The 71065-nt window shown below is 44.1% G+C and overlaps 2 protein-coding genes across 8 annotated transcripts; both read left to right on the top strand.

Annotated features, from left to right (window-relative positions):
* The first annotated feature begins 604 nt into the window (after positions 1-604).
* Positions 605-25233, top strand: LOC106854954 (very long chain fatty acid elongase 4-like). The gene is made up of 8 exons (XM_088164820.1): positions 605-10823; positions 11414-11479; positions 12929-13116; positions 14310-14390; positions 15159-15215; positions 16451-16565; positions 17485-17612; positions 18882-25233. The coding sequence occupies exons 2-8, from the start codon at positions 11422-11424 to the stop codon at positions 19050-19052; spliced, it is 798 nt and encodes a 265-aa protein (XP_088020946.1). The 5' UTR covers positions 605-10823; positions 11414-11421; the 3' UTR covers positions 19053-25233.
* Positions 25234-26106: 873 nt separating this feature from the next.
* KCNA5 (potassium voltage-gated channel subfamily A member 5) lies at positions 26107-51865 on the top strand. Of its 7 annotated transcripts, XM_088164816.1 has the most exons (4): positions 26107-29522; positions 46764-46843; positions 48488-48659; positions 51171-51865. In XM_088164816.1, the coding sequence occupies exon 1, from the start codon at positions 26107-26109 to the stop codon at positions 27991-27993; it is 1887 nt and encodes a 628-aa protein (XP_088020942.1). In that variant the 3' UTR covers positions 27994-29522; positions 46764-46843; positions 48488-48659; positions 51171-51865. The 7 variants fall into 7 exon arrangements, with proteins under 7 accessions (XP_088020942.1, XP_088020941.1, XP_088020943.1 ...); XM_088164815.1 differs by lacking the exon at positions 46764-46843; XM_088164817.1 differs by lacking the exon at positions 46764-46843 and having other exon boundaries at positions 51211-51865.
* Positions 51866-71065: the final 19200 nt, after the last annotated feature.

A 71065-nucleotide genomic window follows, 5' to 3' on the forward strand; every position in this document is an offset into this window, starting at 1 on the left:
CATAGCCCTAGTCTTGTTCAATTAATTAATTATTTACAGTAGCCAAAACAGGTAGAATGCTGTGAGTCTGCCAAGTTGCAACCATACCATGCCACAACACACCTGCTGAGGCTCCAGCCTTACACCCCTTTTTTCTGCCAGGTCTGTGTGGGCACAGGACTCTGCCAGCCCATCTCAAAGCCTGGTTGCTGTCACCTCCCTGACAAAATCAGGTGAGAGTTGTCCAGGAGCATTCTCCTTTCAGCCCTTGCAAAAGGAGCATACCCTCCTACCAGGGCTGATCTCACAGCATTTAACATTTGATTTACTCAGCACAAATTTATTTATTTTGCACAAAGTACAGGGCAGTGACTAAGCATTTCCCACAGGGTTGTTTGGTGATTTGGTTTTGATTTTCTGGGGCATTTTATTTTTTTTAATTATAATTTTTCACTAAGATTACTAATAATACTCTCAAACTCTTAATTTTTGAGATAAATATGAGACAAACTTATACTTCTCAAAAATCTCAGCATTTTACCACATTTTTAAGGGAATACCCCCCCCCCCCCCCCCCCCCATTAGGTGTTTTTTATTGGAAAACAATGGTTTTTCGGAGGTTTGGTCACTGGTTACTATATTTGGGTGGAGGAGCAGGCAAATTTGAAAAGCTTCCAAAGAGTTCAAATGAAATGCTGCATATCTGGGGACTAAAGAGCTGTGGACAAAAGCTTAAGCTCATCAAAATCTCTGTGTGAACAAAGCCATGGAAGAAGTAATGTCAGAAGAGAGCAAAATTCAAATCAGAACATCATATTTGGAAGTGAATGCATTTCTTTAAGATGCATCATCTTGAGCTTAAGTGTCTTTAGGCCCTCTGTTGGATCTAGTGGAAGGTGTCCCTGCTCATGGCAGGGGTGTTAGAACTGGGTGATCTTTAAGCTCCCTTCCAACCCAGGCCATTCTATGATTTACACTTGCCAGTCCTGTCCAGGGGATATGTGAGTTGGACCATTTTGGTACAAATAGTGCCAAAATCTCTCAAAAATTCCCTCCCATGATCCACAGTGGAAAAAAATCATCCATCCAGCACAATAGTCCAGTTGCAGGGCCTCCTGAGTGAGAGCTCACAGCAGTTCTGCAGCTTCCTCGGGCGAGGAAGAAGAGGGGCAGCTCTGATCTCTGCTCTCTGGGACCAGGGACAGGACCCAGGGAATGGCTGGAGCTGGGTCAGGGCAGGGTCAGGCTGGATATCAGGGAAAGGTTCTTCCCCCAGAGGGTGTGGGGCACTGAACAGGCTCCCCAGGGAATGGTCACAGCCCCAAGGCTGCCAGAGCTCCAGGAGTGTTTGGACAATGCTCCCAGGGATGCACAGGATGGGATTGTTGGGGTGTCTGTGCAGGGCCAAGAGCTGGACCCAATGATACTAGAATCCAAGAGAGTCTATGATTCTATTGCTAGATAAACTTTTTAAACAGATTCTTGAAGTTGTTAAGTGTTCCCAAGTATAGAAGAAGAGACTGTGGTGCCTGAGACATGGCTAAAGACTCATGACTACATGACAGAAAACCCCAAAATCAGGTTATAAAATAACTAGCATAAGTCCCTAGTCCACAGCTGAGCCCTGGCATCTATGGCTGATTTCCAGGTAGTTCAGAGAGAATGAATATTTGCCTGGGATCTACAGGATGTCCCTGATAATCCATTTAACTGAGGTTTAAGGGCCCCAACAGAAGTGATTTCCTTATAGTGCTGAGGAGGGAGTTATTCTATTAACTGAAGACCACAGCTGGTCTGTCCTCTTTATGAGAATTTCCTTTTTATGAGCCATTCGTGGGGTGGAAACCTTGCTGCACCCCTCCCACAGTGCTGAGGGAGTGTCACCAACTCGCCAGGATCCCACTGTGAGCTCTCAGATGTGACACAAGGCCCTTCTCTCATCATGTCTTACTGGTGGGAGCTGTTTTTTGGCTCAGACATTGCTCCTGGGGAAGGGGTGGGCAGGTGAGGCCATGAAATCCTGAAGTGAATATTTTTGTAAGCAGATGGGAGGGATCTGTTGGTGAACTGTGTGGAGGGCAATTCTGGCACTGCACAAACCAGCCTGGTTTGTGCCTGTGCTGGCACTCAGCAGAGTCCTAAATGCATGCCTTTGGAGATGCTTTTGCTCCAAATCTCCCTTTAGATCTTCTTCCTTACCTACTTAGCACAGAAATGGAACTATCAGCCCAGGGCTCAGCAAATTATCCTAATTTCAGTGCACGATCTCTGTAGTCTTAAGGAAGCCCATGAGCCATGTAGACATTTTTTTGCTAAAGGAGACTCTTTTTTTTTTTTTTTTTGTATCTGATTTCTTTATATCATTAGTTTGGGCCTTGGTAGCTACAGAGTCATGATATCATATGTGAATTGCCTAAATCTCCTCCTGACACAAAGTCATTAAAAGACTTCCTTCATCTGCTGTAAGACAGGTGAAGGCAAATTGTACACCCTCCATTTTTCTAGCAAAGATATGAGACAGGAGTATGTGACCTGAACACTCAAAATCAGGGTTTCTTTCCAAGGTCAGTGCCTGCTCTGTACTCCATCCCATGGCAGAGATCAGTGTTTTCCTCTCAGAGGGGTGGTATGTTGCCTTCCAGCTAGGAGAATACTCTATCATTGTGATTTTCCCACACTGATGTGTAGAAGATTGTGTCTCAAAGCACTGCAGGGCAACAAGGACTAACCCACAAACCAAAGCAGCGTGTACAATCCCAAATGGATCAGTTCCAAACTTCTCACAGTAGTCAAATAAGAAGGAAGGATGAAGTCTATTGAAGTACATTGAGCTAGCCCACATCATCCCTCAGGATTTGGCCTGTAGCCTGGAATTATGACAAGACCTGTCCCTATAGGCCAGGTTAACTTTCCCTAGTATTTAATGCAGTTACAGGGAAATGGAAAGCAGAAGGAATTTCTGCATGTTACTCTGGCTCATTTATTGCCACCTTTACCAGGACTGTACTTGCCAGCAGCAGCAATGATATTAACAGTTCTTGCCATGAACAGACGGCCTTTCTGTAAGGATCCCTAAGAATAAAACAGTAATTAAACCTCCTAACACCTCGGGGAGTTGCAAAGGAGTCATGCCATTTTTATGATGCAGCTCTGCAGCTGTTTGACTGTGTATGGCCCTTCTATTATTGACTGATTCACCACAGGCCCAAGGAGTCTGAACTGGAGGAGTCCCAGCCACATTCTTTTTCTGCAATAAATGGAGGGAGAATGGCAGTTTTTCTCCAGTGAATCACCCATGCTGTTTTCAGAGAATCTCAAAATGGTTTGGCTTGGAAGGGACCTTAAAGATCATCCAGTTCCAGCCCCCTGTCTTGGGCAGGGACACCTTCCATTAGACCAGGTTGCTGAGAGCCCCTGAGCAAAACCTGGCCTCGAGGACTTGAACAGAGTGTTCATCACTTTGAGAGCAATGCATAAAATCCAGCCAAAGTCCTGCCCAGTTGAGATGTTGCCATTCTTTGATGTGTGGAGGAGTTTGTTGCCTCAGTAAAGACTTCATGTCACTGTCTTTTGTCATGAGTTACCTTAACTCAAGGTGAAATCTATTTCACACATAGATAGAGATTCAGGATGGACCACGAAAAAACAGAATCTTTTTTGCTATTGTAAATATAAGGCCATTTCAGGAAGGTGTCTGCTGTTCTCCACACAGTAATTGCTTTAGAGGACAGAGATCAGAACACTCTGTGCTGCCTATTGGCTCCAAAATCCACCATTGGAAGTTGGAAAGTCGAACTGCTCATTTTCTGGCTCCTATAAATATCTGCTCTATTTGGCTTCCAGATCACTGGGAGCAGATGTACCAGATCATTAGAGGAGGAAAGAGGATTTTGCATCCTCAATTTTTATTGCTGCCATAAATACTTTGGTAGTCACTGCACAGGGAATCAGACTCTGCAGAGCCTGCAATCTGCATGTTAGACACGATCCACTGCTTTGCAGGCACAGGCAGGAGAATGGCAGGAGCAGGCAAAATGGAAATAAAAGTGGAAAGAGTGAAGTGGAAAGAGCTGGGGATACATCATGGGCTGGTTGACCACCACATGTCAGCGATTTGCAGGAATAATCAGGGTGAAAGGTTTGATGATGTAAAGGAGCCATAATAATTTCTGTGGGGAGGGTTGTCCAGGTGTAGGGCAGGAGCAGAAAGGGATGAAAGCATGGTACCATCACAGAGGGATCCAAGTAAGTTTAACTTGGTGGACACATCTTTGCAGAGGGAAGATGTGATATGGGTATCTGCTAGGCAAACAAAAACACACACACACACACCAGAAAAAAAAAAAAAAAAAGGAAGAGTTGACTTAGACTTCCAGACTATCCCCATGAAGTTGGCTGACAGATATTGGTGTGGTAATTCAGAGCATCTGATTTTAAGAACAGAATGCACATTATTTTCTTTCAACAGCAGCATTTCCATGACAAGAGCATCCTCTTTCCTATAGTGTGAACCCCAGACATTTGCAGGTGGCCTGCACATTTGTGCACTATTTAATGTTTCTCTTCAACTTCTGAAGTAGCATCTGGTATGACTGGCATGTTTCATCTGCTGAGTGCACATAGCAGAGGAATATCAGAAACTAGAGGAGAAAAACAACAAAAAAAAGGAAAAATAATCCCTTCTCCAATGGCAGTGGATGTTCAGTGGCAAGTTCTATTACGTGCTCTCCCTTCGATAGGAGCAGCTGGTCAGAGTTAATTTCTCAGCTCAGTGCTGTTGGTGGATTTGTGTGGGAGTGAAAAGGAAGAAGTTCTCGGAAGCACTGAAACATTCAAATATTACTGAGAGACAGGTATATGGAGATTCTGTATTCCCTTGATTTCTGATGGGAAACAAGAGACAGCAGTCATCAATACTGCATTCTCATTATGTGGATACTGCACTAATTATAGCAGGAATTAAATCTGTGCTCTACCCATGGCTTCAGCACACTGGAAATGCCATGAGGGCTGGGTTTGGAGACCCACAGGCTGCTTCTATTGGAGCCCTTGGACAATCAGGTTCGTTCTGTATTCTTTGTAGAGCTCTAGGACTAGAACAATATTCCTGGCATTCCTTGGATGTCTAAATGAAGGCTCATCACCTTCTCCTTTTTTTGGCTTCTCACTCCTTTTATGTCAAGATCTTAGCATTAAAACCTTTTTGCTACCATGATTCCTAAGGTTTGGTTTTTGGTTTGTTTGTTTTCAGGGTTTTTTTGTAAGAGGTTGTTATTACCCAATTGATCAATATATAATTTTAAGCTCATTTCTGGGAGGTTTTTGGATAATGCTTGGGATCAGCATTAAGTCCCCTCTTCTTGCCAGTCACAGTGCAACTTTGAAGTAGCACTGATTCAAGACAGGAGATTTTGAGATGAAAGTCAAAGGCTTCTCTAGGCATAGGAGTTACTTGGGAATGCATTTTTGGAGACAGGGCTTTTTCAGGCTCCCACAGCCAAGACTGATGCTTGGTCACAAAAGAACATCACAAGAGAAGGTTCTTATCTCAAAGAACTGATCAAGTAAGTAGGCAAGGCTGACAAAAGGTGGGTCTAGAAGCAAAGAGGACTCAGTTCAGATGCCTGTACATAGGTAGGTGCCCAGGGCCACTGGAGATGCCTTAAGATAGCTCTGATATCCACGTGGATCTCACAGATATGGCACAGAACTTGCAGGAATCCTTTGCCTGCCAGCACAGTGGGAGCTCAGGTGACATAGCTTGGGGCACCCTGAATGTCAGCACGTGGACAGCTGGATCAGCCCTTAGAACTCCCTTAAGCCTTGCAGAAGTTCATTAGGTGTAGACACCTAAATTTAGGGCTTTTGCTAGATGAGTCACACTTTAAATTACTGGCCCAAGGTCACAAAGACAGCAGCCCCAGAGCCAGAAGTACCCTAGTTTGCACCCAGATGGGTGGAACATGGCAAATTTGGCTCTCCACTCACTGCAGGTCACCTTCACCACACTCCTGTGGGACAGACCAGGCTTCCTTCTCCTTTACAGCTCTGAGGAAGGAGAGGCTTCATGACTTTTCTGAGACCCCCATTGATTAATTAAACTGAAAAATCTATGCTGGTAACATTGAAATACTGGGGTTTAAGACTGTAATTTACACAAGAGTTGATGCAATCTCCCAGTCCTATGCACAGAGATAGGCTGCTCAGTACCTCTGCCAAAAATCCCTTCCTGTAATCTCTTCCAAACCTTTCAAGGTCTGTGCAAAGGTTAGTTGCATGGTGCATAAGGGAGGCAATCAAGAAACAGAATTCCTGTGCCAGAAGCATCTTCAGCTGCTTCACTGTGCCTCTTAAGGGCTTATTTTTGCTCTAAATCAATGTGAGTTTGGATTTTTTCATGCACAAGACCTTTGTGGACTAGACCCAGATGTACTGGAAAGTTTGGTGAGGTTTTCAGAGTGTTTTAGTGATAGCTGATTGTCACCTGAAACCACCATAATTCCTAGAAACATATATAAGCTGGTAATTGCATATTAGCAAAACTAACTCGGCCATTCAATTATTATTCTTTGGGAAATTCCATTGCTGTAAAAACATCTACTATTGTGCTCCCCATTGTTGAGAGAGTACTCATAAATCCAGCTGTCATTTATTTCTGTTGAGAGTAATTGAGAGCTGAGGTGGTTGTTAAAAAGCATGAATTAGGGGAGATGACACCAACCTCCCTTGGCAATATATTCACAAAGATATCATTTCAGGAGTTCAGAGCTTGCTCTGGGGCACACTCTTGCCAAGGAGCAACGTAGTGCTTCATCTGCTGGAAGTGTTGACAATACAATCCTTGAGCTTCTCCTGGCTCATAAATCTGTTATTCCATAAGCAGCTTGTTTAGCAAGAGTGCAGATGTAGATATGAGCTGAATAAGAGATTTGTGGGTTTGTCACCTTCCTTCCTGTTCTGTGGCATCCTCAGCTCTGATATTTACCTCTCATTAAAGTCAGTTCCATACATAAGTTACCAGTAATTTTGTTATCTGCCTATAAAACACTACATCTGAATATCTGCCTGCATTAAACACTTGAGCAGTTTGATCCACTTGAATTGCACAGAAAGTGAACTTGATGCCATTCAGGAGTTCCAAGGGCCAGGTGTGTGCAAGTTTGAGAAGGTATCTGGCCACATCAAATCTTTAAGACTGTGCTGGTATCTAGGGTCGTGGTGCCTTAAGAGGTTAGATATTATTTGGCTCAGCTTGAAATTCCTGCTATTATTTGGTGTTTTGTTGATTTGAGCAGGTTGGTGATATCACTTGAAGGTGTGTTCTGCTGAAGAAGGGATCAGAGAATCACAGAATGGTTTGGGTTGGAAGGGACCTTAAAGATCATCTTGTTCTTCTCCCTGGAGAGGAGAAGGCTTTGGGATGACCTCATTTTGGCCTTCCAGTGCCTGAAGGGAACCACAGGAAAGATGGAGAGAGACTCTTGACAAGGGCCTGGAGTGACAGGACAAAGGGCAATGGCTTCACACTGACACAGAGCAGGGTTAGATTGGATATTGGGAAGAAATTGTTCCCTGTGAGAGTGCTGAGGCCCTGGCACAGGTTTCCCAGAGAAGCTGTGGCTGCCCCATCCCTGGAAGTGTTCCTGGCCAGGCTGGATGGGGCTCTGAGCAACCTGGGCTAGTGGAAGGTGTCCCTGCCCATGGCAGGGGGTTGGAATTAGATGATCTTTAAGGTCCCTTCCAACCCAAACTATTCTGTGATCCTGTAATCTGCCAAGTCTCTGCTGTGGCAGCACGATGACATAGCCTGTGTATCCAGATGTGGGTGGCCCCTGCTCCTTGTTGTTCTCAAGCATTAAAACAGGTTTCCTTTGGTAATTTGTGCTTTTAGTACAGTTCTGGTTGAAAGCAACAGCAATCATAGGACCAAAGAGCAAAAGCTTCTCGGTCTAGAAGCCCTCAGGATTGTTTTACTGCTGGTGTTTGCTATTGATAATGATTTTGTGGCAACCACCTCTAAACTCTGCTGGAGATAGCCAGGTTTTTCATTAGTTAAACTATTTTTTAATCTCTGATGGAGTTGTCTGAGCTGTCACACACTCTGCATAACTGAGTTCCTTATTACTGTGCCTGTCATTCATATCTCTGTAATCCCCTTTTTTCTTGCCAAGTCACTGAATATAAAAGCCAATTCACTTTGGCATTCAGAGCTCCCCAATACTATTTCAGTGAAGGAGCAATGTTGGGGGGTTATTTTTCTACTGAGTTCTTGCTGAAAGTGAAACCCCTGAGGCTTTTGTGTATGGTCCCTGCAGAGCTGCTCTCTCAGTTCTACTGAAATTCATCAAAGGACACCCATTCCTGGAGTGTAAAAGTGCCACATTACTGATGACATCTCTCCATCTGCCAGCCATGCTAGTGAACATCTGCAACAGCACCACTGGGAATACTTCGGGAACAGGGAAGATTTAAAAAAAATAAAATATGTTTCATGGCATTAAAAAAAAAAAATCCAGTTTCTGTGAACAATGAAATAGTTTGCCCCAAATGAAACATGTGAAAATTCACTGCAGGTGATTTCTTTTTCACCAAGGTAAAAAAACTTGATGGAAAAGTTTTGTGTCTGTAATTCTGAATCTTATACATCAATATAAATAGCTCAATAAATATTACTTAAATTACCAGATAGATATAATAAAATATAGTCCCATGCACATGTGAGAGATAGAAAGGACTGGTCTGATTTATCACTTCCATTGATTCACACAGATAAATCATTGAACATTTTTTAGGACTGGGGCACCAAAAATATAGAAATGAAACCTGGTGGTTCATGAGCAATTAGGAAAACAAATGAAAGGTCTTTATAGGAAGCTCTGGAAAAAAAAATCAAACAAAATAAGTATGTGAAGTTCACTATAATTGTCTCCCTGACCCTAGGTCAGCAAAAAACCCAATGTGATACCAAAGGTCGATCAAACCCTCTTCTAAACTGGATTGCCCTTCTAACCCCCTTGCCCCCCAAATTCAAAACCTTCATCCTAAATCACCTTTCCCAAAAATATTTGTTTAAATTCTTTCTTTGTTTCCATAAATCATAGGCAGTAGCTGTCCAGCAGCATCAGCATGTGATGTGTTTCAATGAAAATCTCCCAGCACATGATATGCCTAATTCCTAAAGCTGCTTTGAACAGCTAATCTTTGGTGCTTTGCCCTTCAGAAAGGTTTGTCATGGGTCTGGTGACAGACACAATGCAATGGCATGAGAAATGGTGCAACCCTCTCTTTTATTTGGAGTTTGCTAATAATCTGGGCCCACTGGGAAAAAAAAGAGGACTTACCCACACCCCAGGTGCCCAAGGTGAACCCCATCACTTGGCTTTGGGCTGTTTCTTAGAGGGTGGGGGTCCAGGGTCCTGGTTCTGCATTGGTACCCCCACATGGGACTGGATCACTGCAGCTCTCTGCATTTTCCCTTGATGCAGTTGCTGGAGATCGCTTGGTATCACTGTCACACCCCTGCACATATTTTCCTGTCTCATTAAAAAAGGTAAATGTGACTCCCCCAGGGACACAGGCTGGATATGAGGGGTGACTCCAGCTGAGTTTTCCCTGCTGTGAGTGAGTGAGTGAGTGAGTGTGTGTGAATGTGTTCCCACTGTTCTCTGCCCCTTCATTTGGTGGTTTGGACCTATTTTGAGCACACAAAAGGCTTGCTGACATCCCCTTGTGCTGGTGTGAAGGAGTGCTCCAAACAGACTGGCTCTCAGCCGTCATCCCTCGTCTTTGACCATCTCCAAAGCTGTCCTGGCATGTCCTGAAGAAACCTGCAGAAGAAATGCTGGCCCGGTTCCCACTCGGCCGGGCTCCGAGCGTGGCACTAAAGGTCAGAGGTTCACTCCTGTGGAATCCCAGTCCTCTTCTGCATTCATTTCCCTCTCCTTTCCAGTCCCCTAATCTGATAAACAGCGTAGGGAGAGGCAGGACAGGGCGGGGGAGGAGAATGTGATGTAACCTCTTACTCCGGCCAAGTTGCGCCACAGCCCCGCGGTGCCGGCGGCTCGCCGCGGGGTTTTTGGTGACCGCCGCAGTTTGGGAGGCTGAAGAAGAAGGCATGGAGATCCACCACGGCTGCGGGAGACCTTGCAGGTGATGTACTCACCTCCCCTGTGGAGAGGAAAGCTGCAGCTCCTTGTCCTGCCGGCTCTACCTGCGCCGCCCCGGCTGGGGACACACCTGGAGGAGAAAGGGATGCTCGGAGCCAGCTGCGCTGCTGCGGTGAGTCTGCTCCTCCTTCTGCCTCTTCCCCACGGTCTGGGCAGGGAAGGAAGGGAAGTGGAGTGAGCTGGGATGCCTGTGGATTGTTTGGGGGGCATGTAACCGTGTGGAATCCCTGCTGGATTGACTCTGAGCCAGTTGATAATCACCGACTAATCTGGGTGCTGGCAGAGTCCGCCCGGATTACAAGGGCATGTGGCTCTGTGTCAGGATGGGTGTGACACTTCGCAGGAGTCCCGGGTTTGTGTCAGAGAAACGCCCCAAAAATGGGCTTGACGGCAAGGATTAATTGCGGGAGAGAAATTTGGGGGTGTCACCGACACGACGTTGGGCATGGATGTCACAGTCTGTGAGGAGGAGTCAAAGGAGAAAATGTGCTTTTCTCAATGCCAGCAGGAGATGAAACTGGGAGGAAGCTGGTCCTGTGTGTTTGTTAATGGAGAGAACTAGATAAGGTAGCTGTTGAAACTAACTGCAGAAAAGTGTCTTCTAGGATAACTCCCAAGTGCCATTGAAAACATCTCCCTGCTAAAGGAAAGAAGGGAAGAGGAGGATCATCCTAATATGTATGAGTATTCTACTTTATATACTATATTACAGAATCTATACAGATAAAAGAAATAATGTATAAACTGGGCCCTCAGAAAACCAAATAACCAGCTCTGTTAACACCTCTGGAGCTGCAGCAGTGCTGAATGAATCCCTAGCTGCCTTCCAGCACTGGGAATATCCAATAATACCTGCAGAAGGATGCAGTTATGACACCTGGTGTGAGTCCTCACATGAATGTTGTGCCTGCACTGCTTTAGGAAAAAATGCCATGTGACTGATTTTCCAGTGGTACTGGCAGTTCTGTTCTGGCTCTGGCAGATCACATGCAGCTGCTCAGAGCATTTTTTAGAGGTGAAACCTCCATGACATATCAAAATCTAGATATTAAATGATAAGTTATTTAAATGTATAAATAAATAAAATCTGGAAGTTATTGCAAGGGGCTGGGGGGTTCTCTTTCTTCCTTTTTCAAATGAGACTGTAATGCTGGTCCAAAAGTTAAATTTTTAGAAAGCAAACTATTGTCCTTTCATTAGCTGTAGTCCTGAGCCTTTGTCTAAAGAGCATTCTCATTCTAGACTCAGTCAAATCAATTTCTTTCCAGAACTTGGGATGGCTTCAACTTGGCAGAAAATTCAGGAATTCTACAACTGGATTCTTGAAAGTGGAGGTAGGTAGAGATGCTGTCTAAAGTGGGAATTTCTGCATGAATAGTAGGATCATGAAAACCAAACTTAGAAGGAATGGAAGCCTTATACTAGCCCACATTTTCTTCACTAGGCAGATTTCCACTTTTCCTTCTCCATGATCACAAACTTCCCTCAAGTCTTGAAACATCCCAGGAAACAACACCCTCTCACTGAATCACAGCAAGGAATAAAGAATGGGGCTCTGATAGGACTACAAACAATAAATGCTTGAGATTGCCTGGAATACTAAAGGAAGTGGTTTTTTTAAATGGATATTGATGTGGGAAAGCTTACTTGACTAAAGAGTTAGTACTTTGGGGTTTAAACTCTTTGCAATGCCAGTAAAACCTGTTATCAAATGAAATATAGGCAGTGACCACTCCTCAGTGCTTGAGATTTGACACCTTGCAGTGAGGAGACATCAGATTTTCACTAGTTGGAGGCTCAGCTTGGTCCCAAAGGGCTCTGTTGTATCTGTGGATATAAAGAAAAGCCACAAAATGCCATGAAGGTAGAACAGCAGGCTTTCGTGATGGCTTTGGCAGGAGGGGGACATGGGGCATAATGCTCAGTAAATGTTCCAGGACTTGAATTTCACAAGAGTGTAAACTGGAATTCAAGGCTTCTGACAAACTGCTAAATCCAGAAATGGAATATCAAAGAGCTCCTAACACAGCCCATAAGAGCCACCATAAAGAACTGGGAGGTTTAGAAGGGTGAGGAACTAAGAGAGTTGTCCAGATTGGTATGGCATTATAAAAAAATGAAGGAGTTTGACAGAGCACTGATCACACTGGGAACAGGAAAGGAAAGCATGGATGGCACTTGGGATGTTTTTGCTGATACAACATATCCTGGGCGATAGCAGGATTAGGAGGAGATGGTATGACAGAAAATATGTTGAGTTTCCCTTTGCTGTAGGACCAAAGAGCTGTTTCAGCAGGGATAAATGTTTTGGCATTTCCCAGTGAATTCATGCTTCTTAATACAGCAGGTATAAAAATGAAGGAGTGGAGAATTTCAGATGTCCTAAAGATTGTAAGGAAATGACAGCAATGATTGAAACACTTTTATTATTTAGCTGTAAAGATTTACACTCCTGAAGAGCCACTGTTGCTTTGGCTGCTCCTGTGCCTCCCTGCAATGTCTGGGATCGCTCCTTTCACCCAGGGGGGGCTCCAGCTCATCCCAGGAAAGATCTGCCTTCCAGTACTGCAGTCCATTCCCAAAACCTGGGCTAAAACCTTTGTGCTGAAGCCTTTTGGCAGCGTCAGAGCAGAAGGACTGAGGTGCAGCTTTGCAAAGGCACAGAGACACCAAAATTCTTCCTACCAGCGAGCGGGCTGACGGGAAGTAATGAAATACAATTAAATATACCCGAGCTGCTCTGTGTGGAGGTGCCAGCTGTGGCTGTGTGTTTTGTTTCCCAGATCCAAGGACAGACCCGTGGCCACTGGTCTACTCCCCAGTTCCTGTCACCCTGATCTGCAGCTCCTACCTGCTGGTGGTGGCACTGGGGCCGTCCTGCATGCGGCGGCGGCGGCGGCTGCAGCTGCGGGCTCTGCTGCTCGCCTACAACCTGGCCATGGTGGCATTGTCCAGCTACATGTTCTACGAGGTGAGCAGGTGTGGATGCTGGTGAGAGCCAGGGAAAACAGCAGTTTGAGTTTTCCCAAGCTACTCTAAGGGAAACAGAAAGGAAAGGATTAATAACAAAGTTTAGCACTTGGTGTTGTGGACAGGAGGAGTGCGTGAAGAACGTGATGTTTTGGTAAGAGCATGTTTACAAGAGGTGTTGCCTTCCTTGAACCAGTGAGCTTTTTCTATCCTTGGTTCAGCAAACCAGTCTATAAAAATGTGCCTACTCCTGCAATAAATCACTTCTGCTTTCTAGATAAAACCTGCGTTGCTGTATTTTTTCGCTGCTCCCATTAGGCACAGAGTGTGTGGAATGGCCTCATTTCACCTCCAGTCTGGCTGGTGATGGATCCATCTCTGAGGATGAGAACCACTGGTCTAGTGGAAGGTGTCCCTGCACAAGGCAGGGGATTGGGACTAGATGATCTTTAAGCTCCCTTCCAACCTCTTAACATTCTATGATTTTCCAAAGTTGGCAGTTCTCTCCAGGAGTGCCAAGCACTCTGTGTCTTCCTGCTGCTGAGAGTGTAAAGAACATTTTTTTTCTGCTTGTTCTTAATGCATATGCCTTTCCACAAGCCTGTCACCCCTAGTTCCCCCCACTGAAAACTCTTCGAGGGAACATGGCCAAATAGGTTTCAAAAACATCCTGATGCCAACAAATATGACCTTTTAATTTGTATCACAAGTGTTATATTAAGCCAAAGTGCTTTTGCTTTTTTCGAACAAATGCTGCTCCATCTGATGACAGGTGTGAAAATTGCTTTTCTGTGCTTGATTGTTCAGTTTTACTGGTTACTTGGTCCAGTTTTTGGCTTTCCAATGAACAGGCAAATGTAACCAACCAAAATAGGACAGCCTGTGATCTTTGCAAAGAACAGTCTCTCAGAGACACTCAGAAGCCTAGAATTCACTATTCTTGCGGAATTAGTTTGGAGCCCTCCAATGATTACACAAAGAATTACAAATCTTCCTAGACCAAATTTGCTTTTTTTATATATTCCAACCAGGATATGAAGTATTTTGTTTTAGGTTTTTACTATTTGTTCATGAATTTTCTGTAGTAACTATAAGACTGAGACCCTACTACTTCAGCATTAATATGCCCATCTTTTTTGTAACAAATGGTATTAAACAGAAAATTGATTTCTATTTGTTTTTTGTTTGTTTCAGTTTCTGGTCACTTCAGTCTTGGCCAAGTACAGCTACCTGTGCCAGCCAGTGGATTACAGCCGGAGTGAGCTGGGAATGAGGGTACAGTTCTGGAGAAAGCTTGCCTTAGGCCCTGCCCTCCCCTGGCTATGCAGATTCTTTTGCACATAAGTAGCAATTGCATGGTTAAGAAGGCTTTGACTCCAGTTTGTTGTCACCTGTAAATCTATCCCATTAAATTGTCTGTTCAACAGTTGGTGCACTTTGCTTTAGTTCTCTAAAATTAATCATCTCAGTCAACCCAGCCATCTAAGTTTGCTCTTTGATCACTGCAGAGAGGGTCATCTTACCAGCTGAAGTATCAATATTGCAAATTACCTCTGAAATAGATGTGATTCTTTGCATGGATTATAAGGATTCTGGGTGATTGCTTCCAACAAGAAAACCAATTTTTATATCCTCTGCCTTGCATGATAGAAATCTTACTCAATGCTTCTTTTACCAGAGAGCTTTGGCTAAAACTATTCCTTGGTCATCACAGGGGGTCCAGCATCAGCGTTCCAAAAATGCTGCCTGAGTTTTTTTCTCTTTGAATTTGGAGTTACAGTGCCTTGCTTTGAACAGATGCCAGCATCATATTAACTTTTCAGTTTTTCAGAGTCTTGCCATCTGGACAAAACAATAAAAAAAAAACCAAAAAACCCACAAACAAAAAAACCTAAACCAAAAACAAAACCAAAAAAACACCAAAAACCAAAAAAAAAACCCCACTAATTTCCCCCCTGCTGCAGACCCCAGGTGGGCAGGGATATGGTTGAAAATGTGATTTTGGGTAAAGCTCTAACCGCCGTGCCTTGTGCTGCCCAGCAGATGGCAAGAGTGTGTTGGTGGTTCTTCTTCTCCAAAGTCATCGAGCTGCTGGATACGGTAAGGAGGGCTCAGCTCCTCAGCGGGAAACAGATATTTCCTTGTCAGAAAGGGCAGCGTGCCAGAACTGATGTCCTGGCTTGATCCTGTATTGATTTGCTGCCTGTCTCCATCCCTTGGCTGCACACACTCGCTCCCCAGCACCCTTCCTGAGGCTGGGCACAGTGCTAGGGGAGAGGTTTTAACCCCAGCTGCTGCCAGATGGGCCCCCAAAATTTGAGCTGCTGGTGCCACACAGGTTCTGCTCTTGCCTGTCTGGCTGATTAACAGTGGGGCAGAAAAGGAGCTGCAAGTGGACAAGTCCTGGCATCTCTGCTGCCATGGATTATCTGGGAGCTGTGTGCTAAAGGTTTGTGTCCTGGGGGAATTGAAAGTCCACCTCTTTATAGCTTAGCTTCAGTTCTCCTTCTGCACTCTAAATGAACTCAGTGACTCACAAGGCCAGCAGAAGAAAGCTGTATCCTAGCCCAAAACTTCACAGCTCTTTGGGGTGTAAGTTGACAACCCACTGAAATGTGAATAAACATGTGGATCCTCCCTAGACCTATTGCCAGGGGCTTGGCCAATCCCCTCTCTGTTTGCATCAGCAACAAAAGCAAACAAACAAACAAACAAACAAAACAAAAACCAAAAAACAAAAACAAAACCAAAAACAACAAAACAAAACAAAACAAAAAACCAAACAAACAAACAAACAAAAAAACCAAGAAAAAAAAAACAACCCCTTTTTGCCAGTCCTGAGTGCCTGAAAAGCAGATTCACTTTTTGGTGTGTGTGTGTGTATGCTTGTGCATGGTGAAATGCACTGACCTGACACGCATTCATCTGGCAAAACCATTTTCTTTACTAATGCAAATTCCAGGAGGGTTTGGCCATTCAACACAGTGGTTTTTCTGTGGGTTATTGTCTGGTAGCAGTAAATATACAACCTATGTCCTGAAAAGGAGCAGACCCAAGCAGCTGTGAATTGTATGGAAGCTCAGTCAGTGTCTCAGATGTGTCCTCTTTGGACTTTGGGTCCTGAATCCAGACATAAAAATATTTGGGGCTTTGTGGAAGAAATTCTGTCTTCCACTTCCCCCTGTTAGTTCTACTGCATGCCACCAGTTTTTGTCAGCAGAGGAAATGGGTTTGGGAGATTCAGACTCATCATTAGCTATTTTTATAACTTTTTACTGTGAAATTTTTGTCTAAACACATCGACTCAAGGTTTTCCTTTGCCTGGCTTCTTTCAGGTTTTCTTAATTCTGCGCAAGAAACAAGAGCAGGTGACTTTTCTGCACGTCTACCATCATGGCTCTATGGTCTTCAACTGGTGGTCAGGGGTCAAATATGTGCCTGGAGGACAAGGTATGCTTGTAAGAAATGCTGCTGCAAGAAAATCGTGTGTTTCTCATGGCTTTTTGGGGCTATGGAGGTAGCATTAACAGTGCAGATGGGCTGACTGGCAGGTAGAAAGCTCACCCAGTTCCGAAGGTGAGAAAAGCACGTGCATTTCAGATGATCCCATCTGCTCAGATCTTGGGGTTATTTAGGTTGCCATGTTCACTGCCTCACCCAGAATGAGAGTGTGCCATCAGAGTGGGTCCAAACAGGAAAAATAACATCCTGCAGAAGGTCTATGTACATCTCCTCCCAGAGCAGTGCTCCCTCACTCCCCATTCAGAGGCCCTGGGGCAGCAGCCCAGGTTCTGGCTCTGTCTCCTGCTCTGGCTGTGCCCATTTCTGAGCTGTGTCCAGAATGCTGCCCCTTTTTGCTCAACTGGAAAAGAAGCATCTGGGTACTCAGCCACTTTAGATGGGCTTACAAGATGCTGGGACATTCTATTTTGGGAAATCATTTTGGGTACATGACCTTGACACCAGAATGGTGTGAAATGCTTAGGTCAGATGATCAAAGTCTCTCCTCTGCCTTTGGAGCCTTCCCTGTCTCTGAACGCTTGATATAGGATGGATATATTGTGGATGCCCCCACCCTGGTGGTGTTCAAGGCCAGATTGGATGGGGCTCTGGGCAGCTCTGGTGGGAGATGTGCCCTGGGGGTTGGAGCTAATGGCCTTTAAGGTCCCTTCCACCCAACCCATCCAATGATTCTGGCTGCTGAAGGAAGGGAGAAGCTGACGTGCTTCCAGGGCAGAGCCCAGGTGGAATGTTCATGCACAGGGGTGGGTGTGATGTGTTTTGGAAGCACCACCACAGTGGCTGTGAGCCTTTCATGGGCTTGAAATGGGTCGTGTGCCTTGTTCACCCTCACTTCTTCCCTCCTCAGCCTTCTTCATTGGGATGCTGAACTCCTTTGTCCACATGTTCATGTATGGCTACTACGCCCTGGCCAGCCTGGGACCGCGGATGCGCCGGCACCTGTGGTGGAAGCGTTACCTGACCATCCTGCAGCTGGTAATGAGCCCCAGGTGTCCTTCCCTGCCCTGCCCTGGCTCAGGTGTGATGGCCCCTGCTGTCTGCCACCTCACTGGCTCAATCTCTGTTTGCTGCCCACGGAGAGCAGCACGTCCCCAGGTGCCCTCCTGTGGCACTCTGAGAGGTGAAGCCATGGGTGACCTGCTCCAAATGCTGCTTTCACAACACTGCTGGAGGCCTTCAGTGACCACATCAAACTAATTATCCACAGCTTTGTAATGGAAAGGGGAGAGAAAAATTAACAATTGGATTCCTCCTGTTTATGTTGTATAAGGAGCACTGAAACCAGAGTTTGATGTGGAGAGGTGGGGGCAGTGATTCAGGAAAACTTTGGATTCTCAATAGGGCAGCAGACTGGGGAGCTTTGATTCAGTTCCTTCAGAAAGGAAGGGTGTCTCTAACTGCAGGCAAACAGACAAGTTAAAGAGAAATATGTAAATTTTACTCTTTCTCTAGACAATCCCTTTGGATTTTCTTTCCTTCATCTCTAACAAAGTTACAAATCCAGAAAACCCTATGTTTTTTCAAAGATACAGGATAAATGCAATGGTCCAGACAAGGACAATGGTTGTAGGAGAGTTTTTTCCACTCAAAGAGAGGCTTTGCAAACAAAAGTATGCAGTTACAAGGGAAGAAGAGGACATGTGTGAAATAGTGGTGCAGTGAAGGCTGTTTCTAACTTAGCCTGCATGGCAAAGCAGAACAAGAAAGCATTGCATGAAATAAAAAGGTACTTGTAATGCAAATTATAGCACAGGAAAAAATATTTAATAGCTTTTGGTAGGTAGAACTCATTGCTTCAGAGTATTGAGACAGGTGACTTAGTAAAATACAAAAAAAAATTGTTTAATGTTTAAATGAATAAGGGTAGTATCTGTAGTTCCTCTCTGCAAGCTAAAATACAAATCAAAATAATTATGGGTATAATAAGCTGATTACCACTGGGGAAGAGGAATCTCCCAATCTTTAATTTCCATATTCCAACATCCCAGTTACTGCACTGTGGCAGAGAAATGGGCCAAGGGCAGGAGAGGCTGGGTTGGTTAAACATCCAGGTTGGATGGGCATCATTCCTGGTTGGAAAACACTGCTGGGCTTGAAAGGCAGGTTCCCAGGGATGTCAGGAGAGGCAAGCCAGTGATCCTCTGGGTTGAGGACACTGCTAGGATGTTGTGATAGCTGTGAAGGTCTCAGTGGCCAAGCTGAGGTGTCCCTAATCTGGCTGCTTCTTTTTTCCACCTCTTCCAGTGCCAGTTTGTGGCCGTTGCTGCTCATTCTTCCTACAACCTCTTCACAGAGTGCTCATTCCCTGATGGCTTCAACATCGCAGTCTTCCTCTACAGCCTCAGCCTCCTGGCTCTCTTCCTACACTTCTACTATGGGACCTACGTTAGGGGAAAGCAGGAAAAGCTGGCCTAAAGGAAATCAAAGGGCACAGAGAGCACAGTCTGACGAGCATGCATGTTCTCTGCTACTTGTGATGTGCTTTCAGGAAGAAAATGTGTCTGGGGAGCGTGTGTGAGGCTCACATCTTGCCTTCAAACATCCCACGTTAGGGAGAAGAAAGGAATGATATAAACTCAGGGATTAAGGAATTGAAGAGCACACTTAATTAAGCTGAGGCCAAGATAAGCCAAGTAGTCACCAGCATAGCAGGCCTTGGGACATTTGCAAGATAAGGTCTCTTTCCCTTCCATCTTTAACTCAGTCTCAGGTCTAGCAGTCAGCTACAGCTCCCTGCCTCATTTCTTAGGCTGTAGAGGGTTTCTTTGCATCCACAAAACTATCTCAGCCTGGTGCTGTAGATCAGGCAGGGTCTTGTGCCTCCAGCCTGGAAATCAATGTCCAGGTAGCAGCAGCAGCCAGGAATCCACACTCAGCTGTACTCTGCATCCCACCCTGTCCTGCTAAGGCAGCTCCTACCAGGCCTGGGGTGCTCCTTCCTGATGGTTTAACTTCATACCAGCATCAGCAGCAAGGAAATTGGACATTAAGTTGTCTGGCTGGACAGGTGTCTTCACTTATTCAATTATTAGCACTTTCACCCTAATAAGAAACTCCTGCAGTAAGAGTCACCATGTCCCATTTTCTGGAATGTTTATTTCCCTTTGGTTGCTCTCACACCCACAGAGGATTTTAATGCATGAAGATATTTGGTATTACTCCTTATAGATGCCATAATCGAACTAGAAAGAATAGATTGCTGTTCCCTATACATAACTTCTTTTCTCCAAATCGTTATTATTTTTAATACTGTTATTTTGCTCCTTGTCAAACCTAAAGAGTTTAACACCACCATAAGCAACCACCTCCACTACCTAATTGTATAAGAATTAATACAAAATGTATAAAATCAATTCACTGGCTTCTTTTTCTTCTCTCCTAAATCAATTAAAACTAGAATTTGGCACTTATATTCATCTTCAGACTGTTAAATACTGTTTGGTATGGTAATGCTTTGAAAATCCTAATTAAACTACAAAGTGGTAATTATTGATTGAATCCTGCTCAATTGATTAAAACAGGTATTACAGAGCAGTGGTATTTTGTGGAATACAAAGGTATTGAAGGAGGGGGTTGGAATTAGTGACATGGTGCATTGTCATTGCCAAGCCAAATCCACCTCAAATTTAAAAAAGTCCAACTCCACTGGGATTGTCCAGAGGACTAGAGCTAGCCTGAACCGAGCAATGGAAGTACCCCAAAAGATCTGTGTGCCCTGGGGTCGAGTGGCTACAAAAAATAAATTCAGCTTGTTCCTCACTGCTCTGTGCTCATACCCCAAACCTTTCCTTCAGCCCCTCCACACACATGTGGAAGATAAAACAATATTCTGCCATTCCTCACCCTCCTCCCCTTCACACACAACCATAAAGGACTTGTTCATACTGTCACAAGGACACATCATAAATGTCCTTCCTTTAATTTGAGCAATCTCTCTTCTGATTGTCACTGGTGAGTATGAGAATCACTGCATCTGTGCTAGTTGGTTTTCTTCCTGTCAAATATTTGTCCATGCTAATTAATAAACAGTGACACTTTTGCATACTGGAGTTCTACTTCTCTCAGAATTTTAACTAGCAGATCCTTGAGTGGGTCCTTCATTCCTCCCTTTGTTTGGAAAGACAGGAAAAGGGGATCTGCTGTGTATCTAACATATCCATGGGGAGAGTTTCCCCTGGGGGCTCTCCAGAGCCTGAAGACTCAGTGCAAGTAAAACTGTTTCGTTACTCCTGTCCACTCAATGATTCATTGGTGGCCCTCTCCTGCTTAAACCATTTGGCCCTCTAGTTTCGTGGTAGAGCATTTCTTGCAGCTGGCTGAATTATCAGTACTCACAAAGAAATATAATGCTCTTTTTCCTATACATGAGTAAGTTTCAACTCAGCTTCCCCTTAATGTTTTCAGAATATAGGAACCAAGTTCACTCATAATTTTATACCAGAAAAAGAATAATGTATTTTGATTTTGCTTGATTCATGACTGCTTAAAAATTAGAAATGAGCACAATATCTGAATGAGATCACTCAATGATTCTCCACTCTTAAAATATATGGATTTGTAAAGACGTCATTTAGCTTTTTTTCAGGCAGCCTATGCAGCTTAATTTGTGTCTGTGTGTGACAGATTCTGGAGTGTCACTGGCCACGTAGGTGGTAACAAAACGTGAAAGTACAAATCTGTCACCTGACAGCTTGTAGTGACTGATCACCTAAATCAGACACTGCTGTCACCATTTGTTCTAGACATGAAACCTTTGATTTAGTCCTGTCCCTCTTCCTCACAGCCTGAGTGGGTGGCCTGATCTTGAATGAGTACGAGCTTTTTATTGGTGTGACTTTGATGGCATAGGATGAAAATGAAGTATTTTCAGTTGACTGATAAGGAGGGATGGAGTTTGCCCAGAAACACCATGCTTTCCATACAGGAACAGACACTGGCATGGAGCACAGCTGTTAGAGAAGCATTGATGCAAGCAAAATTTACTTGTGAGAACATTTGCACTGTCAGTGAAGAAAAAACTGCAGTGGTATAGCTGAGTGGCTCCTTCAGATTGCACTTGCTTATCTTCATTATCCTGTTTTAAAATTGGGTTACCCCAGTTGGAACTGTCCACCTGGGCCACCCTGTTGTGACAAAAAACAAACCTGAGAGTACAGCTATGTGCTCCTGGAATAAAGGCACTGAGTGGGATTTCCCCTCTAAAAGCAAGTCCCTGGAATTAAAGATTACTCCACAGCAAAGCACTGGAAGTCAAAAGGGAGGGAATTTACAAATTGCAGCCTTGGATGGCTCATGCTGTCTGGTAGAGTCCAAAGCTTTGAAGATGAAGTGAAAATACCCTGTTGCAGCTGGATTTGTGGAAAACCTCCGGGCCAAATGCTGGTTCTCCCAATATCAGTGGCAGAGGCTGCAGATTTCTCTGGAAGGAGGCTGGCACAGCTGTGTGGGAAACAATGCACTGAGCTCCACAGCACGTTTGCTGGGAGCAGGCTGAGTGTTATTCAATCTTTACAGATGACTTTTGAGGGCACAGTGGTGTGCAGGTCCCCCCCTTGGAAAATGTGGGTCATTAGACGTTTGTAGAGCAGTTTACATGAACAAGATGTAAAGCACAGTGTAAGTAGGCTGCTGAAATGAATAAGCTTGATATCTGGTAGTGCTCAGCATCTTTCCTGCTGTTCCAGTCAATGTAAATTATGGATGTTCTGATCAAATTACTTTTGAATTAACCAGACCATTTACTCAGTGCTTATTTTCCCTCTGAAGATAAATGAGAGGGATTCTCATTTTAATCAAAACAAAATACAGAAAAGAAAATCAATTACTATTTAATGTTTTTTCCATCCCTGTGTGATGGAAAGTTTCCAGAGGAACTTAGGCTTAAAATTGCAAAGCAATATAAAATGCAGGGACATGGTTGGGTTTTAGCTATTGGATTTTTTTATGTACTATCAGAAAATATGGCTGTGGTTTGTTTTTGTTTTTTTTTTTAAGGCAAAAGAATTACTCTAAACAATTAAACAAGCAAAAGCAGAATACAGTAGATTGCTTCACCCAAAAAAATAAAAATCTGTTGATACAGATGTAAACCATCTAGAAGCCAAATATTTAAAAAGATCAGCCAGCTCTATATATAGAACAGTGTGAATGTGCTGAATTCATTAATGAAGAGCTTCGTGGATTAGGGCTTGATAGATGGAGTGCTCGAATCCAGATGTTTACTGTGATTTGTCAATGGCCTCGTACTTAATCCTCCTGGACAGGAAATACGAGCCTTTCCTCTGGGGTCTTCCCTGGGGACTGTGGCAGTGCCTCTCTCTGCCCTGAATCATCTCAACCCGGGATCAGGCTGCCGAGGAATTAACCAAGTGGCAGAGGCACGGATTTGCCTTTAACCCTTTCCGTTTCCTCTCAGCTTCAGGTGATTTCCTCACCATCCTCCACAACCTCTCTATTATTATTTAGTCAACACATGGAGAAGGAAAAAAGGAGTCCCTCGTGTCACCCTGGGGTCTCTGTACCCACAAAATGTGCCGAGGGAGACACATGGAGTCCCATCAGCACTGAGGAGGAGGAGGGCTGTGGGCAGCCTCAAGAGCTTGGTGTGCCTCTCTTCACCTCTCAGCATCGCCTTCGTATTTTTGTGATGCTGCAACTCCCCGTCAGTGACAGGGATGGCCCGAGAAGGAGTTTTGTGAGAAGGCTGATGTGCCCAAGGTGTCCTTGGCCAGGGTACCAGAGGGGGTAGTGTGTGCATGGGTGTGTTTGGGTGTGGGTAGGTGGATGCAGCCCATCCCCACGGCTCATTTCTCAGCATGTGGGACCTCTCCATGGGATGGGTCTTCCATCTCGCTGTGGGACACGGAAGGAAAGCTCCCAGCAGCCACACCTGCTATGGAATGGCACAGTGGGAGCTGCAGTGAATGATAGGTTTTGTTGTGGATGTGCTGGAGTGTAAAGGATTGATTTCCCGTGCTCGGGGTAGGAAATACTTCTGGCTAAATCACAAGTATGTGGACATATAAATTCTTTTCTGGGAGTGCCTGGTTAAAACATTTAGTAGCACATCCCAGCACTACTCTTCCCTAGTCTGCATGTCATCCTATCTGTCCAGTACCTTAGCTTTCTGCTGCTTTTCAAGAGAGTGCTCAGGGTCTTTACATTGAGCTCAAAAACTGAAGGCTATTAAATAAAAATTGTCCTTTAAAATTCCCTGCTTGAAGCAGATGTTCTTTCCCCTTTAACATCGCCCACTTTCTCTTGGTCCCTTTTCTCTGCTTTTCTTTTGTACCCACACATGTAATAGATTCTCAGACCTTTTAAAGCTGCAAAAAAACCTAGCTACAAGTTACTCAAATGCTGTACAAGCAAATACATTTCTCTGATCTATCAATTAATAATGTACATTTTCATCATAGGGTTTTCTGCAAGGCTTTAATCCAGGTGAATTTGGGCAAGTCTTTCTTTGCACTTTAGCACAATCTCATCTGCCTTCAAATTTAGTATGTGAACACTGCAACTTGGTACTTAGAAAGGCTAGAAACTTGAACTAGAACTTAAATTTGGCATGGCCCCTCCCAGGCATCCCCTGCTACTGATGAAAGAGTGGCAGAATGGATACAGCAATCTGAGAGGCAGCAAATTGCTGCTCGTCTGTACACTTTATTCTGCTCTGTGTGGTGCTCACCATCACAGATGTCTGAGAATGTTTTCTCCTGAAATAAATGGGTTATTCCTGAGACAATATTTGGAGAGAGAATGCCTTGCATGACAGGAGCGGACAGAGTAGGAAAACCAGAATAGTTTCCGAGTGAGCAAGCCCTTCTCTGGTTGTAATTCCTGATATGCATTGGTAGCAGATCAGCCACTCCTTGTTGGGGTGCACAGGTGTGTGTCTGCAGTGTCTGTATTTTTCGTGGATTTTGCTAGTCCCAAACGGTGTTATCCCACATTTTGCAGGTTTAATGTTATCCCATTAAATAACTGTAAATCAAAGGGCTCTTATTTTCAAAGAACTTACCTTCTACATAATTTTGCTTCTAGAAATTACTTGTGTGAGTAAAGCTGTCCTTCACTGACACAGTGGCAAAACAGGTTGGCAATTCTGAGCTCAGTTCTCAGAGATAAAATACAAGCCACCACTTACAGAAACTGCTTAATACAACTATGGTTTTCTATTTATGATTTTAATATCTTTGGGCATATTTCATACACAGAGGTAATGTTTTAAATTAAGGGAAAGCCACTAGTCACAGTGAATCTAGGTGAAGTGTTTGATGGAGCTATGAGTAGTAACATAAGGATTTAGGAAAAAAAATGTCACTGTGATGCCAACTGGAAGGCAAAATGGTCACACTCAATTTTGTTAGAAAACCAGAAACTCCACAAGACTGGAGTGCTGTACATATACCTACAGGTTCTAATCCTACAGTATTTATATACATATTTAGTGTATTTCTCTGCAGACCTTGAATAGAATGGATGACTTGAATATAGAAAGTAAGATCTTAGCATTGATAGTTTTACTGAATTGTAATTGAAGTAATTGTGTAAAGCTGCTTGCTTCTCTCTAATAAAATGTGCATCTACTGAAACATTTCAGGCTTGGATGAGGGTTTAGGAATGCATCAATGCGAAAGTGTTTGTGAATGCTAACATGAAAGTAGCATGGCAGAAATGTCGTTTGCTGGCTTGGGAAGCACCTTTTGGAGCCGCACTAATTCAGCGAGAAACTCCAGGGAGCAGGAGCAGGGAGATCAAACGCAAAGCGGAAAAAAAATAATACCCAATCCCTTCCTTTGTTCTTATTCCGCTGGGGAATGGGGAGGGGGGGACACACGCTAAGAGGCGCCAGGAATCCCCGGAGCTTTCAGTTCTGATTTTCATTCGAGGTGAGCGGGGGCTCTCAGCCAGAAGCGCTCGCTGCGCTCAATCCCTTTAGCGAGCAAATCCCGGCGCGGGGGCCGCTCCGTAATCCCCCTGGTGCGGAGAGCGCCGTGCCCCGCGCCCCCCGGCCCCGAGGGCAGCCCCAGCCCCCGGCCCGGCCGCGGCTCCTCCCGCACCTCCGCACACCTGCGGGCATCCCCACGTGGGGCCGGGCCCCGCTGCCCGAGCGCATCCCTGGGCGGGGCGGGGCCGGGGGGATGCGGCATCCCGGCTCCCCGGGGGATGCTGCCGCTGCCTGCGCGGGGGCGCGGAGCAGGAGGGATCCTCTTTGACGTCAAGCCACCATAATATAATGATCGCTCGTTCATATCCGGGTCCCCGGGCGGCTCCCCCGGGCCGCGCTCGGCCGCGCTCGGCGGCGCAGTGAGGGGAGGCGGGTCGGGCAGGGCAGGGCAGCGCGGCCGCCCGGAGGTGGCCGGCGGCGGCAGCGGCGCGGCGAGCGCAGCATGCCCGCCGCCTCAGACGCGCCTGCCTCCCGCTGCCGCTGCCGCTGCCGCTGCTGCCGCTGCTGCTGCTGCTGCCCATGGAGATCGCGCTGGTGACTCTGGAGAACGGCGGCACCACGGCCATCGCGGGCGGCGACGATGCCGCGGCCGCCGGCGGCCGGGCGCGCTGGCGGGGCAACTTGCTGCACCTCGCCGGCTCGCCGCAGCTGAGCGACGGCAAGGAGAGCTCCCCGCCGGCCCCGCCGCCGCCGCCGCCGCCCGCGGGGGACGAGCAGCGGGAGCGGTCCCCGCCGGGTCCCCGCGCCGGGGGAGGTGCGGGCGGCCCCGAGGAGCGGCCGGCCGAGCCCCGCGCTGCCCCCGCGCCCCCGCCGCGGCCGCCGCCCCGCGCCCCGCGCCCCGCAGCCGAGATGGGGCCGGCCGAGGAAGGGGGACACCGCCGGGGCATGGCCATGGCGGCGGCGGGCGACGACGAGGAGGAGGCGGCGGCGGCCAACCCGGGCGCCATGCACCACCAGCGGGTGCTGATCAACATCTCGGGGCTGCGCTTCGAGACGCAGCTCGGCACCCTCAACCAGTTCCCCGACACGCTGCTGGGCGACCCCGACAAGCGCATTCGCTACTTCGACCCGCTCCGCAACGAGTACTTCTTCGACCGCAACCGGCCCAGCTTCGACGGCATCCTCTACTTCTACCAGTCCGGAGGCAAGCTCCGCCGGCCCGTCAATGTCTCCATCGACGTCTTCGCCGACGAGATCCGCTTCTACCAGCTGGGTGAGGAGGCCATGGAGCGCTTCCGGGAGGACGAGGGCTTCATCAAAGAGGAGGAGAAGCCCCTGCCCCGCAACGAGTTCCAGCGCCAGGTCTGGCTCATCTTTGAGTACCCCGAGAGCTCCAGCTCAGCACGGGCCATCGCCATCGTCTCCGTGCTGGTCATCCTCATCTCCATCATCACCTTCTGCCTGGAGACCCTGCCCGAGTTCAGGGACGAGAGGGAGATGCCCGTACCCCTGCCCCCACAAGGTGGAGGTTTGAATGGCACGCCCGGGGACTCGCCACCCATGCAGCCTCCCAGTAGCCTGGCCGACCCCTTCTTCATCATCGAGACCACCTGTGTGATCTGGTTCACCTTCGAGCTCCTCGTGCGCTTCTTCGCCTGCCCCAGCAAGCCCGAGTTCTCCCGCAACATCATGAACATCATCGACATCGTGGCCATCATCCCCTACTTCATCACCCTGGGCACCGAGCTGGCCCACGAGCAGCAGCAGCCCGGGGCTGGCAGTAGCAATGGGGGTGGGGGCCAGCAGCAAGCCATGTCCCTGGCCATCCTCAGAGTCATCCGCCTGGTCAGAGTCTTCAGGATCTTCAAGCTCTCCAGGCACTCCAAGGGGCTGCAGATCTTGGGACAGACTTTGAAAGCCAGCATGAGGGAGCTGGGCCTCCTCATCTTCTTCCTCTTCATCGGGGTGATCCTCTTCTCCAGCGCTGTCTACTTTGCTGAGGCCGATGACCCCGAGTCTCATTTCTCCAGCATCCCTGATGCTTTCTGGTGGGCAGTGGTGACCATGACTACTGTGGGCTATGGGGACATGAGACCTGTCACTGTGGGGGGCAAGATTGTGGGCTCCTTGTGTGCCATCGCTGGTGTGCTCACCATTGCCCTGCCTGTCCCTGTCATCGTGTCCAACTTCAACTACTTCTACCACCGAGAGACTGACCACGAAGAGCAGGCTATCCTCAAAGATGAACACAGTAGTGCTCAGGGCAGCACTGCGGGGGGGGAAGTGAAGAGAAGACCCAGTAAAAACTCTCTGAACAAATCTGTTGTGCACTTGGAAAACAGTGAGGAGTTTAACAGTGGCACCAGCTCCTTAGAGAAAGCCAATATCAAAGCGAAAAGTAACGTAGATCTCAGAAAATCCCTCTATGCTCTCTGTCTGGACACCAATAGGGAAACAGACCTGTGAGGAGAGGAGACAGAGTTCAGAAGGATTTTCTGGTGTCAGAAACTTGCTACTGTAGTTACTCTTTTAGTACCAATTAGTTTTTTAAGTCAGGCTATATTTTATAAATTGATCACTGTCCTGAGGAGTCCTCCAGGAATACATGTTTTTATGTTCTTTTTCCATGGCACAAAGGGTCACCTATTTTTAAAATAGACTAAGAATAAGCTATGCTCCATGATGCAGGAGCTGGTAAATTATGACAGTGAAAAATCTAATTTGTAGAAACTTATTTTAGCAAATGGCCATTGGTTTTGAATGGGTAATTTGTAACCAATTCAGTTGCTCCGAGTTTAGTATAAAGAACTGGGGGGGTATGTGTGTGTGCAGAATGAATGGATTAGGGATGGGAGGGGGGAGGTTGATGGGTTTTGTACTGTAGTTTCAAATTGAAATTATTCAAATATATTTTGTATCTGTATGACTGTATTTATGGTTGAAAGGAGATTTCTTATTCCTGTGAAATATTATATCATTAAAGCACTAGGAACATTAGCAGATCAGCACTTTCTGAGTTTTCCACTAGTGATCAGTACAGATCTGGTTATCTTGTATGTGAAGTGAATTTGGTGCTTTGAACCCTAGAGCAGAAAACTTCTGTTGTCTTTGATATGTTAGTTTCTTGTGAGCCTTAAATTATTAAATATTGTAGATATACTTCTTTATAAATAATTTTATTAGTTACCTTCCTGTTTCAGAATTTCTAAGTAATTCAGTCATGTGCTTACTGGCCCCACTCAAAAAAGTATGTGCAGCTTTTTTTTTCTTTTTTTTGTGATTTTACAGTTTTATACCTTTGTTATATTTTTGAGACTGAAAGGAAAAAAAAATACACTGTCTGCTGTTACTGGTTTCAATCCAGTGCACAAGAGATCGAAAGTGATCTGAACAGATTTTCAAGTGCACAACAGATCAAAAACACGAGGGAATGGATAGGCAGAATGAGAAAGCAGAATACTGAGTGCAGTATCTGCAAAACTGTTTCCATTGTACGATTCCCTGAGCGTGTGTATCAGTCACCTTCATGTCTGCACACACCATTTGTGTACACAGTTCTCTGGTTTTAGTTATCTTACACCAGGAGTGGATGGCACTTCAGGAGCCAAACGTGGCGTGCTGTGCTGCTTGAATAACCATGGTGTGGCTTTTCTCTTGGACACGTATGGAAAGCACCATCTTTTCATCAAAACACACCCCTGATTTCTTTTATTTCCAAACAAAACCTTCTCAGCACTGTGGATTTTACAGCTGAGGTGGTGTTGAGAGACGAGGGACACGTTACCTTCATGGAGATCACAGCTTGCTCTGAAGACCGACACAAAATTGCTCCTTTAGCTCAAAGAGCTTTCTTACCATTTCTCTTGCAAAGAACACCTCTGTTTCCCCCTCCAACTTCTGTTGTATTTCTGAAGGATGTTCCATGCATTTCCTACATCCTGTGGCACAGCAGGAGTAGCAGAGAAGAGAAGGCTTGATTGTCAACATTGTTCAAGGTTTGTTTCTAACACATTTTCTAATATAAGTAAGTGCTCAGTTGGGATTATGATTTATTCAAGTACCTCATCTCTGTCCTGAGATAAATTGAGATCGGCTTTGCAGAGCAGTGCTCTGACATTTTCTCCCTCAGATATAAGTGCTGCTTTCCTGTCCCCGACCGTGCTCTTTAATGATAATGCCCAAATGCATGATGAATTTTTCCTTCCTAGTCAGTAAAATAAGTGCCAAGCAAGTCATACTTTTCAGGAACAGAGTACTCAGCCTAAAACCCAGGGCTGAGGGGAACGAATTTGAATCTCATAATAGAGAACAGCATCTTTCAGATTAATTTTAGGGTTTTAGATGTTGGTTTCTTGTTTATTTCTTGTTGGTTTGCTTGTTTATTTGGAAGTGGAATGAGGCTGTAATGTGCTGAGGAGCTGTCTGAAAGGAGACTGGCAGGAAAAGTGCCCAGTGCAGCTGCACTCCAAACTCAGGGAGATCTCCAGCTTGCTTTGGTGGGAATTGTTGCACCAGGGGAAAGTGCAGAATCAGCTCTACGGTGAGGCTGAATCTCAGATGAACCAAAGAAGTGGTGTAACTCCTCTGCATGTGCTGAGACCCAGGTCACTGATGGACACAGAGTGAGGTTTTTGCTCAGACAAGTGCTTTGACTTGCTCTTGGTGATCACATCCCTCTAACTCCCCTGAATAAGTACCAAACAATTGCAGTGATAAAGTTTTGGGGTGGTCTTTCTCTAACTACTCTCCCCACCTTCCTGACCACCAGAGTCTGGTCTTCCAGCTGGATGTTGTGTTGGATTGGGCTGTCGGCTCCTCAGAGCTGTGTCCACACAGCCACTTGTTTGGAATCCTGTGTAAGGATTTTAGGGATCTGGATTACATCTCTGTAGTAATTGCAGCAAGCTGATGTAGGTGAAAGCAGATCAGGGCTGTGGGGCGTGGGTCAAGCTGATCCTGGTCACACAAAGGGAAGGCTTGGTCTTCCTCCTTTTTTACTTTTCTTCTTTCTACCATGTGTCCTTTTGTTGCTTTCACTGAACTGGTTATCCCCTCCTGGAAGTTCAAGTGCTGACAGAAAATTAAATTAATCTTTCTGTTTGAATATGCTGTGTTTTTCCATAACAAAACAACAGAACTTTCCAATGGAAAGAAAACAAGTAATTCTCAAAGTATGGTTAAAAATATTTGCTCGGCTTGGGTTTCCAAACAGTTGTTAAGCACAGTTCAGGCAAATTTTGTTTTGACACCTTTATGAATAAATACATAATTTCTGTTGGCTTATAGAACAATAAATTTGCTTTCTAATGAGAGGTACTGCTGCCAAACACTGAGTAATGTGACCAAGATTATGGTCAGAGCCCAGTTCAACAGAGCATTTAGCATGGATGCATGCTTAAACCAACACAATTTTCAGCAGGTGCTTTAGATGCACTGATCTTTATGATTTTGAGGTTTGAGATCATGAGTTGGACTTGGATGTTCCTCGTGGGTCCCTTCCAGCTTGGAGTGTTCTTTGGTTCTCTGATGGTTATTTAAAGATTAATTACAAACCAGGCTGAAGCCTTGGAGTCATTGGTTCCTCTTGGATTTTGGGGCAAATATGGGATACATGGTACAGTGTCATAATGGGCCAATGCAAATTTGTGCTGCAAGAGAGAGTAAGAGAGAACTGAATCCCTCCAAGAAGGCTCCTGGAAATGTGAGACAGGAAGAGAGTTTTCTCTTCCAGCCCCACCACAAGAAGGAAATATGTCCTAACCACTGTTGATTTTATGTTAGCTGCCCTGGAATGAACAGCAGGCTGAATCAGACCTCTTTGCCATATCAAAAGCATCAAGATATCAGAGCTTAATGAATAGCAAATCATTGCAGACATCAAAAATCCCAAAGAAACCTTGACAAACAACAACAAAAAAATTTTTTGTAAAGTCTTTTGGCTAGGAGCTGCAACAGGGAAGCTCCCTCACCCCACATATGCTGTAGTTATTAATGGCTTGTCCTCTCACGTGGGACACTGTGCACTGAAATGCATTCTTGGGGGTGCTGAAGTGAATGTTCATTTGGGTCACCAGTAATGTAACTTTAGTTTGCTTAGCCTGGCCTCAGGGGGAGTCCACATTTCCCTTTTACTTTTCCATCATCTTAAAAAACGATAAAACAGCAACAAGCAGTTATATAACACCATTCATCTCCTAGAGCTCTGTGAACAATTGCACCATGCTCTGTGTACAGGCAGGGTAAAGAAAAAAGCTGTGGAAGGGAAGACTAAGCCTTTCAAACGGGGAGAGGGCTCAGAGGGGCACAAATAGGAGTGGGCTTGGCTGGACTGGGATGTCTGAAATGTGGATCTCAGGGAAGAGAGATTCCCCCTGGAGTCTCTTGCATGGCTCTGGGTGGCTCTGCAGGCAAGGACTGGATGCCAGCAGCTGTGCACCATGACCCATCTGGTGGGGTCACTGAACACAGAGGGGACTCGATGCTGCTCTGAGCAGCACAAACAAATCTCTTTTGTGTGCTCTTTTCATTTATGCTCTGGTGGGAGAACATGGCCCTCCTGCTGGCTGTTCCCTGGCCTCTCCAGCTGCAGGCACTGCTGCTCTGGTGGAGGTGGTGCTGGCAGGGTTGCACTGAGCCATTCTCCAGGCACTGCCCTGCACCTCCCATTAGGGAACAAAGCACATGTCAGAGCACTCTCAGTGGGAAGTCTGTGTGTGCACAAAAAGTCTGGCTCTTCTGAAACCTTTCACAGAATCACTGAGGTTGGAAAAGACCTCAAAGGTCAGCAAGTCCAACCTGTGACCAGTCACCACTTTGTCAACTGAGCCAGAGCACCGAGTGCCACGTCCAGTTGCTTCTTGAACTCCTGCGAGGATGGTGACTCCACCACCTCCCTGGGCAGCTCATTCCAATGCCTAACAGCCTTTTCTGTGAAGAAATTCTTCTTCCTGCTCAGTGCCAGTGAAGCTGATGCTGAGGTCAAGTGAGGAGAGCCTTTATTGGCATGTGACAGTGCCACTGAGCGTGGTGAGGGATGAGCTTCCTCACGGAGCAAAATGCCATCAACAGGAGTGGAATTTGGGAGGGGCCTCGGGGTGGTTGCTGCCATATTTAGGGAATGGCAGAAGGAGGGCTTTAAGCACCTCAGCAAGACTTTGGCCTTGCCACTTGGCCAGCGGTGGGATGGGAATGTTGTGTGGCAGGCAGGGTGTGGGGGAAGCCTCAGGAATAACTGATCCCATGCAGGACAGAGGGGCAGCAAGGAAACTGGGAGAGCATCTGCCTGCCTTTGGTTCAGCTTTAACCATGTCATTGTGTGACCAGCAGCCTCACTCCATAGCTACAAATGTCCAAAAAATTAAATAGAAAGGTCTTTGTAATATTTATAGCCTATGGCCAATTAAAACCATTGTCCCAAAATCATTCTGCCATGACTTTTGCTATATACAGCACCACTAAATTGGTTTTTTTTGGATTGTGGCATTTAGTCTTTTTGCAGGTTCTGCAATGTTTGGTTTTTGCTTGGTTTGTTTGTAGTTTGTTCGTTTTCTTTTTTTTTTTTTTTTTTTTACTTTCTTTCTGTATGCATTAACTAGTCCCTAGTTCTTCTGGTCAGCTTGTTAAAGTTCTGCTTCTCTAGCCTAAATTTGGGACCTCAGGGTGCTGATACTCTTCAATGAACCTGGGTCATGCCACCTGACATCAGTGTGTCAGCTCATAGGAGGAATAAGCATGGAAATTCTCCAGTAGTTCTGTGGGCCCGTTGACCAGAACATATCTAATATTTGTATGATGAAATATTATAGAAAATGTATTTATAGTAACCATTGAAATAATATGAAATAAAAACTTTTATGTTAATTGGAATCGGGAAAAAAAAGCTGATAATGATATGACTAAGGAATTAATTGGAATTAGGAGTTTTTGAAGAGAAACTTGTTTAAAGAAAAAGAAGGCTTCAAACTGACAGAAAGTAGGTTTTGATTGGATATTAGGCAGAATTTTTTCCCTGTGGGGTGGTGAGGACCTGGCACAGGTTGCCCAGAGAAGCTGTGGATGCCCCAGAAATGACCTGATCTAATAGTAAAATTAATATCCTTCCTAGATGGCAAGAAAGTGTTTTCATTAGAGCTTGGGCTTCTTAGCACAGTCTTTATGGTTAGTCCAGAATTAATAACTTTGGTGATAGAATTTACCAAAAGTCATCTGCAAGTTGTCTTCTACATAAATTATTCACAGTCATCAGGGAGATATTTCCAAATAAATCAGTGTAGGTTTTAACACTTGACTGACAGGAAGAAAAGAAAAAAGAAGGATATTTCTGTGCTTCTACTCTGGTGTGCCATGGAGATCGTCATTTGCAATTTTGTGGAAAACAGCTGTGGTAGTGTTAAAATTGACATTGGAAAGAATGTTGCTGGAGATGCCACCTTGGATGGAAACAGGTAATAATTTCCCTCTCAAGACAGTGGTTACTCTGATCTTCTCTAGTTTTCTGACAAAGTCAGTTTGGACATAAATGTTAAAATATAAGGTCTCTTCTCTCAAATCCCGTGTTCAGGTGTTTTCTTCACTCCTGTGGGCAAGGAGTGAAATGAAACCTTGCAGCTCTCCTCATGACAATACAGCTGCTTGATAAATACTCATGTCAGGGTTGATGTTTCTGTAAAGATGCTGAGGAAAAGATGTGATTTAAATAGACTACATTGATCTAAGGGTCTGGTGTGTACAAGGAGCAGGTAGAATTTCTTCCTTTGCATCATTTCACTCCAGTGGTGGTGTCCTAGAATGTGGTAATTCCTCCAGAAAATATCACAAAATCCATACCAGGGCTTGCTTTGCTCTCTTCAGTTAGTAGGAGTTAGTTATATTATACCATGCTTAATTCTCTCAAGCAATTTCAACACATTTAAAGCCTTTCCCTCTCCCTCCTCTCTGCTTAATTATAGGTAGAAATGCCTGTGATTGGAGAGGTGATAAATTATTTGAATTATTTAAGCAAAGTAGCCTTATAATTTTTTTTCTGTCTTGTTTAAAATTATTCGAAAATCTAAAGGGGTGTGATTGAATGTGATTAATTCAACATGAATTTGCAGAGCAAATTGTATGAGTGTCTCAGTTCAGCAAACACAGTAATTTTCAAGGTAGTGCTGCACAAGGAGGCTGTTTAAAGGAAGGTTATTGTGAAAATACATGGTGTTTTATTATGCAAGAGAATGGTGCAAAGAAGCAGGGAGTCTGGAGGGTGACAAAGCTTGTTCTGGGAAGGAATGCCCTCTAGCTTAAGCTTAGCTTCTGTGCTTTGGAGGAGCCAGTGTCCCTTGAGCCAAAGAGGAAGCAAAGGGAAGAGCAGGAATCCACAGCGGAGCTGTCAGAGCATTTGACTGAGAAAGGGCTGGTGGCTCCCACAGCTGTCTCTGCATTTCAGCCACTGGGCAAAATATCTGCACAGAATCTCTCAGGATCATGTTTTAAAAGTCTGCCCAGTGCCCTGAAAGGATAGAGGTACCTGCATTTAGGAGAATGTGCTAAAGCGTGGATGCAAGGCAGGCACTGGCATCTTCCTGCAGGACTGGCAGACTGTGTTCCAGTAACCAACAAAAATTTTGGTCAGATTGTCCTTTCCCACTTGTCTCCCTGGGTATCTTCATCTCAGGGACACATACTTAAAATGGAGCAGGGGCTGAGAAGTGCAGAATTCTGGAGCACAAGAGAGAAATCTCTCTGGGAGGCTTGGAAAACACGGGGCATTTCAAAATAGCATTTGCACTGCTTCTTGCTAGTGGAAAACTAGGGGTAGCTCTGTTCTTAAAAAGGAAGCTGGGTATTGCACTGAGGAGGAGATACAAATTCTCATAGACATCCTGACTGCATCTATATTAGAAAAGGAAATGTGCCCAGGACCATTCCCTGGCACTGAGGCCAGCTGGCAGGAGCCAGGCTGAGCTCCTGCTGCCAGAGGCTCGTTCTCAAACAAGGTGTTCAGCACTCAGCCTGCTGGGCTCCCTTCCTGCCCTCTGCTCATTCCCACATCCTGCCCAGGAAGTATTTTGGGACAGAGTGCTTGGGTACAGACTTACCAGCCTGACCAGGAGCCTTTATGTGTAATTAATTGTGATTAATTGCTTGGGAACAGTCCCTCAGACTCTTGAGGTGGCAAGTGTAGATACAGCTTTGATGCCTTTTGCTCTCAGGCAATTTTTGGGGTGTCCTAAAAGCTTTACACATTTTCCCCTATTGGCACATTCTTAAACGATAATCAGTCTCTATTCAGTGAGAACATTTTTCCTGCCAAAATCTGTTCTCATCTAATTCTGTTTCCACCTGCACTCATCTATATGCAACTCTAACTAAAAATCACCACACTCTTCCAGCTGCACACAGAGGAGCACAAGTGGGTCTGACAGTGGGAGGGGGATGCTGTTGCTTTGGTTTTTGGCTGATTTTCCTGTTTGCCTGGCCCTGGTGTAGGCTGTATCTTATGTTTCAGTCGCTGTATCTTGTGTTTCAGTTGCTGCATCTTCTCACTCTGCTTAGAGCTCCAATTGAGGCCCTGGTGGCCAAGCACATCCCCTGGTCTTGCTATCCAGCAGGGTGCACCAGGGAATGACTGTACATTAAAAAAACAAACAAACAAACAAACTCCAAAAACAAACAAACAAACAAAAAAAACCCAATAAAAATACAAGGGAAGTGTGGGGACACACTGAATTCTAGGGCTGAAGAAACCACAGACCACCCAGCACTGAAAGGCAGAAAGTAGATCAGCACTAGAATTCTATAGGCTTTAAGATGAGCCTACATGCCAGTGGTCTCCAGGGAATGGAACATGAGTTAAATTCAGTCAGAGGGAGAAGAAATGGTGCATGTCTAGAAGTGAACTTCCACTTAAAGTCTTTTCTGTAATCCACGGGTCTTGACAGCTCTAACTACAATAGTTTAAGATGTTAATACTGTCAACCACCCAAGAAGGGGGTGAGAAGTAAATCCCCTCTGAAGGGACAACTAAGGACAGGTTGATGGGATTTTTCCTTCAGCAGATGAGTGGGCACATAGTTTAGTGTGGGTGTCATAAAGAAAAGACCACCAGAATGTGAAGGCTGGAATGCTGAGGTGCACCACCTGGGAAAAAGGGATGGAACTTTTTGTGCCGGGGTATCACTCCTTGAGGTCTGGTTCATCAACAAGGCTGAAAACTCTGTTTATTGTATTTATGAGTTAATATTTAGGCACAGGACAAGTAGTGAAATGTAGAAAACATGAAGATTTGCAAGCAAGCAAAAGTGTAATTCGGGTGCCAAACACATCCTGGAGGTGAGCAGATGCAATCATCATCAGAGCCAGTAAGGGGAGGAGGGCTTTCTAGTGATTTCCCAAGGGAGAGCAGTTGTAAAGTCACTTTTGCAGCATTCATGGAAATATATATTTAAAATATCTCAGAAGCACGCCCTGCACTCTTCACTCTGTAGCTGCAGATTAGTTCTACTGAAGTCAGCTGGATTCCACTCCAGGGATCCTGCTCAGATACACTGGAGCTCTGCAGTCACATCCTTTGTTTTGCTTGACTCCTGACAGCCCAAATTAAATGGAGATCTCTCTTAACAATGAGGGAATGCTGGTGGCATGTGCTATGGGCATGGTGTGCAAACAATAATTTTCCTGCCTGAACTCAGCGTGGTCAAATGGCAGCATGGCATGTCCTGGCTGCACTCATCTCTCAGGCAAGGCAGGTGGTGCTGGGGAGGGGTGTGAAGGGCCCGAATTTGGAAGAGAAAATAATCAGAGACTGATGACTGGAACAAAATGCTCAAGCCAAAATGCTTTCTCCCTAGGGAAGCTCTCCCACAGCCAGATGCAGTGTTGTTTAGCTGTCTGGATTTCATTCCAGGACTGCACGTGGCTCTTAAGGTCCTGCCTGGGACTTTTTGTCTGCTGTTGGGTAGCAAACCCAAACAAACAGGAAGTCAGGCTTGAACAGGACTCTCACATATCATCCACTTCTCATCCCTGTAAAACCCATCCCCATTCTCTTGTCTGATTTCTGATTGAATCGTCATGGGTGTAAAATCACACTCTTAAATTTTCTCCTCTCGTTTGCAGAGAGCCCAGAGGCAGGAGCCAGTGTAACATACTTGGAATTTGTTTTCCTTTTTAGAAGGGGCTTGCATTTTGGGTATTATTTTTTCCTGGGCTAATGTACATCTGATGTCAGGCTCCCCAGATGAGAATGGTTAGACTGGCGTTGACATTTTTAGAAATATGTGCGAATGGAAAAAGATCCTGGGAGTGCTGCCAATGGCTGATTTTGTAAAGTTTTAGTCTCTGTTGGATAGGAACCATGAGCCAGGTACCTGTACTGAAAAGAAGCCTTACTCATAAAGCGTCTTGCTCAGGTGTATGCCAGATTTGCCTTCTCAATTCAAAGAGAGGGCAGGAGTGAATTTCAGCAGGCTGTGACTCAGACAGGCAATTTTCAATTCCCCTTTCTGATCAGATGGCAAACAGCCAATTAGCATATTTCCCAAAGAGGGGTACAGCAACAGGAGAAGTTCTTGGCAAAAAAGTGGATTTTCCAAGGTTTACCTGGGAAGTGGTGCAGACCAATCTGCCTGACCTGTGGCTGTTCCCTCCAGTTTGGTGCTGACATGACTGGGACAAGCCAGCTTAGAGCTGAGCTGGTTTGCAGTGAACCAAACCTGCAGCTTTCTGATTCCTGGTGAGCTGGTGGAATTTGGAGGATGAGTGCAGCTGATTGCTGGTGCTGTGAATGCCAACAATTTTTATGGGCTTGGTGGAGGCTCGTGTTTGCTGCCTCATCAGAGCAGGTGCCTTGTGAGCAGGCTCCCACTGAGCGAGCAGGGGCTGACAGGGAGTGACAGGGTCCTGCAGAGCTTGTGCTGAGCTCCTGCTCTCCAGGAGGATCAGGATGTGCTGAGCTGCCCCTGCCTCAGTGCTGCAGACAGCCAGCACGGCTGTCCTCCAGCTTGGGTGGGCACATCAGCCATCCCAGCACAGTGGCAGGGTGCTTTTGGGCACACCATCCTTCTCTCTCTCTTCTGCAGGCTCAGCAGGCTCTGCCCCGTCATCATCTCCCTGCTGATTTCCGTACTCCAGGCTGAGTGGATGGGGCTGTCTGTGCCTGGTGCTCCTTACTGAACAGTCCCCTTCAACATATTTGTGAACCACCTGGATGCAGGAGTTGAATTCCCCCTCAGCAGGGTGGCTGGTGATGCCCACACGTGCCATGGATAGGTGTTCTGGCCCCAGCAGGGCTCCCAGGGTTGGCTCATGTTGGGGACACTGTGCCTTAGCTGTGGCCTTAGCAGTGCCAGGAAAATTAAGCCACAAACACCAGAGGTTTATGTCCAAAAAGGAGACAGAGGAGTCCTTTTACTTTATCCGAATAAAGGGAGAGGCCATGGGCATTCCTCTTGGATCTCTTGAATTTTTGGAGAATGCAGCCTCCTTTTTATCCTATTTTCCCAGCCACATTTCCCTCTCTCTTTCCCCATGGGCTGAGGTACTTGAGAGGTACAGACTTCCCGGGATGCCTGATACCTGAAATTCCCCTCTAATGTATAACCCTCCCTTTTAATCTTTAATTCTTATGGATTTCATGGTTTTTCCCCATTGTTTCTTTCGTCTTTCAATATCCAATTTCATTTATCAGCAAACCTACAGTTTGTTTGTAAAGGCAAATATATTTTTTTTTCCATTCATCAGTCAGTGGAATCCTTCCCATTGTTTCTTGTATCTCTCAGTGCTAATCTTCTCTACCAGCAGATCCACAGCTCGTTTGTAAAGTCAAATTCCTCTTTCCTCTCAGCAGGAAGTTCAGGTGCAGCTATTTTCACACAAGGTTGGCTCTGTGCAGCACTGCAGAAACAGGTTTATATCAGCTCTGCAGACAGCAGTGGACTGAGCTGGGTTCAGTCTGGAGAAGGCTTTGGTGGATTTTTGTCACCCTTTTGTTCATCAGTAGCTTTTGAACTTGTTAGCCGTTTCTGACCAACTTTGGCAAAAGGACGCTGGCCTTGAAGAGGATAACTTCTTTTTACAGCTTTTGGAAAGGTAGCTGGCTGCTTGGGGGAAAGAAAGGCTGGAATTAAAACTGCTTCTCTTTGGCAAAAGCTGTGGCATAACCTGTCCTAAACTAGTGCTCTATCAACAGAAGAGAGACCAAGGTATGTTCACAGACTTCTCTGAAGTACTACAAATGCTAATTAGATGGGATTTACAAGGTATCAGCAAGAAGCAGAGCTGTGCTTAGAAATAAGGCAAACAGTGCCTTGCATCTTGAGGCAGAGCTCCTTCCTTCCTTCCTTCCTTCCTTCCTTCCTTCCTTCCTTCCTTCCTTCCTTCCTTCCTTCCTTCCTTCCTTCCTTCCTTCCTTCCTTCCTGGAATCCTGGAATCCTGGAATCCTGGAATCCTGGAATCCTGGAATCCTGGAATCCTGGAATCCTGGAATCCTTCGTTTCCTCTGTCTTTCCCTCCTGTAAAGGTTGAGGAAAGAAAACCTTGAGCTTAAAGCCCGTGTCCTTTTCTGCTGCACTGCAGAGCTGAGCTTGGAGGGGCAGGAGGAAGACAGGGAAGTCTTTACCAGGGCAGACTTTACAAGAAGAATAGATCTGTATTTACATTCTTAGGCTGTGCTGATCACAGGTTCTCTGGATGAGACATTCCTGTGATGCCATACAAAATGTGTCTAGGGCCAGTCCTGTTCAGTTTTTTATCAAGGACCTGGATGCAGGAGTTGAACACACCATGGGGAATTTGCTGGTGCCACCAAGCTGGGAGGTGCTGCTGACTTTGTACAGGGCCAGGAGGCCTTGAGAGGTTGGAGATTTGGTCTGTGAGCCATGGGATGAAATTTAAGAAAAGCCAGTGCTGGACTCTGCACCTGGAACAGGGGAATGCTGGGCTCAATGTACACTGGGAGAGGAGTGCTCAGACACTTGGGCCTTTCCAACTGAAAATATTTTATTTTTTGTTCTATTTTCTAAAGCTGTGAATCACCCTGGAGAGAGGGCAATCATGCTTGATTGGTGCACACACAGGCAAATCTGAGTGAGGATCAGAAGGCATTTGATGTGCTGCCATTGTTAAGAAATGCTGCAGAATTTTTTCAGTGATGGATTTCTGGTGAAATCTATTCCAAACCAGTGATGAAATGCCCACCAGACCAGACACTTGCAACACTTCTGACTTTATACCATGCAAAGCACACGGTGTCTCTACCAAACCAGTGGTGAACAAGAAGAACCTCCCGTTGGAAATATGATTTTTACATTAATCTTATGATGCTGTGAAGTGTGACTCATAATCGTTGAACACTCAGCCTGTGTTGAACACTCAGCCTCTCCCAAAAAGCTGCCTGATTCTGAAAGATAAGGAATCAGAATCGAATTCTGCCTCTGCTGCAGAAGAGAGGCAGAGACCCAGACATGCTCACCTTGAAGCCTGTCATGACTTCCACGTCTAGAAAAGTGAAAGCTCTGTATGTGTTTTATTTTACTTTTATGTTCTTTTACCATGGTAAAATAAGTGTAGCAGCCCACTGCAAAACAAATGGAACGTAATCTGCCATTTTTTCTCTTGACCATTTTGAAACAGTCTGTTCAAATAGCCAAAGAATGGCATGCAGGCAGTTTGTGAAATCATTTTGCATGAAGGGATTTCAAAAAGCTTCCCCAAAAGCTACCTACAAGTTATTAACTCACATTTGGGGACCATCTGCCCAGTGGCTTTTCAAAATAATGCTATAAGCACACAGGCTAAAAGCAAGAAATATCTTACAAAAGCATATTTTCCAGAAAAAAAAAAAAAAAAAAGCAGGGGGGCGGTTGGAGAAAGAAAATAGAAAAAAGAAAAGTCAAAATCTGCAGTAACTGAGATTTACCTTTTGTTATACCCTAGGTGATAAATCAAAAGGTATTTGGGAACAGAAGTGTATCTGGGCCTTTGCCACAACACATGTATGTTCTGAAAATCATCTTGTAGTTCCAATTGCAGAATTTTGACCTATTTTGCTCCTGCTGCATTTGTTTGGGGAAGATGCAGTGCAGGTAAAAAGGACATTACTGTGGCTCTTCAGATTTTACAGGCAAGAATTTACAGCAATTTCTCTTCTCTAGAGAATGACCAGAGATTGAAGAGATTTCTCTTCTAAATCTGTAAGGCTTCACCCACGTGGGAATACTTGGGAAGTGTAATCTGAATGGGAGTTAGGGAAAAAGAGTTCTTAATTATGAAGACTCCAAATATTGCAGACTCCTTTGTGGATAATCATATCTGGAATAAGGGTTGGCCTGACATGTGTAACTGAATCCACTTTGGAATACTAAAACAAATTTAATCTTTATTGTTTAGAAGGAGAATGGATGTGCAGGGACTAACCAGGTCAAACATGTTTTTTTCCTAGGTAGACCATCCCCATTTTTAAAAGTCATCTCAGAAGTCAGGGAGGACACTAAAGTCACTGCAGGCAGAGATGCCATCTCCATAATTTGCTGTCCACAAAGGGAACACTTAACAAGGTGCTGAGCAACATTTTTTTGGTGTGCTGCATTCCTTTTATCACCTGTGGGTGTTGAGGGCCATTGGTATCACCAATGGTGAAGTACAGGTGGCATTGAGGGTGACCTGTGCTGCTCAATACCAGTTATGTCATAGCTGTTATCAAATTTCATAGGCATTGAATGAAGAGTAACTTAAACCTGTAAGGGATGAAAAACCCTTAACCATTCTTAGCTGCAGATAAATCCAGGATCCCAGGGATGATAAATGTCCTTACAAAAAGGCTGAGAGAACTGGGGTTGTTCAGTCTGGGGAGAAGAAGAATTCAGGGTGACCTCATTGTCCCTTCCAGTGCCTGCAGGGAGCCACAGGAAAGATGGAGAGAGACTCTTGACAAGGGCCTGCAGTGACAGGACAAGGGGCAATGGCTTCATACTGACACAGAGCAGGGTTAGATTGGATATTGGGAAGGAATTGTTCCCTGTGAGGGTGCTGAGGCCCTGGCACAGGTTTCCCAGAGAAGCTGTGGCTGCTCCATCCCTGGCAGTGTTCCAGGCCAGGCTGGATGGGGCTCTGAGCAACCTGGGATAGTGGAAGGTGTCCCTACTCATGGCAGGGGGTTGGAACTGGATGATCTTTACCAACCCAAACCATTCTGTGGTTCTGTGACTGGAATTTGGACCAGAGAGATGCCCACTCCACCCTTATTTACTTGAAATTGGGTCTGGACTCTGATGACGTGCCCTGCTGTAGAATTGAATGGATGTTTTGCAACTGGCTTCAGCAGACACAGAGAGGATGAAATAGCACTGCTGCTGGTTTTGGTAAACTTTCCTACTGCTGGTTGGATGGAGCAGGGGTTGGTCTGAGCCCTGCTTTGAACTGGTGGCAAAAATCACTTTGGAAAAGGATCAGGGTGAGGCATTTATTGCTCACTGTCAGCTCGGAGCCTAAACTATGATTCAGTCTGTTCTGTGGTCTCGTATATAAGGCCGGGTGTCACTGTCAGTCCAAAATGGAGCTGGAGTAGGTGTGAACAATTCTAGGCAAATGGGACTTTTGGACTTTCCATAAGAAAACTTACCTGGGGGGTTGTAGGTGTTGAACTGATGTGTAAAGACCTTGTGTAGCACCACAGGATGCCACATTAGTGCTTGCTATTTGAAAAGATATCTGGAATAGGAGTTATTCCATGATTTTATTTTCTGTAATTTATAATCTGGGTATTTCCTTCAGTGTCCTGGCCCTTTGGGATCCAGTTCAGTTTTTGGCTTCTCTGATTACCTGTGTCACTAAGTTCCATAGCCTAATAACATCTTGTGTTAAAAAGTAATTCCTTTTCCTGCTTTCATATTTTCTGCTGTGGATCATTCACACATCTCCTGTAAGGCTTCTTAGTCAGTTTTAAACTCCAGCACCTAAAGCTGGATCCTAAAATGGGCTGATCCATGTATTACTATAAAGATATTTTCACTTTTACTATTTTTCTCATGCACCCTGTCACTGTTAGAGATGTGACCTCACCCTGTGAGGTGAACTCAAGCTTTCACTTTGCAGGCAGTGAAACTCTTCACTGGTGGTCTCTCACAGGCAGGATTTAGAGCACTGACTAAATCCTAAGTGGTGGCAGCCAGGTCTCTTAAATATTCACTGTTGGTTAAGTGTCAGGCTGATTCAGATTTCAGTTTGGGCTGGCTTCTTTTTAACCAGCATCACTATAAATACCCAGAATGTGTTTTTTTCTGAATACAGACAAAAGTTTAGAGCTCTGTGATACATGTGAGGATTTTTTCTTACATGTTATACAGCTGCAAGTTTTACTGGCCATTTTGCTATGTGTTCACCCAGCTTTTTCCTCTTTCTCTGAAGAATCTCAACATTCCTTTTATCCTAGCTATTGTAAATGAATTGAGCATTTGCAGGCTACTCTGTCTCATTTCTGTCTTTCCAAAGAAAATTTAAATATTCAGTGGAAGACAAGCACCAGGGAGCCTTGTCTGGTTTTTTCCCATGGTTACACCAGGTGTGTCACTCACTGAGAGAGGACATTCAGCCTTTCTTGTAGCAGGTGCAGGCTTCACGGGAATAAATCTCTTCCAGTACCTGAAGGGACAAAATGGAGAGGATTGTTTTACAAATGTAGTGACAGGACAAGGGGGAGTGGCTTCACACTGACACAGAGCAGGGTTAGATTGGATATTGGGAAGGAATTCTTTCCTGTCAGGGTGGTGAGGGCCTGGCACAGGTTGCCCAGAGAAGCTGTGGCTACTCCTGAAACATCTTTTGCTCCTTTTCAGTTTGTGAATGGCTTGGTTCTTCCTACAAGCAGCAGAGTCATTAACAGGACTGTCTCCCCAGGCTGCCCTGTGAGTTCTGCCAGCCCCCGTGAGTCACAGCAACACCTCCCACCAGCTCCAGCAGCACCTGTGCAAGCCTCACACTGTCAGACTCAACACTGCCTTCTGCCAGCCTACATTTGTCTTTGCCATAGCCAAGCCTGACCTGATGCTGCAGTTTATGATGGGAGTTGCTGTTGTTTCAGTAAAGCCTGTGTTTTTCTGATGGGAAGGTTCTCCTGGTCTACATTCCCAGTTCCCAGATGAAAAAATCTGTGCTCACAGAGCCAGTGTAGGAGCAGGAACAGAGGAAAGGCAATTGCTCTAATACTGCTGAACATACCAAGGCTGGTCTAATTAAGCTGGAGGTGAAAGAGTTAATTAATCTAGGCCTTGCCATGGCAGCCAAAGGGTGCACTTTGGGTAATTGCCAGTGTCTGACTTAAAAACAGTAAGTGCCAATCCTGATGCAGTGGAAGACACTTGGTGTGGTGCCACTGACTTCACAGGGATCAGACCAGGGCTCAGTTTAGACATTTTGGATGGGTTCAAGTAAAGGATACTGAGCTCTGCCAAGAGCTTAAAACTGAATCCAGCCACCAGAGAATCAAGTAGTTCTTTAGGAAACTTTGTTAGACTTGTCAGTATTGACACTGGATTTCAGATGTGTATTTGCTTAATTACTCTTTTGATAAAACCCCTTATTAAGCAAGTCTTCTCTCCATCTGGTGCTGATCTGACTTAAAATACAGCAAGATTGGCAACTCATTAATTCATGGACAGGATAAGTATAAAATTTGCATAAATCAGTTAATATTAGAAAGTATGAAACTTGTAGTTTCTTGAAAAAGCAAACTGTGAACCCTTCCTCTTAGGACAGAAATTCTTTGTGAGATGGAGAAGTATCTCACACATTTCTCATGACAAAATATTAAATAGTTTGGGTTTTTCAGATTCCTTTCCCATTAATTCTTGTTCCAAATACAGAACTATACTTGTCTTGAAACTGGTGACACTTCATGTTCAAGGCAAAATCCTACTCTTTAATTATGTGATTTTATTTTTAAGGCTTTAATCTTACATCAATAATTTTAAGTGCTTTTCAGTGATGCTCTGAGCAAGGAACTACCATCCTTCTTTGTTGTTTTCAGTGCCAGATGACATTTTTATCCAATGGGAGGCATCCATTAACCATGAAGGTGGAGTTCCAGGAATGCAGTGTACGGATGTGAGACAATTTTGATCATTGCTCTCTGGAAATTATAGTGACTATATACATTTTAGTATTTAGTTTACCCTCTGGATTGCAACTCCTTCTTCTGAATCACTAGAAGGAAATCACACTAGTTTTTGTGGGGTTTTTTGGAATATTAAGTCTTGTTTAAAACGAACCACCCTACTCCAGCTTGTAGGAACTGTGGGTTACCATCTGTGAGAGGTGGCAAAGAGCTCATCTCCCCTGTGATTGAGGAAACCTTTACCAGAGAACTCAGGATTGAATCAGGAATGTTTCCAGAAAAAATGTCTCTTGCACCTAACATCCTCCAGAAAAAACAGTTCATGGAGAAAGTCCCTTGCTTTGCTCTATCCCGTGTTCCAGTTGACAAAAGTGTCCCTGCATCTTCCTTTCCTTGTGTTTGGAGAAAAATAGGAGGAAGTGCAGAGACCAACTCTGTGTGAATGGAAAGCTGCTCTTTGCAAGTCATTTCCTGACTGTTCTGAGTGATTGCTTTCACAGAATCCTTAGGGTTGGAAGGGACCTCTGGAGCTCATCCATTCCAACCTCCCTGCCCAGGCAGGGTCACCCTGAGCAGGTGACACAGGAACACATCCAGGTGGGTTTGGAATGTCTCCAGAGAGGGAACTCCACAACCTCCCTGGGCAGCTGTTCCAGTGCTCTGCCACCCTCAATGGAAAGAAGTTCTTCCTCGTGCTGAGGTGGAACTTCTTGGTTTAGTTTATGGCCATTGCTCCTCATCCTGTCACTGAGCACTACTGAAGACAGCCTGGCACAATCCTCTTGACACCCTCTTTGAGATATTTATATATCCTTTCCTGATCTTCTGTGCATCTCAAGTGATAAGACAGAGTTGAGAAGTAAGATATGGAAAGGGTTCCTCAGGATTCACAGAGTCTGCTGAGAGCAGCTGCAGACAAAGGTTCAGAACAGGAGATTGCAACTCAGGACAAACCTTACTCTAAAGGACTGCTGACAGGTGTTTGACAGCAAAAACTTGTTTAACTCAGTAGTACCAATGAGCCTCTCTGTTAAACAGAAAGCTCACAGCAGGACACTGCTGCATTAACAAGATTTTCTCTGGCTGCTCCAATTCCCTTTAGCTTTTTTAAATTTTTTTTTTCTGTAATCGTCTTCCAAACTGCAGCAACATTTGTTGTCCTGAGGTGCTGACTCCAGTGGAAGAGATTTTAGTGGAAGCTTCTCCTGCAGTGTGCTTCATTTCAGGTCAGTAATCACATCCTCCTCAGCCTCTCCTGGGGCTCTCACATTGATCATCCTCCAGCTGGAGGAGTTGTCTGAGAGGAAGGGCATGACTGTTGTGTTGAGATATTTCTAGACTGAGGGTGGACTGAGGGAAGCCTCTGCCCTTTGGATTCGGGGGAGACCTGACATTTGGATGTGGTGTGGATGTGCAAGCCGTCAGCCTTCCTGCTCCATGGTGCACATCTGCCCCCCTCCAGGCAGATGTTGTGCTGGGGAGGGACAAGAGGAGAGGGCAGAGCATGTGACGGGTGGCTTGAGCTGGTGTTTGGGTTCTCAGCAGCAAAGTCTCTGCTGGATGAGGCTGTTTCACCAACAAAAGGTTCATTGTTCTGAGTCATCAGCAGCAGTCCATGTGAAGCACTTGAGTTGATGTGACTGGGTAGAAAGTTTGCCCCAGGACAAATCTGGAGAACAAAACATGCACAGAAATAAAACATGCTTTATGTTTTCTAGTGTTACCTGAAGAGCCAGATTGGAGCAAAAAGAAAAAGCAGGAGGCCAGGGGATCTAAAAGCTTGTGAGAAAGTGATATTTGACGTCCTTTGCTAAGTTTTCCTGTGGAAGCTGGAATAACGCAATGGATCACAAGTGATCCTTCGCTAAAGTGACTCCAGAGCCAACTGACTCCTATCTACCTTCTCAGCAAAAAAGGGCATTACTTTGGCTAGATACACTTTAAGATCCTGGAGACCCCATTGCTTCAGTACTTGCTTCAGGAGAATCTTGATACTGAGTGGAATTTTCATACCTGAGTTAGGATTTTATTCTCCTTTCCCCAGATAAACGCCTTTTTTCGGCAAGATATAAATATTCTGTGGACAAGGCTTCTTTGACACCTTCCAATGAAGTTCATTTTTGAAAGCAGCAGGGCAAAAGAGGAGGAAATATCTAGAGTGATATTTATCCATTATTTTCTGGTATGATTTTTTTTTTTTTTTTTTGGAAGAGTGATATGGTATCTAATTGCTGCTTGAAATACTCCTTCTAGCCTAGAGAATATTTGCTTGTTCATATAAAGAGAAAATATTCTGTGCTCTTGGCTTCTGACTGGTTAGGAAATGCTCCCAAGAAGATGGAGGTGGAAGTTCAGATACAGGAAAAGGAGGGAATTGTGATTCTTGGGCAGGGGCTGTTAGCACTCACTGAGGAGGTAAGAGAAAGTAATTATACTTCCTCTGATCAGCCTCATTTCTGGGAAGAGGTGGAATTTAGGTTCCTAACTAGCAAATTCCGTGTTACTTCTGGATTTAAAGAGAAGCCAGAGTCCAGGCATTTGAGGAACTGAATCCACTGGAAACATGAGTGCAGGATTCTATGGCAGCAGACTGTACTGGGCTTTAGATGTTCTGCATTTTGGATCACAGTAGCTATATGTGCAGTTAGTAAGGATTTTGACATCTAATTCCTCCTGTGACCTGATCTTCCCATCCCACATCAGGGAACTGTGGATTTGCCTTAGGAAGCATCGACCCTGGATGTTCTGCCTAGTGTGGCATTGAGGACCATACCCCTGAGGTGATAACCAAGAAATGTGTAAGGAGCAGCTCTTTTACTCATCTTGAATTACATTCACGTGTCTCTCAAGAGCCCTTTCTCCCCTCACAGGTTGAGCCCTGTACTATCACTAAAGGCTGGTGCAGTGCCAGCTTTCCATGAGATTGTCTGGAACTGGGACTTGCATCCCGACACGTCACTAAGGCTGTAAAAGCAAGGAAGAACTGCAACCCTCACAAGTGCTGGAGACAGCTTGCCAAGGAGGCTGCAGCAGCCAGAGCAGGTATGTGACAAAGCAGTAAATTCTGTTGCCTCTCTGTGTTTTCCAGAGTGACCTGGAGCTCAAGCAGGAGCGGTGTTCTCCCGACGGCTCTCCACGTCTTCCCTAACACTGAGCCACGAGACCCAGGCAGAAATTCCAGTGTGGGGAGGGTGTGAGTCATGAGATGGTGAGTGAAGGAAACAGCAGGATAAAAATAACAGAGCCCAGTGTGATGCAGAATATTAATCTCTCGCCCTGTGTTATCCTTGCTTGTATTACAGGCACCACTCTGCTGTAGCGTAGATGCTCTGCTGCTCAAAACAGATCCCCCAGTGCTACTCAGAAAGATTATGGCTCAGGATGCCAGATTGCAGGGACTCCTAATACTCGTGCCTTTAAGTTGGCTGAAAATTCTTAATCAAGAAATTCCTGCTGTAGAAAATACGTAACCAAAGAGCGTCAAAATGCTGCGTTCGTATTTTTCATGTTTACGTGGAAACGTCAATTTCAGTTAATTTGGCATCAGCTGAAAAAAATTGATTTAGTCAAAATTTAAATGAGTAAAGTCCCTTTCATTTTCCAATCTTCTTTTTTTTTTCCTCTCCTTCTTCCTTCAAAAGGAGAAAAGAAAGGAGAAGAGTATGAAAATTAAAGTTTGTTTCTAGCTAACATATATTAGTAGGGGGGAAAAAAGTAGGAAAAGTGGAATTGGTAAAATTAAAAAAAAAAAAAAGCCAAGTATTTTATTTTGAGATGTGAATCTCTCTTTTTCTACTCAAATCTGCCATCAGATTTGCTGAGCTGCGTTCTGAGATCACTCATAACAAAATCAGGATCCCTTCTAGGGAACGTTTCCAGCTCAGCCAGTGTGAGGTTTCTAGCCCAGTCCCCTTGGCATCTCCTCTAATCACTGGATAGTGATTCTTCAGAGAGCTCTTGGGAGCTTAGGAAGCCTCTTACTCTGGTATTTTTCAATCCAGTCAGGAATCTGGGCACCATAAAGACACCAGGAGCTTTTCCTTTAACTTCAAAGGGTGCCAGCTCTGGCACTGAGGCTTCACTGCAGATTAACACGGGGAGAGCTCTTCTGGCAGAAACTGCCTTTGGTATTTCACAGTGGGAGACTGTTTATTTCATTTCACACAGATTCAGTTCAAAACATTGCCAAAGGAGTTCACTTTGCTGCTTTTTTTTTTTTTTTGGCCTTTTTTTTCGTGTAAGTCACCTTTGGGCTTAAGTTCACCTTCAAGAATGTGTAAAACTTTACCAAAACTGGGGAACAGCCTCGTGAGACAGGCAGGGAGGTGGCTGTGTGGTGCCCACGCTGCAGGGCTCACAGGGTGAAGGATCAATATTTGTAGGGCTCCCTCTCCTCTTTGTCCTTTCAGGGCTGCTTTATGAAGTGGAGCATTTGCACCCACGCTGAAAGAAGGCACCACTCAATTGTGATGGATTTAAGGGGGGTGTGTGTAAAATCGTGTGGTTCAGGTGTGCAGTTATGGTCAGAGTACTCCTTGCTCCCTTTCAGACCCCGTTGAAACCAAATTCTTTGATCCCACTTAGCTGAAAAATCCATTTTTTTCCTGCTTTTTTCTTTTCTATTTCGTCTTACAGAAGCTGCCTGGGAAGCTACTTGGGAATAACTTTTCTGGTTTTAAATACTCTTCTTAAGCAATCTCCTGTTATTTTTTACTTTCATATTTCCATCTATTTAACTTATTCCCATATACCAAGCCTTTTTTATTTTCCAATGCGTAAAGAAAGAAAGACTTATTTTGGAAGTTCTACAAAAATGGAAGTCATTGTAATCATGATTTGATGTCCTTGGAACTCACTTTATTTACTATTTGTTTTTATTAGGACATTGTTTGAACGTAACTTTAAGCCCAATAAGGTTCCAGGACTAATCTCCTGGGAGAGGATATTTATGGTCCATATTTTCAGAGAGGGAGATTGGAAGTAGAAAAAGGCTTAAGTATTTAGACCTCACTTCAGCTCAGAAGGCAGGGGAAATCTGCAAATAGGCACTTGACCAGTTGGAGTGGAGGGTGGCATGTGCAGATGCCCAGCTCCAAGGGGCACTTGCATTCCATGTGTGCTCATTCCAAGCAGAAACGTGGGCCTCAGACTGTGTGCATTACTGCAGGGGGAGCTGACCTATTTTTCTGGAGAGGAAAAATCTACCATAAAAATCTAATTTGCAAGGATTGTGGGAGTGGAAACAGGGCTGTTATTTTTCTCTAGGATATTTGGTTATGCAAACAAATTGATGAGGGAGAAACTTCCAGTAGGAAAACTGCTGGTGGTGCTCAGTGTGACAAAATTAATTGTAACACTCTTGAAAGAAAATTGAAATTATGGTGAATCCTTCAGAGAATCAGAGAATTATAGAATGGTCTGGGTTGGAAGGGACCTTAAAGATCCTCTAGTTCCAACCCCCTGCCATGGGAAAGGACACCTTCCACTTTGTTCTAAGCCATAATTTTGTGTCCAGTGTGGAGCCTAATGGTTTTTCCTCCTTAATTACTGCAGCTTTTTGCATGATACTCTCCTGATCGCTTTCCTCCTGCAGACACTGACCATCAGGAAGACACTGCTGCAGATTCTGAAACCAAACCAGCCTATTCCACAATGTTCTCAGGTCATCTTGGGTTGGAAGCTGCTGAAGAACTTCCTTCTGGATAAATAACTGTGATGTCCCCATCATCCCCAGAATTGGATTTCTTCACTGGGATTGCTGAAACACTGGTCTGCTCCGAGGTTTCTCTCATAGAGGAATTGTTCACAACAGGAGTGAGAAAAGCTTTGGGGCTCACTCCCAGGCACAAGACTTTATTATTTGAGCTTTTGTTTGGAAATAAATTCAGTTCTTGTCATAGATTGGGCATCTTCTCCTGTGGTTCTTACATATCAAACTTTCTCATCTTTCTGGAAGAAGATTCAAGTGTTTGTTATCTTTCTTTTATTGGCACTCATCTTTATTTATTTTGTATTCTTGAGATGTGCTGCATTCTCTGGAGTTTGTATTTCTACTTCTAGCGTAAAAATGCTGTACATACAAGTCCAGAATGCATCTGAAGATTAGTCTAATTTTTCATGTGACTTTGACTTGAACATTTTTCTGTTTATGTTTATATGGCTATTTCAAATATGTGCATTACCTGTATTCTTTATGCCTTTTCCCCATCTATAAATCAATAAAATAATGTCCCCATTCTTCAGAACCATATCAAGTGTGCGTGACAGTGATAATAGTTTCTGAATAATAATGAACTGATCATTTAAAATGTATTTCTATCTATATCTGTATCTATATCTGTCTGTCACAGCCTGAAATTCTTCTGATGTGGGATTTGAGATGGTGAAAATATTACCAGCAAGTGGTAAGCTCAGCTCAGGAGTAATTCTTCCTAAATCCGTTTGGACTTGAAAGGTAGATTTTCCTGCTCCATAAAGGTTTATGTTCTTTATTTCAGTTCTCATCCATGGCTAAATTTAGAACTGATATTACATGAATCAGTGGAGTGTCAGCTATTTCACCAGAAGTTTGTGTGAGGACAGAACTTCCCTGTGCAGCTCTTGGAACTGCAGGGTGCTGTAGGACCTGGCCCTGCCTTGTGAGAGCCCTTTAGGCAGATTCTCAGCTGGCATGAACAGCCTCATTTCCTTGACATTAGTGGACCTCCTCTGGTTTTTGCTCACTGAATACCTCAGAGTTTTTTACCTGCATCTAAATGAAACTTGTGTCTGTGAATCCCAAACTTTTTAAAGGAATTTGGTTGTTGTTGTTTTTTAAAAAAAAAAAAAACAAAACAAAACAAAAAACAAACAAACAAACAAAAAAAAAAAAAAAAACAAAAAAAAAAATACAAAAAAAACCCACCAAAAACTTCTCTACTAAGGAAAAGAGTGCTATGACCTGAGAGATCTGTGGCCTGATGCAAGCCTTAGGCCTTTAACTGGAGAACTTCATCCTTGTCACATGGATCTTCCCATTCTTTCCAACTCCCTTGATTTTCTTTTGCAGGATAGATCCAGTGAGGTGCTCAGTTCTGTGCTGAGGCATAGTCCTGACTGACGTGAGCAGATGCACAAGTGGATGCAGGACTGAGGCTTTAATGAGGAGATTTCTGAGTCTCTGGAAACAGGCTTTGATCTTAGAGTGAACTTATCAAAATTCTAAGCGCTCTGAGCATTCATGGACATTAAAGTCCCTCAGAGCAAGGACATGAAGCCATTCAATGCCTGTCCTGCTTTGGGGATATTCAGCTTTTTTTGGCTTTTTCTTTGGAAAAGGCAATCACTGCCAGGAGAAACTCCAGGCCATTGTACAACGCTGGCTTTTTACTGCTGTAATATTCATTTGGGTCTCAAAGGTTTAGTGAAGTCACTTCTATTACTTTCAGTGTGCTGGGAACATGTCCTTGCTGCAAGTAAGGCTCCATCAAATACAGCTGTTTACAAAGCAAAGAGAGAAGGACATTTCTTGTCCTTGTCTGTTTAATGCTGTATGCCAAGCGACTGTTCAGGATTTTAAATTGTACAAATTACAAAACGTTCCATTTAAATAGGATGAAGGATGGACCAACTCAAGCCATGGGCTGTTTACCACAGGGAGCAGGCAACAGGACCTCCAGGGAAAAGCCTGAGGATTGTAAGTGGTGACAGTGGTGATGAGGACAAGTGACTTGGCTGACTTACCTACACCTCCATCACTGAACTGAGTAGAGCTCTATTTGCTCATGTACCTCAAAATGACAGCTCCTGATTCCCCTTACATCTTGGAGGCATAGTATACACATCCAGACATCTCCAATCAGAAACAAGATATGTTCCTGTAAACAAACAGCTGGGGCTGGCTTATAATTAGGGTTTCTATTAATAGGAATCTTCTTTCATTTAGGTGAGCTTCTGCTGCTGTTTTGCCAAAAGCATGTTCATTAATTTCTTTCCAGCTTCTCCTTGTCATTATTAGAGCATAGGAAGCAAGTTCATGATTTAATAAGCTTGAGTTTCAGACTAGGCTAATCAAATCATTTTGATTCTGTTTATCAGCTTTTAATTTGCAGTAAAAGATTAAATTTAGGTGAAGATATCTTCAACCTGAAAAGGGGATTTTGATTGTCCTTAACCAACACCTATCTCTGTGCTTGAACTTTGTGCCTGTAGTTACAGGAAAAAAAGGTCCAACGTAGTCAGGAAACAAAACAGAAACCTCCTAATGATAAGAAGAGTGATGGACTGAAATCCAGCGAGGTGAAGGTGGTGCAAAGACCTGTCTAGGGCAGGATTCTCAATGCCAGGATCCAGTTCCATACCCCTGGAGCGTGTGTGCAGCAGAGGAACCTTTCAGAGCATGTGCCTGCCATCAGCCTGATTCAGCTGCCAACACTCTGCTGAACGCCGAGTTCATTCATTATTATTGCTGGCTTTTCAGGAGGCAGGGTGAGCAAAACCAACATCAGTGTCCAACAGATGGGACATGGGGAGGGCAGCTGCAGGCACACGGTGCACTACATACGGCAGGGAGAGCACGTGGAATCCTCTGCCCCCGCAGCTCCAGCGCTTCCGAAACACGGGCAGCAGGAAAATACAATTATCTGAATTAACTGCCCGCAAATCCCTGCTCTCTGTGCTGCCCACTCGGGAATTCAGGCGGCACCCGGGGAGCACTGGGCACAGAGGTGCCATTCCTCACGTGGCAGCGGTGGAAAAGCACATTCCTGCCTACGTGAGATGGGCTGGGGCATTCCTGCCAGCCTCCTGCCTTTGCTTTTTTTGTTCTTGGTAGCTCGTTCTGTTTTGTTTTTACCATTCAGGCTGGCAAATGAGATTACAGCACAGGCACGCAGAAAATAAAATGCAGCGGAAATATGTGTAAACAAGATTACTAGGGCAAAACAGTGCCTCTCAGCACATTAACTGCACTGGGGGATGTGAGGCTGGGGCAGGGCTGGGAGCAGTTTTTGCCTGGCAGATGCAGGCAGAAAATATTAATGATGTGCTCTGAGAGAGCTGCTCTCACCCTGCTCGGAGTGCAGACAAACTGAGAGTGGGAAAGAAGCACGAAGAGTTCAGTTTCTTTGGGGTATTCTTATTATTCCTCCCCCCTAAGCACCGTCTTGAAATCATGGTGGATTTTGGCAACTTTCAGAGGAGCTCAGCTGTCATTTTGCTGTCTGTCATAAGGACCCCTACACACTTGGCCTCTGTGGGACACAAGGATAGGACACGAGAGCTGTCCTAATATGAGAAATCTGATAATGACCAAAAATGTTTTGTTGGTGATAGAGAGGACATACTTTTGATTGGATTCTTTGCTGTTGGTTTAAAATGCTTGAGGTTGTTGATACAATCCCTGTCTGCCCAGCCTGTCTCAAGAGCTGTGAACTCTTACCTTCCAGAGCTCTACGTGAGGAAGGGGCCACAGGAGAAATGACAACAGCTCGTGTTTAAAACAAACAAAAACAAACAACCACATGCCACATCACAACAAATCCTCCACCTTTCTGCTTGCTGGCAGAATCTCTGCTCCCTCCCACGCAGCCCCAGCTGGAGAGCCTTGCAGCAAAGCCACTCTGGTTGTGACAGTGCCTTTCCACTCACTGCTCCCTTTTCCTTCCCTCCTAGGGAGCAGCAGCTGCCACCACAGCCCCTCTTTTCTGCCTCCAAGGGGCTCCCCACTTATGTAATTTGCAGAAGGCAAGGGAAGAAAATACTGAATTGATGGTAGGCAAGGTCAGGGTGATGTTCCTAGCACAGAGATTAACATGTCCAGCGCTGCAGTGAGCATCCTGCTTCAGTTTCAGGTGGAGTAAAGTCTTTCACCCAGGCCCTGAACCTGCCAAAACACAAAGTCAGGGCAGAGGAGCTCTGTGCTTGTGTGCTTCTGGGTTTAAAAGTGCCTTTCAGGCCAGAGTTGAACTTGGTGTTTGGAGCCAGGCTAAGTTAATGTGTTGGGGGGATTTTGGCTGCATGGGAGCTTTTTTTACACTGGCCAAAATAACTCTGGTCTCTTTGGCAGTGCCAGGATCAGTGCTGCTGCTGAGGGGTCATCTTAGGGAGAGTGTCCCCTTAGTCCCCTCTCTGTCAACCAGGGGAAGGAAGGAATAAGTGTCTTGAGCAACCTGGTCTGCTGGAAGGTGTCCCTGCTCAGGCCAGGGGGCTGGAATGAGGTGATTTTTAAAGTCCCTTCCAACCCAAACCATTCTGTGATTCTGTGACCATATTGAACCATGCTGAATGCTGGCTGAGTCAAGGGCCCTTAGTTTCTGTCCTTAAAGAGTAAAGCTCAAAGCAGCTTTTGGGAAGAAGACGGTGTAGAAGGCCAGAATTAATTTTCCTCTGCTCACTCTGGAGTCTGCCCCATTCCTGCCCATGGGTGGGATGGATGCCAGTGTGCAAGCTGGGAACAGATGTGTGCTCCAGTAGCTAATGAGGTGTGAGTGATTGCTTCCCTTCTTGCTTAGGAAGCACAGCAGAGTGCTCCTTTCTCTGCCACAGGCCATCCTCCAGGACATCTGAGCAGGGATTCCAGTGCTCCAGGAAGGAGAAATGTCAGAGAGTGAGGAATGAGTGGAGCAGCCTTTGGGGACTGAAGGGGTGGCAGTTTGTGTGTTGGCTAAGGACTATATTTATTTTATAAATGCAGCACAGCTATCACCCCTCAGCTGTATGGAGGTTACAAACCCCTGTGGAGGATAACCAATCATTTGGATTGGTTCTAAGCTCCTCAGCAGAGAGTCACAAACAAGACTGAGGGGAAAAAAAAAATCCTATCTGTCAGTGCAGAATTCACAAAAAACCACCTGACTGCTAGAATTCCATACCCTGGTATTCCACGAGCTTCACAGAATCATGGAATGGCTCTGGTTGGAAGGGTCCTTAAAGCTCATCCAGTTCCAAGCCCCTGCCATGGGGGACACTTTCCACTGGGTTGCTCAGAGTCCCATCTAACCTGGCCTTGGACATTCCCAGGGATGGGGCAGCCACAGAAACATGTCTGGGCAAGTCTCTTTCAGCTCTTTCTCTCATTGACCCTGCACAGCTCTGGCTCACAGGTACACAGGGTGTGAGAGCAAACCCTTTCCTATCTGGTTACAGAAATTACTACCTTTGCTCAGGTACACTTTGCTCTTATGCTATGAGAATGATGCACTAGAGAACAAATTTCTCCTTTCAGAGCCTTCCCAATGCCATTCTCCATCCTCTATCATGCATCCCTGGTCCCCACTGCCACTGCCTGGCTATGCAGGTGGAGAATTCCCAGGCTCAGCACTACACCCAGGGGAATTTCTGGGTTGCTTTGGCTTTCCTTGCTTTTTCCATTATTTTTGTGCTTCATTAGTGTGATAAAAAAACAGGCTGCTCCCAGCACGTATTTGTAAGAGAAGAGTAAAGACCTTTAAATGTGAGGGACATGTTTTCCTCAGCAGCTTTTTCCACCCTGTTTTGCCAAACTGGCACTCCCTGCTCAGACTCATTTGGAAATTGTCACAAATAGAGCCCATACTGAAAACCTTCAAAGTCCAAATAACTATGAAGAGAATGAGTCCAAGAGTTCATAGCTGTCCCAGCTTTGCTTGAATTGGGGTTTTGCTAGGCAAGATTTAAGATTCTGGAAGAAAAAAAATCTAATATAATGTTTTCTTTTAATAAGGTCTATTTAAAGTGCTTTGATACATCAGAATGCAGTGCAGAAAGGCAGCTTTTATCACTTACCTTTGATCATCTAACAGGCTTTCTGTGAGGAATATGAGCAAGAGCTGATGGGAAAAAGAAAGGGACAGGCAACAGTTAATGGTAGTTTTTAAATGGTAGTCTGGCCATCCAGACTAGTGCTGCTGAGTAAATGTGACAGCTAAAACTCTGACTTGCCTGGCTCTGTCCATATGAATTGCTGGTAAAACTTCCCTTCCCCTGAGATGAACACTTAAGAACTCCATGGTGAGCTTTGCCATTCTATGTGCTTGCACTGGTATGAATCAGAATAAAAAATTCTCCTCTCAACTTACTTTATTCACGATAAAGGTCCTATAAATAAATTCTAGCTAAATATCTCCTGACCCAGCCTCCAAAAAAATGAAACTCAGGCCTAGAAGTGTCTTTACATGTGGTTGTGTGGTGAAAAAAAAAAAGTTCCTTTTTTTTATGATACCCATAGTTTGAAGATAGGCACGAGGGAAAGTCATCCTCTGGAGAGATATAATCCAAGGAAAAGCAGAAACATGTAAGAGAATGGATGGGATATGGAATAATAATAAATTCTTTTTCCTGGATCGGGGCCAAGAAGATGGGATTGCTGATAAGCAGGTGAATCATGTGAAAATGAGGTAAGAATATTCTCTTGTTCTCCCTTTGGACACAGGGAGTCCATTCGGAGGAAGGTGCTTTGATTAAATGGAAGTTGTTTCCAGACTACACAACCCCCCTTTCTCTGGGTAGGAGTGAGCCCCAAAGATCCATCTTAGCAAATAAATGTACCAAACTCCTAAAGGAATAGGCTGCTAACAGCCTTATAAGGAGGGTATGAACGTGGGGAAAGAAGATTGTACAGCAGGGAAGAAAGTAATAGGGAATGACTTTGGAAAAATAGCAAACCCTGAAGCTCCAAAAATTCCGTGTAATGAACCTCCCAAGGAGAGCACTCACGTGCAGCCAGTGAAAACACCCCTTGGTGACCAGCTTGAACCTGCCAAGATATGAGGATGGGGTGAAGTGAAAATCATCATTGCTGCTTCTTCTCAGTTATCCTGTCTGCTTTGTGCTGGAACAGAACAGCAGCAGGCAAGAGAAGGGGAAAGAAGGAAAATTTGCACTGGGTAGGATTCCATGGCCAATTGATTCCATGGCCACTGATCCCAGTGAATTTTAACAGGCTGGTGTTATCTGTCTTTCATGGGGTGAATTGATTCCATAAGCCTTTTCCTTTCAGTTAAAGGCCTGATTAAAGTGATGGTATCTCTAAAAGAGATTCTGATGGTAATATCTCAAGTGAAAAAGCTGCTGGATGTACAGGAAATTTCCATCCATCTTCTGTCTCAGATAGCCATGGCACTGAGAACAGGTTTTGTGACATTTCAACTTCACTCAAGGGCCACATTAGCAATGTAATCACTTTTTAAAAGAGTCTAGAAATAGTGTAAAGACCTCAGCTCTGTTTCAACATAAATTTATGATTGTGAGATACACCCCAGTGTGTGGGACTTAAACTGTCTTCAGAAAGCCTTTTGGCATTCTCTTGATATAGGTCAATGCATAAGAGTAGTTTATAGATGGTCACTTGTTGGAACACTTTAAAAAAATTGAGAAGGAAGAATTTATATATTTTTCTATTTCTCTTTTTTCTATTTTCTCCCCTTATATTTTGTCCAAAACTTAGAAGTACTTAATGAAAATAATTGAAAATTTCAAAAGCTCAAACTGAAATGTTTTAAAAGTCAGCAATTTTTGTCCCAGCTGAAATGACAGAGTGCCATGAATAGAATATATAGGAAATTATGGTTACCTCTGAAAAATATTATTTGTAGTAAGTGTAGTAAGATAAGAAAGTGAAACAAAGCTTTACTGCTCTGGATGAGATGTTTCCAGTCACCTAGACCATGTTATCCAGCAGAACATTGTTCTAATTTTTTCCACTAGCTCCATCTTTACTCAAAATCCATTAGACACTTCCCATTTTCCAGGGAGTTAAAGGCTAAGAAAACCACATTGGTGATCAAGACAGAAACTGAGAGTAAATAAAGTGTGGATTTCTCCTAGTGTAGAGGATGATCTGGTCTGGTGTGTGTGGTCATCTTTCTGTGGCTCCCACCCAGGATCCCCATCAGCCTGTTTGTGAGTTTTTCTCTGTCCTTGTACTCCCAAAACACCTCCAGCAACCCATTGGAAGTTGTGGAAAAACAGGTCCTGCACTAAACACAGCCCTGTGCTGGAAGAGTGGTGTGGAAATATGAAGAATAATCTGTGAGGAGAGTAGTTTTATATTTCTGATCCCCATTCTGAGAATGACATCATTCCTTTCTAGATATACCTGAAATTAGAGCCCATATCTCAAAGTGTGTTTGTCAATTCAATCATACATGGAAGCAAAGTATGGAGCAGCTGATACTTGTGAGAGAGTCAAGAATAATGAATAGGATTTAAAAAATACCAGCCCTACTGAGGTAACAGCTCTGTTGTGCTTCATCTTGGTGCTACAGACCTTGTGTTTGTCTTGTTGCCAGAAAAGCTTAATGGAGGTTAAGGTTTCTATCAGTACTCGAAATTTTGTTTTGATATCTCGGATACCACAGAACATAATTTAGGGAAATAATACAGTTTTCTTTCCGGTAGCACTGATCCAGTTTGGACCTCATGTTATTTGGAGCTGCAACAAGTCAGAAGAGTTATCTTGGTCACAAAATGAGGCACAGAAATGCCTTTGCTACACATGAATTAAGATAAAATGGTATGATTGCATCTCATTCCCTTAGGGAGTTTAAGGCTAAAACAGCCTGGCACCAGGGCAGAGCTCTGATAGTGAACAGTTTTTTACACACTTTCTCCCATCTTCCAAAGTTCCAGCTTTCCCAAAAACCTAGTCTTTGAGCTTTGGTAAATTTTGTAAGATGTTCTGCCCTCACCCTTCTTAATGTCCTTCAAAATATGCTTTTTTTCCTCTTGGTTGTAACTACTTATCCTTTCTGCTTAAAATATAAGAAAAAGCTTTTTTTTCTTTTTTTTTTTTAAATCTGATCAGATACTTTTCCATATTATTGTATCCCATGAAGTTTCTCTATCTCTGTGGATTGTTCTTTATTTGCTCAGAAGTTTAGGAAATTAATCTTTCCATCTCTGGCTATGAAACTTAGATTGAATGATCAAGCTTTCCTACTAATGTCTGCTGCTTAAGGTGGCCCAACAGTCCTTTTTTTTTTTCTTTTTTTTTTTCCACACAGGATTTAAATATAGACTGTTCTCCACCCTAATACTTATCTGATGATATGCAAATGCAAGATGAGTGGGGAAAGACCACAAACTTGCACTTAATCAAAGTGCAAAAATAAGGACTTTTTTCTTCATTTGTCACACTTAGAGAAGTTTAAATGCTCTCACCAGTTCACATCAGGTGAGTAAGAGAAGATTCCAGGCCAAAGAGATTGAACTGCTCACCACATGAAGAAAACTTGACCTGACAACCCCAAAATCTGCCCTCACATCAGCTTCAGGATCATTGACCTCAATGACTCTTTCCCCTTTCTCTCCAGTGATTCTCTTCATGCTCCATGCATTGCTTTGACAGCCAGCAGAGCACTGAAAGATGGAAAACAAATATTGCAAATGTAAAGTTCTTGGCTCACTGAGTTAATCTCCCAAAGGAGATGTGTTTTGTCCTGTATGGGGTCTTCAAACTCAAAAACCGTGAAATAACTTCTAGAAGATTTTGTGACACACACACAAAAAAAAATGTTATTATTAGATCTCTAGTTAGCCTTCTAATTTCTGTTTCCTTTCTGTCTTGTCCACTGTCCTTTGCCCCCAAAACACTTTTTAGCAGAAATCAGATGTTTGAAACAGCTCAAAGCAGGCGGTGTTAGCAGTAGAAATGTTGCCTCTAGTCACATGCAGTTCATGCTGTTTGCTCCTTGTCTTGCTTGAAGATAAAAGATTTTACTCAAAGCAGCTGCCTGGCTAAGTACAGAACAGGGAAAGCTGAAATTCCTGGGATTAAATTGGATTTTCCCATGCAAGAGCATGTATACAGTGAGATTTGCCAGCCTGTTTACCCCTCTGTAGAGTCCAGTGAAGACAGCTTCAGCAGCTCACAGACAGCTCACATACCAGGAGAAGTTACTTCTCAGTGATGAATCCATACTAAATTTATCCCAATTCCAGGGCAGCAGTTTATAGTGCTATAGTTTATAGCAGTTTATGTTTTAAAAAAGAACCTCCTTTCCTTGCCTTCTGAGACTTGAGTTTCACTTGGGAAACTTCTCTCAACAGCTCTGGGTATTGGTTTTTTTTTTCTTCTCTTTCAAGTAAAATCACGAGCTGCTGAAAGGTCCCAATTTAAGTTCTGTGGGACAGCAGGGCCCTCCAAATGGTCTCTGCAGAAGTGGCTCTTGGCAAAGGCTACATGCTGGCTTTTTTATTTGATTTGCTCTGTGAGGGTGAAATTCCCACCATGAGGGCAGCCTTGGGCTGGAGAAAGAAGGTACTGAATAATCCTGGGAGATAAACAGTCAAAATATTACTAATCTGAAAGTGGAAGGAGGGAATACAGACCCCAATGGGTACAGGAGATTAATAGGTAAGGGTGCAAAGTGTGGGGATCCAATGAGAAAGGCAGACAAAAAGAAGAGGATGAGGGACATTGTCCTCTGCTCTGTGAGAGTCCAGGGATAACACTGAAAGGAAAATATGCATGGGTAAAGGATATAAAAAAACTATGAGGAAGAGGCATGATAGATAACATAATTACAGGAAATCTAGAATGACCTGTAGTATTTTTACACCTCAGTGAAGTAGGTGCAAAACACATGGGAGAATTATAATCATACAGGGTCTCATCATTCTCAGTGTCCAGCTGAGTGTAGAGAAAGGAACCTGCTATCAGGCTAAGCATACAGCTGGGCTGATATCTCTCAGATATTCTGGTTTTGGGGTATTTTTGAGGTGGTTTGTTATTTTTTTTTAATTATAAATAGTTGTCAAATTCACTTTGTAAAATGGGTACCCAGTAGCAATAGCTGGAATGTAAGCAAGATGGTTCTGCTTAGTTTCCTCTGAGACTTTAGCCTGGAATCAGGTCACTGTAAGTGGAACTTTTTGGCCCATGTGGACTCATTGTTCCCTCTTCCTCCAAGTCCCCTGATTTGCATGGATTTTGAAGACAAAAATGTATCACATATAGCCTCAGGTGTAGCTTGTCAAATTTGCAATGTTTCGACGTGTAGAACAGTTTTGGTGGTTCTAGGATAGCTATGGATAAGAAGGGAGAACATTATTTTCTGAGCTGAAGCAGTGAATTCCAGATAGTGGCATCATAAATTTCAATGGACCTTGAATACATGGGTTCAATGTATCTTTAACTTAATGTAACTTTGGGCATTGAGCACCTTCAAATCCTCAGCTGCAGAAACCAATCTATGAGAGGGGCAGCTCCAGCTTCTGCTTGCCCATGTTTAAAATCCTTTCCTGTCCCTAGAAAACATGTTGGCCATAAAAATGTAACAATCCAAGGAAGCAAAACCCCATTATTTCCTCTAGATGGAATTAAGCAGTGTGAGAGCTGGGAACATCAAGTGTCAAGAAGCAGACTTGCTCCTGAGTTTGTGTTAATTATCTCTTCTAACAGTGTCAATCCCATGAAAAGGAAAGAGCTCATCATCTACAACCATATACAATAGTGTTAATAGTATGTGCCAGACACACATTTGCTTCCAACAGCATTTTCCCAGTGGTTCCCATGTGTGTCTGTTAAAAATGTGTCTCATTACCTGGAGTTACCCAGGTATTTCAGGAGGAAAACAAAACAAAATCCTGGTTGAAACTGAACACTGTTGGTCAAGTGCCTGAGGTTGCCTGTTAAAGTCAGAAAAGAGATAAAATTGAAATAATGTGAGATAATGATTGATGATGCAACTTCCCTCCTCCATTTTTAAAAAAATAATGACCTGTTAGATTCCTGCCTTGCTTGCATTTAAATAACAAAGGCTTACAGTCTCAAGATCTTAAGGGCTGCAATCTTCTGCAGAGAGAAAACCATCTTCAGAATAGTGATGAAAGGAAACAGATGGTCTCTCCTTTATGCACTAATCTTCCTGTATGTTTCAGAAAATTAAGGTTTGGAGAGTGGAGTTGAGGCGGGGTGAATTCTTCTCCTGGGAGAGAATATTGAACAAAAATCACTTCAAGTAGATTCACTGAAAATCGTATCTCTCTTTATGGATAAGTAGCTTGCAGGCAGATTGCCTACTGCTTTTCCAGAGTATTAACAGTTCTCTATTGCTCAACCTCTTTGTAGCCATCTCCTCTTCTCAATTTCATCTGGGCTGCACCTTGACAAAGCAATGTTGCCTCTGCTGCAAGTTCTACTGTGGTTCACTACGAGTGTTCTTCACTTTAGGGTGAGGAAGGCGGATTTTAATCTGGGATTTAGTCTCATTCTGCTTCCTTTGGACACTTGAGAGGAAAGACTTTTGGAATTAAATGTAGATCTGTAGGAATTGTGGAGAAAATTTCAGAGAAAATATGTATCTGAAGAAATCAGTCAAGTCACTTATGGATTACCTTGTGTCTAATATATTTATTATCGCATGTTTAATCTAATCATAGACAAGTACAGTATCAAACTTCCAGTGACCCTACAGGGAGACTTTCCTGAGTGAAACTTTTCTCTGTTTCTTAAGTTTTGGGTTAGTGGTGGAGTTTTTGGTTGGTAATTTGGCTGTTGTTGGTTTGCTTCAGCATTTTGATACGTGACTTCTTTAAAGAACTGTCCTTAAGGTCCTCTCCACAGAACCACAGGATCATGGAATCATTGAGGTTGGAAAAGACCTGCAAGATATCAAGGCCAACCTCTGACCTTGTCAACTAAACCAGAGCACTGAGTGCCACATCCAGTCATTTCCTGAACAGCTACAGGGATGGGGACTCCACCACCCCTCTGGGCAGCCCCTCCTGGCTTGGCAATCATTTAAAATTGAAGAGTAAACTCAGCTCCGCATCAAGAAACAGAGAACTGGCCAGAAATTAGGGAACCTCAGGGTTGTATTTGCCTTGTGAACAGCAAGAACCTGCTAAGGAAGCACCAAAGGAGGAATTCTACCTCCCCAATATTTTTCTGTTCTTTATTCAGAATTAGTGAGCAGTGTAGGTAGGAGACACTGAACCTGTGGCAGTGGATCTGGGAGGACACATGAGCCTTTCTCAGTCATGTATTTGTCCTCAGAATTCTTTAGGGTGAGGCAGCACAAAGTAGGAGAAGGGGAAAAAACCCCTATTTTTATACTTGAAGCTTGCCAAAGCTGGAAGTAAAAATCTTAAAAGGGGGAAAGTGACAAATTTCCCTCAGCAAACAGAAGGGGAAGTTACAAACACTTGCAAATTGTCAGTACTTGCTTGTCTACCCACTTAATGGAAATACGAGAGCTATGCTGAGGAAAACCAGAGCACATTTTCTGCTGTATTTTGACAGCCTTTTTTTTCTGAGGACACTTCTGACTTTTCACTATATGTGCAGGAATAGTAAGAGTATAAAGGTCTCTATGGTCACAGGAGCCTGTTTTTGTTTCCTTACACATGACTTAACATGATCATGTGAACTTCAGGAAAGTTGTGGCTATTAATTTAAAGCCACACTTCCCACATTTGCAGCCTCCTGATTTTAATTCAGACAAGGGACAGGAAGAATTGGCTAGTTCAATGGTAGTGCCATGCTGCAGCACACTGATCATGTTTCTTCAATATTTGATATGATGAAGCATTGCAATGCCTTCAAAGCAGGGTTCTAACATGCAGATGCACACACCATGATTCAGGAATTAGTGTTGAGATGGCAAAGCCCAGTTTAAAGGACCTTTGCAATTAAATTGACCAAGACTCTCTTTTCTTAAACCAGCTGCTGTGCTTCACTTTAGTCACCTTTGCTGCTGTCTCTAATGAAAAACATTGGCAATGATACATGATACAGGCTGCTAATGTTGTGCAGAGGTGAAAGATAAAGGCAGGTGTGGGGTTTCACTTAAGTGATTTCATAAATTAACTTTAATGTGACCTGCAGTTCCTTTGCCAAATAATAGGCTAGCAAATGAATTTGAATATGTATTATTTGAAAGATGAAAGCTAATGTTAGCATCTGAATGGGACCTGGAAACCTGACAGGTTTTTATTGAGTGCCAGTCTTCTTATTATTGCTAGTGAATAATTCATGTCCTGAAGGTGGCTGTGACAGAAAGGCTGCATCACCAGACATGAGACAAAAGCAGATATTTATCTCATTTCTTTCACACTTTAAGATGTGCATTCAGGTAAGAACAAGACTGAAAGCCTAATTCTCCTCGGGGTTCAGTAATTCACAGCATCTGGAAGCAGCTTGGTGTGGAGCAAGCCCAAGGGAAGACAGCAAGGTGAAGTTTCCTACATGGACAGCACTGCCCTGCTCAGGGAGCTTCTCATGAGCCCAGTGATAAGGGTGTACCCTTATCAAGAAGGAGATTTCCTTCATGCACCTGACATTGCCTTTCAGTGTGATGTGGTCTATTGCAAATAACTTTCTGCCTTCTGGATATCATTTAGTGGAGAATTATTGAATGATTTTCTAAATTATATCAGGGAAATAAAATGCTGTAAAAACACAGAAATTATGGATTCTGTTGCTTAAAAGCACTCACTGATACTGATGCTATGACCAAGACCAGTTTTTTATTCAGCAAGTAAAATGTCAAATTAAACATAGCTCTATTGATACACCAAGAAAAGGGTTCTTGGTTCAATGCCAACATCAATAATTATAAAGGGGAGACAGCAGGCTAAAAGGCATGGCTGGCAGCACTTCTAAAATATTTGTCCTTTGTGGGACCAGAGACTGGTTTAGTTTAAATTTAGATTCCAAAGAAAAATAACATCTCAAAGGACATATCATAAAACTTAACTGGTTTATTTGCTGCAAACCAGATCAAACAAAATACAGTAGAATAAACAAGTATTGGTTTTAAAATGGTGGAACACTGCTGTAGTCAGATGGGTGAGTTGATTCAGTAGGTGAGGACTTATAAGAACAAGGGATGTGATTCTGCCCCTCTGCTGAGACCCCCCTGCCCTGCAGAGCTCCTCCAGCCCTGGGCCAGCACAGCAAGGACAGGGAGCTGCTGGAGCCACGACAGAGCAGGGACACCAAGGGATCAGAGGGATGGAGCAGCTCTGCTGGGAGGAAAGGCTCAGGGAATTGGGATTGTTCAGCCTGGAGAGGAGAAGGCTTTGGGGTGACCTCACTGTGGCCTTCCAGTGCCTGAAGGGAGCCACAGGAAAGATGGAGAGAGACTCTTGACAAGGGCCTGGAGTGACAGGACAAGGGGCAATGGCTTCACACTGACACAGAGCAGGGTTAGATTGGACATTGGGAAGAAATTGTTCCCTGTGAGGGTGGTGAGGCCCTGGCACAGGTTTCCCAGAGAAGCTGTGGCTGCCCCATCCCTGGCAGTGTTCCAGGCCAGGTTGTGAAAGGTGTCCAGCCCATGGTAGGAAGTTGGGACAAGATGATCTTTAAGGTCCTTCCAAGCCAGGCCAAATACCTCTCTTCATCTTCCTGGGTTTCAAAGTTCTGTCTGTCAGTGCCTATGAGCATGTGGTATGTTCTAGACAGTTCCACATGATGAAGAGCAGAAATTTAAATGGACAGATTCTGTCTCAGTTATGGTTCATCTCTTTATGATTTATCTCCAAAAGGAAGCAGGTCCTGTGTGTGGAGGGCAGACAAAAGGTCTCCAAGCAAATATTAGCTATTAAAGTCTATTGAGTGGAAATCTGCCTTTACTTTATGGAGTGGTCATGCACTTAGACAGTTAAGGCAGAACCTATTGCCAGTGGGTGATCTAAACATTTTCTGGCAGATCCTGAGAGAAATCACTGTGACTGAGGTTTGTGAAAGAAGAAAAGGTTTCTTAGTTTATTCACCATTCTGCAACCACTTGTGCACAAGCCCATGGTGGTGCAGAGCACAAATATGGGCTGAGCTACATTGAACATTCACAAGTGACACTGGTGACAAGTACCTGGGACAAGGAAACTTGTCCAGATATGAGAAATAAAGTTTGTTGTGACTTGCTGCTGCTCTGGCTCTGCAGCCTGTTGTTTGCAATGAAGAGAACACATTGCACAGGCAGGGAGCTCATCTCTGGGGCAGAGAGAACAATGTCTCTGGACACGATGGATGGAGCTAACTCAGGCCTTTGGGACCAAGTCCCACAGGACTGCAATGGATGATCTTTCCTAACCAGTATTTGATAGATCCACACTCTCAAAGTCATAGCCCTCAAGGAATACATCATCATTATCCTTCTGGAGCTAGTGCAAGGCTCTTCCATGCAGAATGCTTTTCTAAATGTATTTTGTCAAACTTTTGCTAGGAAAGAAATTTCCACAACTCCCCTTAGAATGACAGATTTTCAAGGGGGGTTTCTTGGAGCTCCCTTATACCACAGTCCTCCTAAAAATGGGGGAGAAAGCTGTTTCTGAGAGTGCTGCAGCAATGGTTTTAGTTTTCACCATTGTTTTGTTAATATGTACACCGGCTTCAAATGATCTCACATTCCTTGATAATTCTCAGGCAACTTACAAAATACTAAGTTAAGAGAAAGTGTTCTGCACCGAGCCAATGCCTGCTGTGATGTAGTGACAAATGCTATTTTGGGAATACTACATCTTTGTCAGAGATGCCTCATTGCAATGCATGAGTGTCATAACCTATGGAATCCTCTCCCTCTCCTACTGGAGTCAGATCAGTCCTGAATTTTACCCACTTTTTCAACTGGCAATCACCTGATCTCACACATTGTGCCTGGCCTGAACATTAAAAGAACAGTCTGATCCACTGTCTGAAGCTCTAATGATAGAAGAAAGGTTATTTTTTTCACGATCACATGCTCAAAAAATTATTTTCAAGTCTCAATTTTCATTCAAAATAGGAAAAAAATATGTTAAAGCACAAAGATTTAATGCTCCTATTTTAAATGAGCACTCTAAAGTTCTGAATGTGACTGTTTAAATAGTAAAAAAGAAATCCAAAGTAGAATCTCTTTCCAGTGGTTAAGTCTGAATTTGTAATACATTTTTACAGTAATGGTGTCTTTATGTTTACCAAAAATAAGACACTGCCAACTTACTCCAGAAGCTGTGTAGTCCCAATGGAAAAGCCATGTGTTGGATAAGAACTTTTTCCTGTGCAGCCACAATGTTCTGTTATCTTTCACCTCCCATGTTGTGAAATTACTCTGCAAGTGCACAAATTTTAAGGAATTATTTATGATTGTCATTTGTTTGTGTCCTTTACCAACCCCGTGTGAAAATTTCCTTCCTTCTACCTACCACTAGAACTGGAATTTCCCTTGAAAAAATTTAAATATCCATAGGATCATGCCAGGTCGCATCAAGTCATTCAGGCTTTCAAGACATAACATCAGCCTACACAATGTGACATGGTTGCTGCATCGTGTCACAAATCTTCAGGGATATTATAGTTTTTTAATAAATGATTGTGGAAGTTACCATGGCTACAAACCCTCTTTATTCTGTTCAGATTTGAAACATTTCTTTAAATATTGGCTAAACCACTCTTTCCTTCCCAGCAACAACACGAGTGTTTCAAATGTGTTTATTGTCAAGTTTGGAGGCTGAGGAAACTCCTAGCATATTTCCATGTGGCTTTTGTTGTTTTGTTCGTTTTTGTTTTTTTTTTTTTTTTTTAATCGGCTGTGATTTCTTTCCTTGGGATTAATGTAAAATGTGGAGAAAGGGATTTTGTTGCTATTTAAATAGCACCTAAGAGGACTTAGCTGCTGTGACAGGACAGCCCCAGTAGACTTGTGAAGGTCAAGGTGTTTGTGGGTTAGAAAGGGGCAGTGTCTGGAGCAGGGGCAGTGCCCTGTGAATGCCACTTGTCATCCCTGCTCATAATCCTCATATTTTCCTTGGAGTTAACCAGAGGCATGAAGCTGGAACAGCTTGGCAGCACACCCTGTGGAACAGCATGACAAAGAGGCTTCATTTCCCACCCTAATACTGGTGGGGATTTGGAGGTTTTTCATGGAAATGTTTTACCTCATCCTGTAGGTTCTGATGATGCTGCACGGCTGTTGCTACAATGAACAGGAAAGGGGAAAATAATGCAAAATGGGCCTATTTCCCCTCCTGCCTGTGTGTAAGGGACTTGGCTGAGTGGCCTCTGATGGTGGCCAGCATCAGGCAGTCCCAGGGAAATAAAAGTCACTTTGAGGGAGAAGGATGTGGATTGTGATTCCCCAGCTGACCTCCCTGTCAGGCTGGCCCTGAGGAGAGACCTTAAGGCAGGTGGTTTAATAAAACTGGAAGGAATCTAGTTTTATTTCTCTTACTATGCTGCTGTTTCCCCCCCTCTTTTTTCCTCCTTATTTATTTTTTTCTGTCTCTTTTCTGGCCACAGAGGGTGTTATTTTCGTGATTCTAGTGTCCACCCTTAGCAAGTCCCAAAGTCTGGCGGTCTTTCCAAGAAAGTTTGTGTAATGCTCTTCTGAATTTGCAGCCAAATATTGTGAGTTTCAGAGTCTCTGGAGGAATACAGCCTGGGAAAATCACCTCTGAAGAGAGAAGGTAACTTTCTATTGAGTTTTGCTCAAAAAAAAAAAGGAAAGATACGTCTGGGTTCATCTTCTCCTCGTGTAGTTCTGGAATACCCCATGTCTGATCTTACTGGGCTGAAAGGAAGAAAATCTTATTTATCTTTTGCCTTTTTGTTTTTTTATTTGCTTTTAATCATTTAGATGACATGATTTTAATTTCTGAATTCTGTTAAACAGTTAATCCTAGTTTTAGCTAAAATGCATCACTTTCTGCCAAGTTTCTTTGCTTGCTGTCCTAGTTGTGATTTTTAATATTTCCCAAAGAAATCAAAGGGAAATTTGTTGGAATTTGACCAGATGCTTTGATACTCTTTATCATAATTATCTAATACTTGTATTATGAAATGTGAAATCTAGGAATTGAAAAAACAAGGAAAAGAATTCTATCCTTTCCCTCTGGGGATTTTGTGTATCATATTTTTATACACATGATATTATTGGAATATATTTATTATATGTAATAATTATTACAATTTATTGTTTATAAATATTTTAACTACATATGCTTTTTGTATGCACACATTTTGAAGTGATTTCCTTTACTGCTAGGAAAATCATTAGGACTAATTGCTAGAAAAGTAGCAGTTGGCAGGATGGAAGATCTTGAGGGACAAGTTTTAATAGAAAAACATCAATATTAGGAACCTTTTCTCTGTCCTTCCTCATTTTCATCATAAAAATGGAACAAATATCAGTGATTAAAACTGTTTAAAAATAAATCTTCCCTTCTCAAATGTGCATGCAAAAGTTAATGGTCTCAGGGGAGTTAAGGCTCCCGTGTGGCCAACAGCAACTCCATTAGATTTGCATAGTTTTGTACACCCAGAGTTAGTGTGCAATGTTGTTTTCCTTTGCCTTTTATTGGGTTGTTCCTTCCTGTGGTTATTTCCTGAAAATTCTCATCACTCATCTGTTTCTGAGGTGGCTCTTTTTGCAGTCAAATCTCATTCCCTGAATTAATGAATGAGACTTTGTGAATCACTGGGGACGATGGCACCTGAAAAGAAAGTCAATGAAAGTGATGCAAGTGGCCAATTTAAAATGTCACAAAAGGGTGACCAATGTTCTGAT

The sequence above is a fragment of the Sturnus vulgaris genome, chromosome 5 (genome assembly GCF_052056855.1).
Source record: "Sturnus vulgaris isolate bStuVul1 chromosome 5, bStuVul1.hap1, whole genome shotgun sequence".
NCBI classification, from domain to species: Eukaryota; Metazoa; Chordata; class Aves; order Passeriformes; family Sturnidae; genus Sturnus; species Sturnus vulgaris.

Coding starts and splice junctions, on each gene's coding strand:
- LOC106854954 (XM_088164820.1), top strand. CDS start 11,422: ATGGCTTCAACTTGGCAGAAAATTCAGGAATTCTACAACTGGATTCTT. Junction 11,480..12,928: donor CTGGATTCTTGAAAGTGGAG/GTAGGTAGAGAT, acceptor TTTGTTTCCCAG/ATCCAAGGACAGACCCGTGG. Junction 16,566..17,484: donor ATATGTGCCTGGAGGACAAG/GTATGCTTGTAA, acceptor TTCCCTCCTCAG/CCTTCTTCATTGGGATGCTG.
- KCNA5 (XM_088164816.1), top strand. CDS start 26,107: ATGGAGATCGCGCTGGTGACTCTGGAGAACGGCGGCACCACGGCCATC.